The following is a 70504-nucleotide window of genomic DNA, read 5'->3' on the forward strand; positions in this document are numbered from 1 at the left end:
AGCACAGCATTCCTAAAAGCCAAACAGGAAGAGTCCTGTTATACACACAAACACTGTAAGTTTTTCAAGAATGATACTCGAGCTACCTGGAACTGATTTTACTCCATAGCATTTCTCACTAAGAAGTATTACATAAAGTTCTGTGGAATGCGAAACACAAGACAGACCCTCTCCCAAATGACCTGCACAGCTTGAATGGACATAACAGGTACACAAAGAAAGATTGTTCTTCTGATGTGCAATATAATCTAAACACCGACAATTCTACCCTGTTCAATATAAAAAAAAAAGTACTGAAATATTCTCCAAGTATAACTGACAAAATTAGTTACTGTATTGCCTTCTAGAGTATTTGCATACACACAGTTAGAACAGACTGAGGTCTTTTCCTCTTCTCCCTTGTTGAGTCCTGCTCAAAAGGTTGAAAACACACCTCTCCCCCCACCCTTCAAAGAAATCCAATACAGAGAGGTTCAGCAATTCTGGAAGAAATGTAGACAAGGCCAAGCATTCTTCAAGGAGGATTACCCTTTCACATCATGGTAAGATCAAACACGAACATAACACGCCATCAAGCTACTGTCGGTTATAAGAGATCTATTCTGTTCTGTTATCACCAAAACAACCATGCAAAGTCTGAACGAAACTACTGTGTCTAACTCTTCAAAGATTATCTAGAGCTATGTAGCCCCTGTAAAAATAACACCAGGTACCAATTGTTGATTTGAATGGCTACAAGGTGGATGTTTCACCCCTCCCTCAAGTGGTTAATTTTGCTTTGTGTATCTATTTATCTATCTATTGGTGTTGAGGAACGATTTTACATGCATCAAAGCCATCAAAGGACTGTGGTATCTACTTAAAAAATAAAAAAATGAACTTCAGTGCCACATCCGGAAACAAATGAACTGCTTCAATCAATGCAAATTTTCTTATTCTATATTTCTCTTCACCCTCTCTCTTCTTGTTCGCAAGTTGAGAACTATGTCAACCTTGAAATACAATCAGAAGGGAAACAGTGTGGCAGATTTTGTGTGAAAAGGAATCAAATAAAGCTTCTAGATTAGTGATTCCCAACATGTGGTCTGTGGGACCCGGGGGGTGGGGGGAGGGAGGGCCACAGGACACCGAAGAAAGAGAGAAACATGGAGGATCATAGGACTGGCTTTAGGGAGACCAATAGGGACTGGTTGGCGGGGGTGGGGGAGGAGTAGGGAAAGAGAAAAATGGCTGTGGGGCAAGAGAGAAGACTGTGATTCGTGGGATCTGGTGGGAGGGGGGGGGTGAATGGTGAGAATGAAATGGGGGTCCATGAAGTTTCCGGATGTTAAAACAAGGGCCACAAAACCAATAGGTTTGGGAACCTCTAACTCTAGAATTTAACAGGTGCTGATGGGTGAGGTGTGGCATTTGGATATGGCCTGCTGTTGCCCAAGGGTCCTCTAGATTTCCTTTGCTAGTAGTTTCTTACACACCTCTTGTGCTTTGCTGTCAATTTTAACGGAGTTCTCTCATATTCTATGATTTGCTTGTAAACTACCTTGTTATCTGCCTGTGAAGGACAGTATTGCAAATAAAAAGAAACATAAACCTAAGAGTTTCATGAAAGCAAGCAAACGATTCAGGCAGCGAGATAAAACCAGATGCCTCTAAGTATCTGTTCACGTGGAACTCAAAATGATACAGGACACTCATTCTTTGGGACAAGGCGGTCTCCGTGAAGACAAATATGGATAAGATGGGTCTCGAGACAAATCATTTTGCCATAAGTCTATCCAGTATCCAAAAGTGGGGGCACAATCTGTTGTGAACATCAAACTTTTACGAGGAGACTGGGGTAAGGAAGATGCATTACCTGATGTGAACAAACATGTCCCTGGTCCATGCACTGCTCTCCCGCACAATGTTTATAGCTCCATTTAGACAGAAATCTTGGGTTCTAAAAAAACGTACGAAGTGCATGGAAGGCAGCACACTGCTTTTGAGATTTCTTTAAGTAAGGCGCCATAAGGTGCACTGAAACTTCCATCTTGGCTGGGTCTAGAATAAGTTTCTTTGAATTAAAATGACCTTTTTTGGGATTAATGGCCCATGTTTCCAAATAAGGCTCATGGTGGCTTTCGTGATTTTTAAAATTTAGGCACAGGAAGCCCTCGTTCTAAAGAGTTTTCGAGGTAAGCGGGTACCTGCAGTGCCAAGAGAGATAGGGGCCCTTTTAAAAAAGGTGTGGGACAGCTAACGTGCAGGTAGCGTATGCCCAATCAGCACTTCCACCGGGATAGCGCGTGTGCCAAATTCCACGGCAGAAAATAATTTTCTGTTTTCTACTGCGGGCCGTTCCTGCTGGTAACCAGCAGTGCATCCATGTTGGCACTGCTGCATGGTTACCATGTGGGTAGAGCGTGAGCCTTTACTGCTAGGTCAACGGGTGGCGGTAAGGGCTCAGGCCGTAAATAGACGCGTGCTAGTTTTAATATTACCGCAGGCCCATTTCCCGACCCATTAAAAAAATAGCCTTTTTCCCAGCCGTGGTAAAAAATGGCACATCACGCAACTAAACACATGCCCCACACAACTGCAGACCACTTTTTACTGCGGCTTTGTAAAAGGACCCCACACAGTGACTTACCCATGGTCACACATGGTGTCAGTGGAGGGAGTGGGATTTGAACTCTGGTTTCCCTAGCTCTCAGCCCACTACTCTAACCATTAGGCCACTCCTTTTCCAAAATATGCAGTACCACAGAATATTTAAGGCTCCTAGTCTGAAAAAGTTGGAGCCTGACTAATTTTGATTCTGAAAAGAATTAGCCACATCTGATTTCTCTACCTGCAGACATAGAGCCAAGGGCATTCTACCAGTTCAGGTATAGCGAACTATGATCCCAATAACAGCTGAGAAATGTTTTTTCCCTTGTTGACACAGTTAAAATGTTGCAACTGGTCACATCATCTTTCCCTAACCTTCTACACAAACCCTGTGGTGGGGTAAACCAACACCTCAGATCACACTGTGGGGGTCTTTTACTAAAGCTTAGCTCAAGTTATCTGCTGCAGAGCCCATAGGAATAAAATGAGCCTGGCTGCAGATAACTCGAGCTAAGCTTTAGTAAAAGATCCCGTGTGTAAGTGTCAAATCTCGAAACAGAAGCCAGTGCAACCTTCTCCGCTCTGTGAATTCCTGAATACTTTGCTACTGCATATGTGCCACTGGGTTCTCAAAAAAAAATGTGTTTAATAGAGTGGACAAAGCATAAGTTTTGTCCAATGATCTTTAAATTTAAGATAAAAAAAGTGACAAGGAAAAAAATGTAAACAAAACAAAACAAAACAAAAAAAACCCAAACCCAATGTGTTTATGGTTTAAGTGTTCTGAAATGGTTTTGTTCTCAGCAACAATGGCATACACTGTTCAAACTAAGTAACACAATTACATGTTACAATCCTTTATTGAAGTAGACCCGTTCACATCCCAGGCTGGTTTCTCTGAGCTTGGCTTGCAGTTCTGGTTCCAGGCGTGTTACAGACATGGAGCTGAGGGAGAAAGGGAGTAAGAATTGTAAATTTAAAAAAAATGTACTGCTCCTTCCCCCGCCCCTTCCACCCGAAACAAAAACGATGAACCCGTCTTCAGAAGCAATCAAGAATGGTGATTGGTCACAAGCATGCTGTATAAACTGTCCATTTCAATGTGTTAATTTGCCAATCAGGAATCTCACAAAACAAGAAGGACAAGGTTTGATACATTTCAGTCCATGTGTACAACTAGTGGATTCCTTAATAAAAGCCTTAATTATACATAGGTTTATCCCAGTACTTTCTATGAACTACTGGGACCAGGGCATACCAACACAGGTCTGCAAATTACTAATGGCCCAGTTACTTCAAAGCAAATTTTGCTGAAAATAGCTCTTTCAAAGTTCTTTTACATCTTACTTCCCATTTTGAAAGACCCTGGTAATAAAAGGCCTCTTTCTGTTGGTACGGGATTGACATCTCATGTAATAAGGGCGCTGTGTCTTTACTAGTAAATAAACCCTACTGCATTATCACTATCTCTTTTGCATTTCTTTTCTTTTTTTTGGGTGGGGGAGGGGCAGGGAAGGAGAGGGTACTACTCAGTTTCTACTGGGCAATAGCACCATAAGCCTTTTATTTGTAATTACCAGCCCGTCTCCCCAAATACACTTTCTAGAAATTCCCTCATCCTCAGCCACTGAAGCTAGCGTCCATGGATTTTGGCTTCCTCTGGACAACAGCAACCATGCACCCCGACCAGCAGATGTCAGCAACAACCAGTGAAATTGACCACTGACTGCTTTCCTCTAAATGTCTCCAGTGCCCCCCCCCCCCACCCCAGCCAGTCCAAGCAGCAACAACAAGCCTTAGGAACTGAACCCAGTCTCCTGGTATGACAGCACAAAGCAGTTCGACCGAGCCACCAAACCGGTTCCATTATTTTATTTATTTGTTACATTTGTATCCCACATTTTCCCACCTATTTGCAGGCTCAATGTGGCTTACATAGTACCGGAGAGGCTTTGAAGTCTCCGGTGAACAAATACAAGGTAATGTTGTGATAGGATAGAGTTCATGTATCATGTTCAATCCTGCACCGTATTAATACTTCCTCTGAACTATTCTTGGCTGCCAGGCTTGGGCTAAAATGTTAAACATGGCAACCTGTTAGATTTTCAAGATGTTGCTAATCAAAAACACTCTTCACTATATTTGTGTTCAACAATTCGCTAGACCTCAATATCTCAAATGTCTTTATCAACAGGAAGGAAAAGCCTCAGATTCATACAGGAATACATTTGTCAAACCTGTTCCTAATCCATCATAGGCTGAAAAACCTTCCACCTTCCTTCTATTTTATTACAAAATGTCTTGATTTTTCAATTTTTTTTTCAAAATCATTTTTATTAACAGCAAAAGCAGGATATAACTCACTTAATAATACAAACAGAAGAAACAAATTTCAATACACTTCCAATGCAACAGAACTGAGGTGCTCCCACCACAAGACTTACCCCCCCTCCACTTTACTCCTACCCCTTGACTGTCTCTGTTACAAAACAAGAAATGAATATCAACACAACAGTTTAGCACTCCACTGCGGGCCAAATGAGATAAAGAATTCCCAAAAAAGTTCCCACATGTGGGTGAACTTTTGTCCAGCCACCAAATTTAATTTACCCAACCACATTTTCTCTGTCATCAACAGCTGAACGCCAGTGGGCTAGCATGGGAGGGGTAGCCAGAAGCCAGTACAAGAGAATACATTTCTTCCTCAAAATTATAATCCACCGGATTCTATATATGGCGCCTAGATTCCGTGTGGAGATATGCACGTAACAAGGTAAATCAGCATTTTTAACAGGACAAGCAATAAAAAACACTAACTGGCAATAATTACAATTTATGCGTGGAAATCACTAAGCATATTCTATAAAGAACTGCGCCTAAATTGCAAAGCGCACAGTTCAAAATAAACAAGCTTAGTGTAAAAGGGGTGTATTTATAGGCATTTCATGGGCTTTCCAAACCTTCCGTGCATAATCACAGAATACTGGTCAGTGCACCTAAATCTATGTGCACAGATTTACACCAGATTTTTTATTTGCATAAATGAATTTGCGTAGATTTAGGCGCTACAGTATCGACCATGCGTATTCTATACACCGCGCCTAAATCATATAGAATATGCTGAACTCGGTGCAGATTTTTTAGGTGTCATATCGAATCTGGCCCAATACGGTAAAACTTAAAACAGTTTTGCAAATTTTTACATACAGTTAGAATTTTAACAGCTACTTAGCTCTTGAGCAGGTCACTAGGAGCCCAGTGAACTGCTCAATCCTAAGTAGCTTCTAAATTCTAACTATATTTAAAAATGTGAAAAATCTGAAAAATTAAGATCTTTTGTAATAAGAGAGAAGGAAGGTGGAAGGTTTCTCAGCCTATGATGGATAAGGAACAGGTTTGACAAATGTATACCTGTATGAATCTGAGGCTTTTCCTTCCTATTGAGATACTGTGGTCTAGTGAACTGTTGAATTGTTGAACACAAATATAGTGAAGAGTTTTTTGATTATAAGATATTTACTTCACTCCTTTGTAATTTGGTTTTGTGCTAATCAAAATTGTACAAGCACATCGCTTAGTATTTTGCTGTTTGGCATTTGAAACACAGAAAAGTAGGTCATGAGGTTACTAAAGAGTTTTGTACCTTTTTTGAGGAAATAATGCACAGCAGAGAGGCGTGGCAAACACCAGACTGTAAGAGAAAGAGAAGCAGTTTAGGCAGACTTTCAATGAGCCTGTGAGAGGCCCCACACCAAGAAAGGACATTTAATAATGAATAACCATTCTGTGATTAGCCTACACTCAAATTCTCTAGTAAAGTGGCAAATATTAGCGGCCAGCTTTTGAAGATTTTAGAAGCGCTGTTATGCAAGTAAATAAAATGCAGACAATCAGCTAAATCAAAACTTACAAATGTACGGTTGCCAGAATTATTCAAAATTTGTCTTTCTACAAAATACATTTCTTAGTCCAGAAATTTCCTCCTCTGTTTTTGGGCATTCACTCACAACTACCTGGGATTGCTCCCTACCTCATAAATGTAGCCACCGCTAGCCCAGTCTATAGAGACCATAGACTGTGCCTTTCTCTGTTGCAGGGGAAAAATGGAAATCCTGAAAACCTGACTGCATTGTGGCCCTCAAGGACCAAGGCTGGACACCCCCTGCTCTGTAGCCTGGTATATATGCAACCAACATTCAACCTGTAGGTATCACTGTTGAGCAATGGCTAAGACTCCCTTCCCCATTGGGCTGCGAGTGCTGCTTCTGCAACATCCCTGTCACTGGGTAGCCCAGAGAGCAGAAGTTGGACCTGGGAATCAACATGGCAGAACTGCTTTGAAGTCACTGGGTGGCCTAGTTTCTACACATACTGTATTTACTTTCTAATTGTGTTGGTAATTAACTGTTCCACCACATTCTGAATCCATGACAAAACTTCTGTGCAATTAATTGGGAAGTATTACAACATAGGATATCAAAGACCACATACCACCAAAATTCACTAGGAATTATCAAAAAAGAATAGCCGTACTGGGTTGGACCAAAGGTCCATCAAGCCAAGTATCCTGCTTCCAACAGTGTCCAATCCAGGTCACAAGTGCCTGACAGAATCCCCCCAAAATAGCAAGATTCTTATTGCTTACCTCCAGGTGTAAGATGTGCCATTCCCCAAGTCTATTCTCAGACTTTATGGACCTTTCCTCTAGATGTGGTCCAAAACCTTTTAAACCCAGCTTTTATCTAATTCTCTAGCAATGAATTCCTAGAGCTTACACGTTCCATGAAAAAAATATTTTCTCAAATTTGTTCTAAACGTACTGCTTAGTAACTTCATGATGTGTCCCCTAGTCTCAACTGGTTCTGACTAAAGCAATCTGACAGCAACTGTTGATGCTCTTCATTTCCTGCGGTATTACTGAAAAACTGATATATTTTTTTTAAAATAACGACTGCATTATTAAACAAATGATCTTGCTTACCAGAATCCAACCAATCCAACCTGAATAGGGGCGCTCATCCAGGGGAACCGCTATTCGTGTTTAAAAAGAGAGGAGAAAAAAAAAAGATGCCAGTTTTTCTTATGCATCGGTAGAGTTTTACTATGATGTTTGTAGAGGGGGAAGATATCAGTAAATACAGTTTCAAGTTTATTAATTTCTTGATATATCATCTACGAGGATCCCAGCTAATAGGTTTAAAATATTAAATGAGCAGGATGGGAGACAGGTGTCATATGCCACCCATTTCTCCATTCTGTGGGACCTCTCTGAGACTAAACACATTTATGTATGTTGATTTGGAAACTGTTTAGGTTTGAGGGTGACGTATACGTTTTTGAAATAATACATAAGATACATTTTCACTGGTGATCTGTACCAGGACAGGACCCAGAAAAATCAGGCAGATAAGGATAGCCCACCAACCCAACTTTTTGTCAATGTAGCTTCCTCTACAAATAGTCTGCTTTAAGCATAATTTATAATATACACAATAACACAGAAGATATGCCCATTATTCCTTCATTCTCTTCTTGCTTGCACAGATGTTTATCATCTGGAATAGGAAATATCATCAATATCTTAGTCCGGGTATATCTTCCCCCTTGTTCTGTTTATTTGGTGGTATCTTGTGAAATAGTTAAGAGTCAAAGGAGATCGGACAGCCAATGAGTACAACTGCTTTTGGAATGGTCTAAAAGTTCATAACAAGTCAAGAGCCATTATCTCATTCATTAATCACATGGTCAAGTTGGTGGAATTTTCAATGGCCACAAGAGTCACAAGGACAAAATTTAAAATTCTGCTACCATTATAGCTAATACTGGGGTTGGGGAGGGAGAGAGGGGAAGGGTCTTACCTTTAGGAAGGCTTTCTTTTCCAATGTATTCATTATAAAAGGAGGGATGGCTGCAACAGAAGAATATATTTCAAGACCTTCTCATGCTTTCTACGTATTAATCGTATGCTACCACACAATTGGACGTCCTTAGTGCAGCGACCATGTCAATCTACTTGGAAATAAAGGTCAAACAAGTTGAACCAATAAAAAGGGTTTCATGTAATACATTGGTGATGACTTTCTCAGAGCTCCAGGTCCAGGCAGGATTAGCTACATTGTCTGAGTACCCAGGAAAATTGCAGGCTGAATTATATTTGAGAATGATCTCAGAGCGATAAGAAAACACCAGAAGAGGACATGGAACGGGGAGGAATTTGATTGGTTTCCTGTACTATGTAGAAATATTACCTAAGGGGTCCTTTTACTAAGGTGCCCTGGTGTAGACATGAGTATTGGACGCGCAAGAAGGTCCATTTTTCAGTGCGCCTGCAAAAAAGGCCTTTTTGGGGGGGCCAAAATGGATGTGTGGCAAAATAAAAATTGGCGCGCCTCCATTTTGGGCCTGAGACCTTACCGCCACCCACTGTCCTGGCGGTAATGGTCTACGCGTGTACAATGCTGGATTTCTGCCCAGTTGGCGAAAACGTCTGGCACACTTAGTGGCCGCGCGTAAAAAATGAGATTACCGCCCGGGCCACACGGTAGCCGGGCGGTAGTTCAAAACTGACGCACATATGCGGCTTAGTAAAAGGGCCCTTTAGAATCCAGGACACATTCTTCTTTGGAGGCCATACAATATTCAACCACACACATATAGGTATTGGCTGAAATGAACATCACACAACCATCAATCGGGAAGCACTGGGTTCATAACAGCCATTTGCAACACCTCAGCCCCAGCAGGTACATTACACTAACATCAGCTTGCTTACTTTTTTTATTATCTATGAGATTGCAACACCTAGAGGTGACAAAGCATCTGAAAAAAATGTAATGGCACACAAATTAATTTCAAAACTCTCCTAAAATGGTCAGTGAAATACTGAAACTCACTGCAACACACTCATCCACCCTGCTAAAGAAAAATTGTTACAGTAAAGAACCATTAACAAGAACCCTATCCAGGGTAGGGGGTGAGGGAACAAACAAAACACATGAAAACTATTTCCACATCTTAACACTTCCATTAACGAGAACAATGACCTTTACTTCTTTCTGTCTGGGTTGTCACACAGACTTTGGCTACATCACTCATTAAATAGTGCCCAGCGTTTCTGTAACTCCACTTGCCATCGTGCGTAAAGCCTGGGCAGAGCATGAGGGGGAAGGTGTACAGCACTGACCCATGCCAGGAGCAGCCATAAGAATCCTGGAGATGACGACCTGAGCGATGGCCTGACGAGCAGCGCTGGCGGATTCACCTAGTCTGTTTCCATTTTCGTCTGTGACAGGGATGCCGTATTTCAACTCCCTAGAAAAGAGAGAGAGAGACTGATGCCCATATACTGAACAGTATGAAGTAGGTGCCTCCATTTAGGTACTGATGACATGAGGCACCTAGATTGTGTTATATGAACACGAGCAAAACCCAATAATCGGCACACCAGCCTTAGACCTGGCGTAGCTGCAGCAGGGACGCATGTAAATTTACAGTATTGTATGTGTTGCGTAAGTGGGTGCCCCACCCAAGTACATTTCCACCCCCCCCCCCCCCCCCCCCGCATTTATATTCTTTGCCACTTATGTATGCTATCATGGAATTGCACTGGGTTGCCCTGAAGTCATTTTGCGGGTAAGTCTATATTTATGTGCTAAAGTGGCAGGTAGATGTGGCGACCTGTTATAGGATTTGCCCTTTAAATGCCTGTGCTAGAACTGAATGTGCATTTAATGCAACGTTAAAGCAGGGCCATCATACATTTTTGCAGAAATATTTCTATTAAAATCAATTCTTGGCGTTTGTGAGAAGCCCAAAAAGGCACAATTTCATTTTTTAGTAGATAGTTGCACAGGGACAGAAATTTCACCCATCCCCACCGGAATCTAACCTACACCCACCCAGACCCGCTAAGATCCATTCCATACCCACAATTAACGTTCTTCATCCTCACCTGTACCCTCATGGCCTCCCATAGTTTTTTTTAGGTGGTATTCACCATTCAACCACTGAGGGTTCTAAGCTCAGTCTGGTATTCCTGCTACCTCTCTCGGCATACCAAGCCTTATTCTAGCATCACCAGAGGTTCTGACTACACTCCCACGGGAATCCCGTGGCAACTTCTTTCATCCCCACGAGATTCCCGCGTTTCTCATTCCTGTGCAGTTCTCCATTTCTCAGAACCTGCTTTCATCATCTGTGAAATAAGCTCTCCAGCCCGTCCCTGTCTTCCAAGTGAAGCTCCACCATTAACAATGGAAAGGAAAAGAAACCATTCATTCCCAAACCCAAAAAATCAAGATATTGCCCCAGAGGACACAACCTTTCTGACTGTGGGACAGAATTGCCAACAGTAATTTTGGGAATCAGAGGGAGAATAAAAAAATCAGTTCAACTAAAGACCCCATCTAAACCCTACACGCAAGGTGCCTTACCTCTGCCTCATTAAAGGGATATTGATGCAGTTAGCAGCAGCCACAGCAACGAAAGGAACAAAACGCCCTATAAGAGGCGAGACGTGCTGTATATAGAATGAAAAGGCAAACTCAATGTCACAGTCTTTAATGGTCTTCTAAAAACCTTTACACTAAACTGTAAAGCAGCAATAAATGTTTCAAGGGAGAAAACCAAAGTTAAAACGGCAATAAAACTTTTATTTAGCTTTAAGGTTTTTCCATGCTGTGTCAGCACAGTTTATTTCCCAAATTCTTTTCTCTCTGACGTCCCCCTAGTGATGATCTCATGATTCAATGATATGCAGAAATAAATGAAAGGCTTCTCTGAAAGATTATATTTAAATGTCATCAGTGATTCAGATCCTAATTCAGATCATACAGGTGAAATCTGCTCTACAATGAAGGTACACTCAGTAACCTTCGTCCTTGTCTGGTGTGACTTTGGACTCGAGCAATGTGGTGGGACCTTGAACACTACTACACCTCCCCTCCCCCCCAAGGAGCTTTCATTTGACCTGGGCAGTATAAATAGGGTACCTAGCACTTATCCTCAGGTGTCTGCAGTATATTATTGTTATAGGTGCCAGGTTAATGTATGGATGAATGGTGTTAGAGATTTGCAATTTAGAATATTTCCTAGAGACAGAAAAGAAGGCTCTTGCCTTTTTTAATATTCTTAAAACTGCAACAATAAGGTGTGTTATGCAGGTCATCTTTTTAAGGTTCAGGTTACTTCATTAGTTAACATTTATTTCATTATCCAGATTCATCAAAATCAGTTTTTTGCCATTATTTAAAGTTTTTAGAACAATTCAATTTTTTAAAATAGGATACAAAGTAACACATGCTTAATAATGCATTTTAGAGAGCACATCTCACAACCCAAAACATTTTTTTCAATGGCTGGGTTCTTGGACCTCTACAGAACTCTTGCATTCCAAATAGATCCATAACTTGGCACTTGCATGGCCTTGAGTCGGCTCCAGCCTTCTGAAAGGACTGCAAGAAAGACTGTTTGTGCCGCCAGTCATGGGGAGGCAAGTAAATCCTACACACCAGTCTCAACTGAAATTTCAGCAAATTTGATTTTGATGAATCCTTTTTAACAATGAGGTTGAGAAAAAGATGAATTAAGTATCACAACACAAAATTAAATCATTAGGATATGATGATGGAAAGCATGTGTGCCGTAGCGAGACATACCAGACCCAGCAGTGCAAAAAAGCTATTTTGCTTCGCTGTCTTTCACCCAGGGCTCAATTTATCCATCCCCACAGCAACTGCCATGAAAGGAGGTATTGAGGGACCAAACGGAGGGGGGGAGGGGGAATGGGGGAAGAAAGCAAAAGCTTCTAAAGCAGAGTGAGGACAATGCAACTGCCCCAGCAAGAGCTTTGAAAGTGGCTAGGTTTTGTGTGATCTGGGCTAATGGCAAGAAGGTCAGGACAGCAGAGTCCACAATACACCTGCTAAATCCTACCCTTGCTGTAGCATGTAACCTTACCTTATTTTTCATTTATCTATGGGATCGGGCAGACTATTGAGTTAGGAACAATTTCACCAATAGTGAAAACTGGGTTTTTAAACATCATCTGTATTTAGCTTTTTAAAATTGTTCAGAATTAATGACTGGAAACTGATGCCATCGTAATTTTTTAAATATATTATATTGTGTGTAATTGTGGCTTTATTTTTATGTTTTATTAAGTTGTATTATGCATTCAACTCAGTTGTAATATGTTTTTTTTAAGTTTCCTATATTAAGTTTTCCTATATTTTGTTTAACACTTCACAGCACGTGTAAAACCTGTTTTCTCCCCTGTCCCTTTGAATCCCTGTAACTATCTGCACGACTAATATTCCGCCAATGTCGTTATGCTCATATTAGCCCTCTCCTCAAGTCACTTCACTGGCTTCCTATCCGTTTCCGCATACAGTTCAAACTCCTCTTATTGACCTATAAGTGCATTCACTCTGCAGCTCCTCAGTACCTCTCCACTCTCATCTCTCCCTACATTCCTCCTCGGGAACTCCATTCACTGGGTAAATCTCTCTTATCTGCACCCTTCTCCTCCACTGCTAACTCCAGACTCCGTTCCTTTTATCTTGCTGCACCATATGCCTGGATTAGAGTTCCTGAGCCGGTACGTCAAGCTCCATCTCTGGCCGTCATCAAATCTAAGCTAAAAGCCCACATTTTTGATGCTGCTTTTAACTCCTAACCCTTATTCACTTGTTCAGAACCCTTATTTTATCATCCTCACTTTAACATTTCCTTATCTCTTGTTTGTCCTGTTTGTCTGTCCTAATTAGATTGTAAGCTCTGTCGAGCAGGGACTGTCTCTTCACGTTCAAGTGTACAGCGCTGCGTAAGTCTAGTAGCGCTTTAGAAATGATAAGTAGTAGTAGTAGTAGACTTCCCCTCATACCTACATTAGCCATACAAAAGTGGTCATCATCTTTTTCGCTTTTATTCTCCCTCACCTTACACATTTTCTTCACACATGGGAACCTTTTCTACACACCTCTCTCTCTCTCACACCTACTCAGATACTCCCTGGATGTGTAATACAGCACCCCAGGATCCATACTGGCAATAAGATCCATTCCACAGATTGCTTCTATGGATAGAGCAGATTATAAATTTTTTAAATAAATAAGATGGTTCTAATTTTTCAATACTACAATTTAAGAAACACATATATTATAACTTGCAACCACTCCTTTACGCAATGCAAATCAAATGATGGATGCAGAAGTGTGTGAAAGTGACCCTTGGAGTGAATTTTTTGTTTGGCAGGTGTGGAAGGAAACAAAATCGTCTGTCTACTGTTGTGTGAGAAGAACACTGTTAAGTGCTCCTGTAAGTTTACAGGCAGTAATACGTGTCCCTCCTTGCCTTTGGCTCTCAACTCTAGAAAAATCACAAGCTGATCACTTCACCGGTCAGTTATTAACTACATGGTCCATATCAGAAAGGGATAATGAGGATCATGTCCATTTTAATGGAGCTGAATCCAAGGACAGGCTGATCTGAAAATCCAAGTGAAGGGTGCACACTCTGTTTTCCTGATTCACCTAGGGTTACACCACATATAAACATACAGGGTGAGGCCAAAAAAAAGTAACCCCTTCCCCCGTTTTTTTGCCATTTTCTCTGCAACTGCTTCGAATTTCAACATAAAATTTTACAGCTTCATTTGTTGTTACTATGTGTTACTATGTGCTGAGTAAAATGAGATTATTTTTAAAGTTAAAGACTTTTTTGTTTTTTATATAAATGATAAAATTAGCTACGAACTTTTTAGCTTGATCACCCAGCGATTTTTGCACGCTTAAAAATGTTTGTACTGTAAAAAGGGGAACCAGCTTACTATTAATGATGTCACAGTGACTCAGTGTCTAGGAAGCAAAGTTGGAGGCCTATGACAAGCTTCATCCAAAGCCGCAAACAATCGCCAAACTCAAGGAAGTTCTGCAGAAGATCTGGGATGGCCTGGTACAAGGACTAATTCCCAAGGCTATTAAGAATTTCCTAAGGCAACTGAAGGAGTGTATTAAAGCTGGGGGTGGACACTGAGCATTCAGGGCGACTGCAAAATTCTGACATATTGTTAATTGTATTGCTTGAATTAAGTTATTTTACTATGTTTTATCTCAAACGTTTTTAATGTGCAAAAACTGCTAGGCAGTAACGCTAAAATGTCAGTAGCATCAACATAGCTTAAAATGATTAAATGTTGTTTAAGTATGTAAAATTTTAAACACAATTGTTAACGTTAACGAAACGGCCCGAGAATCTTTTTAAGTCCTGGATGTGGGTGAATTGAGCCCTTGGAGAATGCAGCGCGCACCTTCTCTTAGGGTCGGCCATCACGCTTCCATTCTCAACCAGTTATCATAATATAAGAAGATGAGGAATACCTTGGTTAGTGCATTAAGTCCTAGAGCTGTTGCAACAGCACCTGTGGTGGCAGAAACATAAGCTGTTCCCAGTTGGCTAAAACAACAAAAAGTGAGAACATTTGCGTCTGTACAAAACCTTCATTTGTGTTAAAACCCCATCTGGATGCAACTGTTACACCCAGAGCATGCACTGCATCGATTCTCAACAACAGCAACAAAAAAAAACCCCAAACTGCTAACCCACTAGACTGCAAGAAGGAGCAACGACGACTGTCTTAATTCAACTTTGCAAAGTGTCAAATTGTGTAAACCAAGGGAATGAAAATAGAACCTTATTGTGGGTAAAGACGATAATGCATAGCCTGTTTGTCCACTTCTCTTTCTTCTTGCAATACCACCGACACTAAATCTCTGGAATTACCTATGACATGACTCTGATCAAAATAGAAGAACCAACCAATCTCACAATCCAGAGAAAAGCGCCGACGGTCAAGGAGATGGGGGTCACACTAACGTAAGCTTTTGCCAAACATGGACACCAAGCGCAGTATCTTGTTTCCAACAGTGGCCAATCCAGGTCACAAGTACCTGGCAAGACCCCAGAATTACAGAAGTCACACTGAGAATTTAACCGTTATTCATTGTTTTTACAGCTGTAGAATTCTGGTAGGGTCCTCAAGTGTCAGGAGTGCAAACTGTTTAAGAACCCCTGATGCAGACACATGCCAAAACAAGGCCATGTTGGGTCAATGAATAAACTTGGTGTGACTCCTGTGATTCTGTTACCCATCTCCTTGGCCACCTCCACTCATAACACCGATCAAAGGAAGTACATAGCATTAGTGACATAAAAATCCCACATGACTTTTACAATGTTGTATTACATTCAATACTTAATATGGGTGTTCAAGACTTTAGGATGCAATTATAGACGTCGGATGCAATTCACCTAGTTGACTGAAGAAGTCAACTGGGGGTTCACAATCTGACAAGGTGTATATCATTGTTCTGCCCCCCCATTACATGGGGCAGCTTGTGCTGTCTGTGTATATCATATGACCTGTCTGTATATTATTAAGCTGTGTATATGGACCAGGTCTCTGCATTTCTGCAGTTCTTTGTGATTAGCCTTTGTTAACACCTGTGTCCTGCACTCAATGTGTTTTAGAACTTTGTTACTGCTTGCCTCTAGACATGCCGGGAGGAGCAGAATTCCCCCCCCCCCCCTCAACTGCTTGGAGAGAGAGGTGGAAGCTGTACCTAAGTCTTGGATCCAATGTGTAGAAGGCATGAACTTTCCATGCTGAAGCAGTAAACTGCTGCTAGATTTTTATCCTCTCAGGGTAGAAAGGTATAGTGAGTTTTCATCGCTGTGTGTGGCTGCTTACGGTTTCTGTGCTTGTTGATGTCAATGAAAATGGTAACGGAATTCAAACATGCGTGGGATAAACATAAAGGAATCCTGTTCAGAAGGAATGGATCCTCAGGAGCTTAGCCGAGATTGGGTGGCAGAGCTGGTGGTTGGGAGATGGGGATAGTGCTGGGCAGACTTATATGGTCTGTGCCGGGGCTGGTGGTAGGAAGGCGGGGAAAATACTGGGCAGACTTATACAGTCTGTGCCAGAGCTGGTGGTGGGAGGCGGGGCTGGTGGTTGGGAGGCGGGGATAGTGCTGGGCAGACTTATACGGTCTGTGCCAGAGCCGGTGGTGGGAGGCGGGACTGATGGTTGGGAGGCAGGGATAGTGCTGGGCAGACTTATATGGTCTGTGCCGGGGCTGGTGGTTGGGAGGCGGGGAAAATGCTGGGCAGACTTATACGGTCTGTTCCAGAGCCGGTGGTGGGAGGCGGGGCTGGTGGTTGGGAGGTGGGGATACTGCTGGGCAGACTTATACGGTCTGTGCCCTGAAGAGGACAGGTACAAATCAAGGTAGGGTATACACAAAAAGTAGCACATATGAGTTTATCTTGTTGGGCAGACTGGATGGACCTTGCAGGTCTTTTTCTGCCGTCATCTACTATGTTACTAATATTTCAAATTACCAGGCACTGACAGTGAATGCTCCCTTGTGCTGAAAGCCAAATAGTCAGAAATACAATTGCTTTCTCCCCACATAGTGGAGGTAATTTTATAAAGAAAATCTTGTGTGCAATGCAGATTTAACATGCAGAAAAAGAATGTTACAGTATGTATTTTTATGTGGTCCAGGTGCATGTGTGTGCATTTTCATGCGGGCCATGCAGGCGTGTTCGTAGGATGGTGGATTGCACATATGAGGGATGGGGGTAAACAGCACAGAAAACCCACTTTCAGCACATTGAACTCCACCTGTGTGTCATGTAAAAAGTCCTACCTTATAGTAATTGGAGCATCCCCACTTCTGTTGGTGTAATTTACAATCGCATTGAAGGACTGGTTAATCCACTGCCAAAACACAACAGCTGGAGTAGTTCTAAATAAAAAACAGAGGGCAGTTTTTAATCAAAGCAGGTTTAACTTCACTGAAATCCATGGGAATTCTGCTACGTTTTTAATAAAATCTTCTAAGACATGGCACTGATATTGCATTTTCTTTATAATATGTTATTTTGCAATGAGTTTGATTTATTTCTGTCTGTTATTACTGATGTATAATTTTATTCTTTTTGGAAACCGCTTTGAAAACAGTACAGCAAATATTTTAATAAAGTCTTTTTTTTTTTTTAACTAGGGTACAATTGCTAGGGGCACAATCACCCAGGACCTTCACACCACTGTTAAGAAACTTGTGCTGTGCAGTGTATAAGAAATAAACAGGACAGACCACACTGGCCAGTCAATCCCGTATAAATTTTGCTACCTGCCTAAGGTGGTAGTTTGTTTGTGTGTGTGAGACCTGGGTTCTTTGAACCAAGGACAATTGCACAATCAAGCCAGGAATGGCACTGATAAGCTGGTTCACGAGTGCTTGTGCACGCTCTGAGCCTCTCTGCTGGAGAACTTTGCTGCACAGATTTTGCTTGGTGGAAAGAACTGAAGAAAAGATATGTGAGAAAGTCTCTTCCTTTCCTTCACAGGTAGCTGAAAATTAAGTCTCACAGCGCCACCATGAGTTCACTGTAATACAGGTGGAAGATTACAAAAAGAGATGGCAGAAATTAGCTGGACCAAGAAGATTAGCTTCAAACTAAAGATTCACAGTAGAGTTATGTTAGCTCACAGAAACATAGATAATGGCAGCAGATAGAGACCATGAGGCATATTTTCAAAGCACTTTGGGAGGCTAAGTTCCATAGGTTTCTATGGAACTTTGGGAGGCTAAGTGCTTTGAAAATATGCCTCTATATGGCCTATCCAGTCTGTCCATCCAAACCATCTACTCCCCCTATCACTCCCTTAGAGATCCTATGTACTTGGTGCCAAGCTTTCTTGAATTCAGATGGTCTTCATTTCCACCTCCTCCAACATGAGACCACAACTCGGGCATTCGGCACACACTCAGACGTATCAACCCCCGCCCCCTTCAATACCACACTACAAGCCGTATCTTCGATAGAATTGGATTTATTTTGGCCGCAGCCAGGAACATCAAAATTGTTACAACTTAAACAAATTACATTACATCTTCTACTAATCATTATGCCAGCATGCATTTCTACCCGGGTACACAGCTTCTACATGTAGTTGCATATTCTGGGCCACAGGCCAAGCCGTACCAAGCCCCTGTGGCCCCCTGTGCTGTTTTCCAAGCACCCGACGTCATTTGGAGGGGCATAATTGAATGAAAACGCCTATCTCCATGGGCGTTTATCTCCGAGAACGGGTCAGTGAAGGGGCGGACCGAACCGTATTTTCGAAAAAAATAGACGCCCATGTTTTATTCAACAATGTGTGAGCTGGGCGTTTTTGTTTTTCAGCGATAATAGAAAATGAAAGCGCCCAGCTCAAAAACGAATAAATCCAAGACATTTATTCGTGGGAGGGGCCAGGATTCGTAGTGCACTGGTCCCCCTCACATGCCAGGACACCAACCGGGCACCCTAGGGGGCACTTTTACAAAAACAAAAAAAAAGGTCAAAGAGCTCCCAGGTGCATAGCACCCTTCCCTTGGGTGTTGAGCCCCCCAAATCCCCCTCAAAACCCACTGCCCACAAGTCTACACCATTACTATAGCCCTAAGGGGTGAAGGGGGGCACCTACATGTGGGTACAGTGGGTTTGGGGGGGTTGGACGACTAATAAGCATTAAGCAGCACAACTGTAACAGGTAGGGGGGGATGGGCCTGGGTCCACCTACCTGAAGTCCACTGCACCCCTAACAACTCCTCCAGTGACCTGCATACTGCTGCCAGGGAGTTGGGTATGACATTTGAGGGTGAAAATAAAAATGTGTGAAACATCATTTTTTTGTGGTGGGAGGGGGTTAGGTACCACTGGGGGAGTCAGGGGAGGTCATCCCCGATTCCCTCCAGTGGTCATCTGGTCATTTAGGGCACTTTTTGGGGCCTTATTCGTGAAAAAACAGGGTCCAGGAAAAGTGTCCTAAATTCTAGCTAAAAGCGCATACTTTATTCCCATTATCGGTGAAATGCGCCCATCTTTGTTCGGCAGATAACCACGCCCCAGTTCCGCCTTCGCCACACCTCTGACACGCCCCCATAAACTTTGTCCGCATCCGCGACGGAGTGCAGTTGAAAACGCCCAAAAATCGGCTTTCGATTATACCGCTTTATTCGTTTTTGTGAGATAAACGTCCATCTCCCGATTTAGGTCGGAACTTGGGCATTTTTCTCGTTCGATTATAAGCTGGTCAGTGTCTCCCGTTGAAGGAGGCACCTACTACATTTACTTCTCCTGCTTCCAAATTCAAAAGGACTTCCTGTGCAGTTCAAATTCCTCTCTCCTCCTCCCTTGCTCCTCCCCTTCTTTCCTGCCCCCTCCCCTTGCTACCCCTTGTTTCCCTCCCACTACTACCTCTGCTCTCTAGCTAGGCCCTCCCTGTACCCTCCCCCACACTTCTGTCTTCGCTGGCCTTCAGCCCAGTTGTGGTCGGCCCCCCTTTAATGGGTGTGCCTGGTTCTTTCCACAAATTCACCTCCCTTTCTGTGAGGAAGTATTTCCTCAGGTTACTTCTGAATCTATCCCCTTTCACCTTCATCCTATGCCCCCTCATTCCAGAGCTTCTTTGCAATTGCGATTCACCTCCTATGCATTTATGCCGCGTAGGTATTTAAATGTCTCTATCATATCTCCCCTTTCTTCCAAAGTGTAAGTATTGATATTTTTAAGTCTGTCCCCATACACTTTATGACGAAGACCACTGACAGTTGCCACTGTATGGACAGACTTCCATTCTGTTTATATTGTTTTGAAAGTGTAGTCTCCAGAATTGTACACAATACTGAACATGAGGTCTCACCAGAGACTTAGACACAAGCATTATCATGACAAGGAAACCATTTGTGACAAAGTCCTGGATTCAGCTTAAAAAAGAAAAAAAAAGTCAACAGATGTGGCTTCCCCTCTCCAGCGAGACACAAAATACTGACACAGAAACCTGCAGCAGAGTTTTGGATTTCTAGCACTGAAGGGGAACCAACCCGGCAAGTATGGACAGGACCGAACCAGAACCACAGATTAGAAATGACAATATCAGTGGGATCCCCCATAGAATATCATAAGGCCAGTCCTTTGGGAATTATTACAGGGGCCTGTTTCAGAGATTTCTCAAAAATGCATACACATGCTCACAATTTTTCACACATTGCTTATTTCACTGTGGATAGAGAAAACTAATCAATAAATAAATGCCAGCTGGACTCACCTATAAAAGGTCATCATACACCCTGTGATTGTCATGTTCATTGGTACCTGAGCAGACATTCGGCCAATGAGAATCATTTTTTCACCAGTGTCAGGGTGAAACGCAGAATCATACACATACTTTGCTCTCCACAGCTCATCTTCCGTTAGACCAGGATCCACAACACCTTGCCTGGAATAAAACAAAACTACATCACCAATGCGTCCGTCGGACACCCATGCTGCAACTATTTACAAATCCCCTGCCTACGTCACAAAAGCATGCTTGACCAACATGTCCAACTGCTCAATCCCTGAGAAATACTCCAGTGAATCACTCTCCTTTTAGGGCTCTGCCACACGCTGACCTATTAGGTGTGTTTATACTGCTTGGAAGATGCTTGCCCTCAATAAATTGTTTTGCTCATCAAAAGTGCTATAACTTCTACAGTACATTGAGAAAATCTTTTTCATTAATGTCTCTTGGTCCCTGAATTAAGAGAGATGTTTGCAGTGAGCGGGCCTGCAAGCCCTTGGGAGTTTGCCCTTGAATGTCCTTGGACTGTAGGGTGTCTTTAATCCACTTTGTAGGTGTAATATGTGCAGGTTAAGTTGTGAAAGGCAGCAAGGGGATTTCACAATGCTTTTTTGGGCTCATGTCGCTGCAGTCCCCAGCAGAAGAGTCCAGAGTAATCCCTATAGGAGCATTTTCCTAGAATAGACACCCATTCACTTGTGGAAATTTCTCTGAAAATTACCTCTCTATATATACACATGGAAATCTTGAATATTTTATATGCGAGACTACCACTGGGGATCGACAGCCCCCTTTTGGATCCAGATACTGGCAAGGGCATGAGTGACTGGGGATCACTCCTAACCAATCCCAGTAGACACCAGGGATGATGACAGTAGGTCTGGAAGGGGGCTGTGATTGATCTCATGGTGGATTGTCATTAGGGACAGCTTCAGCAAGCACCGGCCCTTTCAAGATGCGGCCGAGGAACATCATGCAATGGTTTAAGGCTGCATGATGTCATGAGGTCACTGACAAGTGATTCTTTTAACATGGAGGTCAGCAACTGCTGTGGTACCACAGGTTGGCGATTCCTGTGGTAAGTTGCAGTAAAAGCCTGCCTTTTACATCAGTTCGATAATTTCTCCCCCCCCCCCCCCCAAAAAAAATGACAATTCCAAATTAATTTTACTTCTTCTACCTGTATATAATATGTAAACTGCTGCAACTGTGGCCACAGAAAGGCAGTATATCAAATCTCAATCCAAATTCTTATTTGCTTTTTATCATCTACAAAGCTGCAGAATTGTTCTGGAAGGCTTAATTCAAAAGTTCCATTTATTAAATCTTTAACCTACCTGTTTACAAAGCTGCGTTAGCAACTGACCTACCAAGCGGCAATGCCGACATAGCCAGCATTAGTGCCGCTTTGTAAAGAAGGGGTAAATTTGTTGACACACAAAAAAAAACATTTTTGTCAACTTAGTTTAGCCCCTACAGAAATCCCTATAGTAGAAGAGTAGCCTAATGGTTAATGAAGTGACCTGAGAACAAGGGGAACTGGGTTCAATTCCCACTGCAGCTCCTTGTGACTCTGGGCAAGTCATTTAACCCTCCATTGCCCCAGGTACAAATAAGGACCTGTATATAAGCACAGAAAGGCAGTACATCAAATCCCTTCCCTGTCACCTAACACTGCATTTTGTTCCTGACCATATCAGTTCATCACCCAGATCAACCCCAAACAAGCCAATCCAGTTCTGTTTTCACCTGCACAGCAAGAACTACACCTCTGTGCATTTAAAGAAGAAATCCAGGATTGGAACAGCCTCTCTGCACGGACATAGAAGCAGTGGCAACTCCAGTTTTAGGCACCAAAGATCTACACACTGTGCCAACACACACAGTACACTGCTCTGGTACCTGTAATTGTGCACTATTTGTCTAGCGTGTTCCAGCTGCTCATTCGGCAGCAGAATATTCCTGGGGTCGGTGACTGTAAAGAAGTGCTTGGCTCTTCCCACGAAGGTGCTCTGATCCCAGCGGGGCTCCTTGATGTTAATATTTAAGGGGATCGTCATCGCCATTTTCAGGACTCTGACAAGAGAAGGAGAGAGAGTGTAAAAACACGGAACTGGATTTGCTTGATGTTAAGGCAATATACTTTATGGCAGAGGTGCTAAAGAGCGAATATGCGGCCCAGATTACGAATGGACACTTCCTCTTTCATGGGTCATATATAGGGGCATAATTGAACGGCGCTGGCCAAATAGATGGCCGGCCATCTATTTGGCTGGTGCCGCAAACAGCGGTTCCGAATCTTATTATCAAAAAAAAATAGCCAGCCATCTTTCGTTTCGATAATACGGTTGGGGCCGGCCAAATGTCAGAGATGGCCGGGTTTGAGATGGCCGGCATCGGTTTTCACCAATAATGGAAACCAAGGCCGGCCATCTCAAACCCAGCCAAATCCAAGGCATTTGGTCATGGGAGGGACCAGCATTTGTAGTGCACTGGTCCCCCTGACATGCCAGGACACCAACCGGGCACCCTAAGGGGCACTACAGTGGACTTCAAGAATTGCTCCCAGGTGCATACTTCCCCCCTTACCTTGTGTGCTAAGCCCCCCCCCCCCAAATTTGCCCCCCAAACCTACTCCCCACAACTCTACACCCTTACCATAGCCCTTATGGGTGAAGGGGGGGCACCTACATGTGGGTACAGTGGGTTTTGGGGGGGGGGGGTTGGAGGGCTCCCATTTACCACCACAAGTGTAACAGGTAGGAGAGGATGAGCCTGGGTCCACCTGCCTGAAGTGCACTGCACCCACAAAAAACTGCTCCAGGGACCTGCATACTGCTGTCAGGGAGCTGGGTATGACATTTCAGGCTGGCATAGAGGCTGGCAAAAAAGTTTTTTTAAAAATATTTTTTTGGTGGGCGGGGGTTGGTGACCACTGGGGGAGTAAGGGGAGGTCATCCCCAATTCCCTCCGGTAGTCATTTGGTCAGTTGGGGCACCCTTTTGAAGCTTGGTCCTGAAAAAAAAGGACCAAGTGAAGCCGGTGAAATGCTCGTCAAGGCCGGCCTTCTTTTTTCCATTATCTGAAGCCGGCCATCTCAAAGCATGCCCCCGTCCCGCCTTCGCTACCCTACCGAAACACCCCCTTGAAGTTTGGCCGGCTCTGCGACAGACTGCAGTTGGCGCCGGCCAAAATCGGCTTTCGATTATATCGATTTGGCCAGCTTTAGGAGATCGCCAGCCATCTCCCGATTTGTGTCGGAAGATGGCCGGCGATCTCAAGCTTAGTGAAATCAATCCATAAGGGCCGGCAGTTCCAGCTGGAGTGTATGCCATTTCTGGGTGGCGGTAAGTGCTCCCGAACGCATGGTCATGCAATAAGGATTAACTTACTGCTTGGCCATTTTTTAAAAGTTTTTTATGATCATATCTGGGGGCTTCATATATCACACTGCAGTTAAAAAAAAAAAAAAACACCACCTAGACCTGGGCAGCACAGAAACACCCATTTCAGCAGCATATAAATATAATTAAACATGACCACGACAGAATATAAAGCATTTGACGGAGTAAACCGTATCCACAATGGTCTTTACTTCAACTGAAAAACTGACTTTTGTAGTACGACTCCAAAAACTGTCAGATCATGGCTCTACCAGGCTTAAGTTGTACTTGAAGATAATTAAAAAAAAATAAAATCAGAACCCCAAAACTGAAAATGTGCTAACCAGGTTACCTAAAAATAAAAAAAAAAACCTGGTGCCAAATTTTTGTAAGCACAAGGTTATCCTGTTAACCTGAAGTGTGTAAAATTCTCACTCAATATTATGCCACAGACAGTCTACAACAGAGGTGTCCAGCCTCAGCCCTTGTCCAGTGGGGGTTTCAGGATTTCCACAATGAATAAACATGAGATCTATTTGCATACAATAGGGAACTGACTTGGTTCTCAGGGCTAGAAAAGACATTGTACTCTGTGGTATAGAGATTAAAATGCTTGCAATTCAGCAAATCTTGCCTAGAATAATTGAAGCCACGATACAAGAAACTAATTCTAATATCTCTGACTCTTCCAGGCCTGAATACCCTACAACTAATGTTGGGTCACGTCTGCATCTGCAAAAAAAAACCCCTTAAAATTCCCCAGCAGAGAGATTGATGAGAACCATCTTCATCTGAAAAAGAAACTAATGATCCGTTGCTCAAACTACAATGCTTTAAGCAAAAGCTACAACTGAAATGCTGTACAGGGCAAAATGTGAGAATAACCGTTTACAGTCTGTTTCTGCAAACAGCTGCAGAATTATTTCATAAAATGATGATTACAACAGAACGATATTCAAAAGGACTTCTCCAAAGACGTACATGTCCCTGTTTGTAAGGGTACTGCAGCCTCACGTCGCCTTCCTTTCTGGGTTACCTCAGTCCCACTAAGCCATAGCAGCATCACTCCCTGCCACACCTGGGAGTTGCAAACCAAGCCTTCTTCCCATCAGCACCCTTGGATGGGTTGCAGTAAAGTGGCCACTACATCAGCCTTATATTGTACAGCAAAAAAAAACAGCCTTGACTTTTTCTAGGCATGTTTCACATCAGGCAATGCCACCTATTGATGGCCTGCTACACTTTAGGCTACAGTTGACATGGCAGCAGAAAATTAAAAGGCTCACTGGCCCAAACTGGACGCTATCATACTCTCTTCCCAGTGGGGCTTTCAATCCTTTGTGATCCAGTGGGCCCGACATCCCCCACCCCCAAAGCGTGCCTAAAATATAAACAGTCCTACTACCACCAAAGGCCTGCTCCTTCCATAGGGTTGGTTCAGCCTGGACCTCCTCCTTGACCTCAACTTACCCTTAGGAGCATGGGATCCCCACTTGCTCCTGCCTCAGCAGCTGCCTGTACAAATATGGTGCTGGCTGACCCCCCAGCAGAACTACCACTAGAGGGCACACTTCCAAATATGTATAATGAAAGTATCTCATGACTACTATTAGGGGTCTACAGGCACCTTATAAGCAGCCACTACAGCCAGTCTGCACCATAGCTGAATAAGCAGAATGCCGCACTTGTATAGGGAAGTTGGGGTGCATGGAAGTACTTATGTAGGGAGGGGAGCAAGAGTGGCCTAACCCTATGTAAGGTGGGGGGGGGGGGGGGTGAGAGACTTTTCTACATTTGAGCCCTTCATCAACACGAGGGAAGGGGGCCTCAGACCCACTGGACCATCGGGGATTGAAAGGTCCAGGGGACCTCCAATTCAGGTCAGTGGGTCTTTAATTTTCTACTGCCGCTGCACAAAGGACAGCTTGGTGCAATGCTTACAACGTGCACTTTTCACCCGGTTTTGATTTTCTTTTTGTGATGCACTAGTAGGAAAATGAGTCCATGTTAGTTTCATACCACTTAAACAGTGCTTTAGTTTCTTGGTTAATGAAATTCAACTTTGCACAACAGAAATCTTTGGAGGGAAAAGTCCAGTAGAATTACTTCAGGCCCAACACTGATTTCAAAAGACAACAGCTGAGGACTTTAAACTGTGTGCAAAGGTTCATGAAAGCTATAGACTTGGCAATTCTAGCTTTTGATAAAAAGTTTCAAGTTCAGTTTACAGCTTTTGCCTTGTGGATCAGCCTGTGCTGGGACTGTTGTATAGCCAGCACTGCCAGACATGCAACAGTGGCACCTATGGGTATATTTGAGAAGTGCACACACACTAAGTGGTGCTCTCCACCTAGAACAGTCACCGTGACACCTCTCTAAAATAGAGGAGAGTGAAGTGATAATGCAGGGAAAACTCCAGGTAGCTGTAAACAAGGATGCATGGCATAATAACCTCACTGAACAGTACATGGAATAATAAAGATAGAAAAAGGTTATTTAAAAAAAAAAAAAACAAAAGACAGATTTTGCAAATTTTCATGAATTATTTCTTCACTCTAATTCTGACATACAAGTAAAGCAAAGGAGACGATGCTCTAAAAAAATCCTAATCTATATATATAAAACTCACCCTCAACGTTCTATTTTCACTGACGTCACTGAAGCCAGGTTCGTAAGTTTGAAGCTCTGAAGCCACAGAAAATCAAAGTCTCTGGGCCCCGCCCTTGCGTCAAATGTTATGACGTTGAGGGCGGAGCACATTCTCACCTCCAACGTTCTACTGCACTGTAGCTGTGCTCCGCCCTCGCGTCAAAACGCGATGACGTCGAGGGCGGGGCAGACGTTACTCTATGGGTTCGTACTGCAGGGGCATTGACATCACGCTAAAATCTTCTGTTTCGGCAGGTCAGAGGTGGTGGGGGGGCCTTCGGAGAGGGGGGAGCGCCAGCAGCGACGACATCGGTGGGGGAGGAAGAGGGTGCACTGGCAACAGAGACATCGGGGGGAAGGGAATGGTGACGGACGCTGGGGGGCGTGGCAAAAGGGCCAGGGTGAGAGGACATTCGCAGGGAGGCTGCTGGGGGGCAGCGGCACAATATAATCGCTGGCTGGCTGCACGGGGGGGGGGGGGGGCAGGAGACACACCTAAATCGCAGGGTGGCCGCAGGGGGGCAGGGGACACAGGAAAATCACTGCCTTGCTGCACAGGGGGGGGGGGGGGGAGGCAAGAGAGACAGCACAATTGCTGGGTGCCTGGAGGGGGGGCAGGAGACAGACAACAAATGCAGGGTGGCTGGAGGGGGGGCAGGGAATATAGAAGACTCACTGGGTGCCTGGAGGGGGCGCAGGGGACACAGGAAACTCGCTGCGTGGCTGCAGGGGGGGGCAAAGGAGAGAACGCCATCGGTGGGTGGCTGCAGGGGGGCAAGGGAAAAAGTATAATCGCTGGGTGGCTAGAGGGGGAGCAGGGGAGAGAGAAGATTCGCACGGTGGATGCAGGGGGGCCAGAGGAGACACACTCGCACCCACCACTCTCGCTCTCTCTCACACACACACACACTCGCACATTCACTCTCACTGTCTCACACACAGTCAATCTCACACATACTCTCTCAAACATACACACTACAAGGAAAACCTTGCTAGCGCCCGTTTCATTTGTGCCAGAAACAGGCCTTTTTTTTTACTAGTAAATAAATAAAAGTTCCATTATTTATTAACATGCAAGACTTGGTGTTTATACTTTTCCTTCTCTTATTACCATTCTTTGCCAATTATTTGTTCAGTGATATACAAGTTAATGTGTAGCTCCACTTTATTATTATTAATCAGCAGAGTCGTCACCTGGGCTCTTCTGGCATAAGGATATTGTTTTTCAGGTCTATATAAGATGTTTAAATGTCTAAATACGTAACATGTTACTTGTGAACAGTTTCTTTTGTTACACATTTGTTACATGTTGACTAGGCAGATCTAGTATTGAGTTATATTTCTATTTGTGATTTAGGCTAGTATGTGTGACATTAATATCTAAGACAGTCTCTTTACCCTGGTTAATATCATTGCTGAACTGCCTAGAGCTGCGATTTTTGTTTTAATTTCCCCCCCTCTAATTTACTGCACAAGTTGACCTTGCTTTCCCTTGTTATTTTACTTACCTGATCAATTATTGATAGTATGTTTATGGTTTTTAATTATCTGTAGACTCCTGATGCAGGCCTAGTGGCCGAAACACGGCCCGTGCCAAGTCTTGGATGTTAATAAATATTGCAACTTTTAGAGAATCGCCTTGTGATTTTTTTGGTCTCCTTCGCTGTTTTTGTGTGTCTTCCTGGACTGCGCGGATTTGTTCTCCATTTTTGTCGCAGACATGGCACAAGTGGTTGCTCCTAAATGGCAACTTATGCTAGTATTTATAGCATCAGCTATGCGGTTAATCGCCATTAAAGAATTTGCGCCTAGCGTATGAAATCTTTGGCACCTAACATTAGATGACCTTATTTAAATTGACCCCATTATGCCTTTAAAATTATACATTTCTAATTCACAAAGGGGCCCTTTTATTAAGGTGCACTAAAATCTGGGTTTAGTACGCTGTAAAACAGGGTTTTCCCGCATGCTACGCCCAGACAATGCAGCACTTTTCAGAGCATCTGTTTTTTTGGTTTTTCTACAGTTTGCGCGCTGATCATCACATTAGTGCACAGAACTTGCAAGAAATTAACAAGTTGCAGGTCCTGTGTGGTCACAGCACAAAGAAGAAATGGCATTAAACCGGAACAAGCCTCCTTGGACTTGGCGTTAAAGCCCTGATCTTGTTCTCAGCCGTTGCATTTTCTGCACACTTCTTCGCATCAGTGTGGTAGAGCTAATAACCTCATTACCATTGATTTTAATGTGATGTGTACTGGCATCTAACACAAGGCTTTGCATAGCGTTTAGTTACATAGTAACATAGTAAATGACGACAGATAAAGACCTGTATGGTCCATCCAGTCTGCCCAACAAGATAAACTCATTTATATGGTGTGTGATACCTTTATATTTATACCGGAGTTTGATTTGTCCCTTTCTCAGGACACAGAACATAGAACTCTGCCCAGCACTCTTCTTGTACTAAAAGTTCTGAAGCTAACGTTGAAGCCCCTTAAAATTTACACTCCAGCCCATCCTTATCTATTTAGTCACGATCAGGGCATAGACCGTAGAAGTCTGCCCAGCTCCCATTTTGTTTCCCAATTACCGGCGTCACCACCCAATCTCCACTAAGATTCCGCAGAACTATCCTTTCTGCTTATCCTACGCTTGTTAGTTCCTGCGGAAATTCCTTCTCTGCATTTTGTGCTAAAGTGACGCGCACCCTGCGCTAGCTCTGAGCAAAGCCTTTCATACTTCACTGCATCGGATTCTCAGGGGTCCTTTCACTAAGGTGCGCTGAAAAATGGCCTGTGCGCGCAGGTCCAGTTTTCAGCGTGCCTGCAAAAAAGGCCTTTTTATTTTTTGGATGAAAATGGAAGTACGGCAAAATAAAAAGTGCCGTGTGTCCATTTTGGGCTTGAGACCTTACCGCCACCCATTAACTTAGCGGTACGGTCTCACTCGTTAACTAGGTGGTAATCATCAGCGAACCAATTACCGTTAAGTTACCACCACACGGTAGAAAATATAAAAATATATTTTCTCCCACGCATATTGGACACACGTAAAAATAATGGAATTACCACCTGGGACACATGGTAGCTGGGCAGTAGTTCCAAAATGACGCGCATTGGATGCACATAGGTGCCTATACGCCTTCCTGAGCATAAAGAGGAGGCAGAGAAACAGCCAGGCCAGCAACGCAGGGATGTGGAGTTGGAAGTAATTTTAGACAGAGTCAGAATCGGTAAAAATATATCGACACCAACTCCAGCTTCACACAAAAAAAAAAAATTATAATATCATAAGTATAAAACAATAGATTTATCATATAATAAGTTATATTTACCAGTACTTAGGCTTTACATTTTTTTGTTGTGGATCTTAATAAAAGCAAAAGTCAAAGTCGGACAGCAGAAAAATAGAGGAGCTGGAGTCAAGAGCTTGGTGTACTGACTCCTCAGCCTTGTAGCAAAGTGCACATACATGTTATATTGGACCATCCCGAGGGCTGTGTGAGCAGTGCGTCCAGACAGGGCGTATGGGAGACGGGGGCTGGGTGCAAAAATCACTCCCCATCCATTGTCTCCCCTGCTTGACCAAGTGCAGTGGGTGAAGGACACAATTCTGGTTTGGGATGCTGCTCTGCATGTGCATGGCAGGAACAGCAAGCCAAGGGAAAGATAAAGATGGACTGCTAAACCGAACTGAACAAGGTCAGGATTCAGGACGGGAGATTTCTGCACAAACATATCAAACACACCCTATCTTTTGAGTAATACACTTTTCTACATTACATCTTCAGTGACCAATTACTAAAAGGCAGTGGCATGACGGCCAATAAAATCTGAACAATTTTGCACAATTCTAAAATATTATGTGTAGAATATTTGTTGTGCACAATAATTCCCCCAGAAGTAAGCATTTTTGACAAGGCAGTTCTTGTTTTAGCAGCCAGGCACCATCCTACTGAATTGTGACTCAGGTTAGGGAAATGCTACCTTTTGGTAAGGTACTTCTTGCCCTGAGGGATGTGTCACTTACAATCCAGCACCACGTTGCACATCGAGAGCTGAACTGTACTCTAGTGCCGTTAAAAATCACATTGGAAGGAAAAAATTATATATATATATATATATACACACACACACACACATCCAACAGCTGCACTAGCAAGAAACGGGAGAACTGAAAAGATAGAGCAGAAAATGAATGAATATCGGGCGATAGGAAAAGCAATGCTCTATCCGCACCTTTCTTCATTTAAACGCGTTGCTAGCTCGCTGCACGCCCAACACTGCATCGGGCTTTAAGGACTAGCAAAGGAAATGCAATGGACTGAAGAATGAGGGTAATGCAGGTAGCCCGGGCTCTCTCGCTCCTATAGCTGCCGTCTCCCCGCAGCCATCTTTGGTGTAACTTCAGGAGAGATTTCATCATTTCTTGTGCTGCCGGTTCAGATCGCCCCTTCCCCTCCCCAGTGCTGTCAAAAAAACCACGCTGAATGCGCGCACCGTGGGAGAATGATAATCCACGTGTTAGAATACTATGAGGCATATTTTCAAAGCACTTAGCCTCCCAAAGTTCCATAGAAACCTATGGAACTTAGCCTCCCAAAGAGCTTTGAAAATATGCCTCATTTTCATTCATACTAGGTCAGAGCATTTCTGGGGTGGGGGGGGGGGGGGATTCCATAAATCATATAATCCAAACCCCGTCCCCCAACAATTATCTGATTGGGCTCACCTTCAGTGCACCTCCACTTTAACGTAAGTCACCGAAAATACCGGAGTGAATCTGGATCACTTGACGCTGTTTCACTCCTTTAACTAAACGAATCGATTTCCGAATTAGGCAGCAATTGCACATGCACGTTTATAATTCGGATTAAGTCGTGCAAAACAAGCCACATGCCGGAAACCAGCTCCCGTGAGGCTGATTGAAAGGGAGTCCAAGGTCGCCCCGGATATCATGATTTCAGATCACCCGTGGCTTGTGTCTCTTTAAAGCCACACATGTGACCCTCAGTCACTGGCTCCCGATCGTTTCCCCCGGCTCGGGCGAGCTGCCCGTAACCGGAAGGTCCAATCCCTGGTCGGAAGGGGAGCCGCCGGCAGGGACGATCACCCCCCTCCCCTCTCAAGGGTTAATAAATGTGCAAACTCACCTGCTGTGCCCACCCCGGTTGTAAGATCGGGTCTGTAGTGGCGACTGTTGCTGCAAAGCCTGTGTCTCAGCAATCGCTGCCCGGGCAGATACTGCAGCAGCTGCAGCTGGATAGGAAAGAGGGGAGGATGACAGGGGCACCTCCGAATGACGATCCTGTGTTAGAAGATTTAAACGTATAAATCCCTAGACGGCAAAATGTGCATTGCAAGAGGCGAAACACTGGGGAAATAACAGCTGTGAAATTGGGACTGATGTTACAAATCCCCCACCCCGGAGCCGCTCAGCACTGACATTAAAACTTAGGAGTAAACGGCAACGCCCCTTCCCCCATCTACAACACAGGATCCCGGAAAGAGCAGCAGGGGCAGTCCAGTTGAGCAAGAGGCATGGCTAGGGTTCAGCTTCTAGATACTGTCTTCTATGCACCCTGCTGCAGGTTGACCCACCCTAGGGATGCCTGGAGGGGAGGGATAGGGTGTGTCAGGGCAAGCCCCCAGAGAGGGGCTTCTGGAGTTCAAGGGCGGAGCTTGCAAGTACCACACAGCAGCTACCAGCCACCCCGACTCCAGGTCTCCGGGTGTTAAAACTAGCTTCTTCCCCTGAGTTAGCATAGAAACCGGCGCGCACTAGGACCGAAGGTGGGAGGTGAACCGAGGTTTCAGCTGTCGATTTCCCGGCTCTGGTCTCTGATTGGCAGACTCAGGGGCCAGAACCAATCACCATTTGGAGGCGGGGAAACGAGTTCTGGGTGAAGGGGGCGAGGCATAAGGGAGCTAAACGTGGTTCTGTGGTAGTAAGGAATGTGCAGTGTTGTTTAAAGTGCTAGCTCCAAGTACTTAAGTAAAAGTACTTTTTTGATACTTAAGTAAAAAGTACAAGTGCACAATACTCACACTCGTTTTGTTAATGGGATTTTTTGGGGGAGGGGTGGCCAATAATGTCAATATTTATGTATATTTATTTTAAAATGTTTGTTATACTACTACTTATCATAGAATGCAAAATGATTTTCTAAACAGTAAATAATCAAATAAGAATAAAGACAAAACAGTTAAGCAAAAGCACCATAAGCTTGTATAAATAACCTGGGTTTATAACCTTCTCCAAAAAGATAACGCTGTCCACTCAGTTCTCATGATAATTGATTCCAATATTCTGACTCTATCACTCTAAAAATCCACTTCCTCCACTTGAGGTCTTGGGTAATTCCCAATGATTGTGTTGGTTATGTTTAATTGTGAAAAATTTTGAACCTTCTTTTGGGATTAAGCAGTCAATAAACCGATTAGATTAGGGATAAAGAGATGAGATTTGATATACCTTAGATTAGAAGACTTCTAGGTTTGCTGCCAGTTTTGATGTAGTAGCCTAGCCAATAAAATACATCCCTCTCAACACTGCTTTCGTTCATTCCCTGCCACTCTAGGCAGTGAGCTGTCATTTTTGTGGCAATCATGTTGGTGGAGGGAGAATTAACCATAAATGAGATTTCAGCCTTATAGGTTCAAAGGTTGCAAAGCAAGGGCTATCTAGTGAAATAGTTTAAAAATGTTTTTATTTATTTATTTGCTTGATTTGATATACCGTCTTTCAAATATATCAAAGTGGCACGTATTAACAAAATTTAAAATACATATAAAACCACAAGGAAGCGAATGAGGTAAACACAATAAATACCCAAATGTCCAAGGAGTGGCACAAAGTGGCAGATGGACTTTTTTTTGTCCAAACGTCCACATCGCTATTTTCAAAACACATTTTAAAGACATTTCTATGTAGTTAATCTGCAATGCATCCAAATCACAAGGGGGGAGGGGTGTCGGGTGCAAGTTGACATGGGATTTAGGTGTTCCCAAAACTTGGACATTTTTCTGCTATAATGGAACAAAGCAAAAATGTCCAGGGCTAAAAGTTAGGGGGTCTTTTTACTAAGATGCGCTGAAAAATGACTTGCGGTAGTGTAGGCACGGGTTTTGGGCACGCGCTGATCTATTTTGCAGCGCGCCTGTAAAAAAAAAGGCCTTTTTTCCTGAAAATGGACATACAGCAAAATCAAAATTGCCGCGTGTTCATTTTAGGTCTGTGACCTTACCACCTGTCATTGACCTAGTGGTAAAGTCTCATGCAGTAACCGAGTGGTAATGACCTACGTGCATCAAATGGCACTTGGCGTGTGTCTGATATGCGCATCTGAAAATTTTTGGCTGCGCGTATCGGACATGCGCCAAAAATGAAATTACCGCAAGAGCCACACGATAGCCGGGCGGTAATTCCATTTTGGCACACGTTGGGCACGCATAGACGCTTACGCAGCTTAGCAAAAGGGCCTTTAGATGTTTTGGTCTAGACCTGTTTCAATCATGACTAACCTATCTCTTTAAATATAGCGAACCTAGGATCAGTAATTAAATGTACATCTACAAACAATACCTAGGTATCTTATTGTGTGTGCTTACATAGGAGGAAAAAGCCTCAACAGACTCCTGACATTTAGCTCTAAGGCTATTTAGTTCATAGGAGTTCTATCTGGCTTTAAAAACCTCCTTTTCTTTATTGCTTATATCAATCCGGAGTCACTTATCTTTGCTTACGACTCCGTGCTGCTCATTCCAATGCTCAGTCTCTATTTGCCACGGCCGACTCTGGGCCAGGTTTCGGAATCCTTTCCACTTCCTGCTTCAGGGTCCGTGGTCCTGGCATGCTGTAGCAACTTTCTTATACTCAGTCCGTTCTATCGTGTAAGCACACACAATAAGATACCTAGGTATTGTTTGTAGATGTATATTCAATCATGACTAAGTCACAAAAAGGTACCTTAAATGACCAGATGACCACTGGAGGGATTACCTGTCAGAGCTTTAAAATCTGCGTGTTTGTTTATCAGATACTTCATGATATGGCTCCTTAGTTATATATTATCCTTAGTAGAATTACCACTTTGCAATGCTACTGAGGGAGTGAGGGACTATCTCATTCTTCACTTTCCCAGTTCCAAAGGGGTGGTTTATAAGGCAACGTTTGCTGCAGGTTTTCAGTATAATGCAGCTAAATGGTAGAATGGTTTCCATAAGGATATTGGTTGTGAATCCCAATATGGAAGTTTCGCAAAAAATGTAAAACTTTTCTTTTTAAGAAAAATTTTTTTTTGATAGATGTGACTTGATAGTGGTCCACATTTTGCTTCTTCTTGTCTTGACTTTTGTTCAATCTTTTTCTGTCTAACTTATAATCTTTGCTTCAATCAAGTACCTCTGAAATGTATCTGTGGTCTCTTTAATTTATGTAAGTCACATGGAACCGAATTTGAAATTTGGATTTTTGTGGGATATAAATCTAATAAAATGAAAATGAAAAAAATGACCTAAGGGTAACAGCAAAGCAGTTCTAGAATACTGTCAGAAAGCTACCTATTTATGACAGGTCAATGGCTGGCATAAGTGGGCGTGTCTAATTGTTATGCAATGGCCCATGCTCCACCCATGTGTACTCCCTGACAGGTGCCTGCTAGCGGTTGTGCAGTTAACCACCATTACTGATGCCAATCACAGGCATAAATTCTACTCTTCAGGGGCGTAGCTACGGGTGGGCCTGGATGGGACCAGGCCCGCCCACCCACCCACCCAAGCGCGGTTCGGTTGAAAAGCGCACACTGCCTGCAGCATGCATTTCTATAGTATCGCGTACTGCCCGGCGCCTGCTCAGCTGATCTACTCCTCCTGTCCCACCACCTACCGGCTTTCGGGCTTGAGCCTAGGCACAGCAGGACTGGCTCGGTGGCATGCAGTCACAGTCACTGTGACTGAATTTCAATGCAGCAGCTGGTCGCAGTACACTTGACCTGTCACCTGTGATGTCCTTCTGCGCTGGGAGTGGGAGGCTGCTGACGTCTGCGATGATGTTCCATCCTACGCGCAGTGTGCTCAGCCTCATTCTCGCTCCGGCTCCGCTCGTCCCGCACGCACGCAAGCTTACTGCCAGGCCTCAGGGGTTGAACTGCATTGAACTAGTGCAACGAGAAAAGGTTCTTCTTCAATTCAATCAGTTCTTCTTCGAGAAACAAACGTGCTTTACTGCAAGTGCAAGTAGCTGCCAGCTGAGCCCCCAGCAGTGCACTGCAGCTAATACAATTTTAAATACTTATTTTTTTTGTAACATAATTTAACCGAGTTATTTTTTAAAATTAAGCTAGCTGGCGGGCACTATTAAAATTTATTGTTGGGGGATTTCTGGGTGGGGTACTAAGAACTTCACTGCCTAGGGCAAAAAATGTATTTATTTAATGATTAATATATCTTTTTTTTGCCCTAGGCAGTGAAGAGCCTACCCCCACCCAGAAGCCCACCACCATGACCAGCCAGAGTTTTGATTACTCTTGTAATCAAAATGATGGCTCTGGTCTGGTGGTGGGCTTCTGGGTGGGGGGTAGACGTTTCACTGCCTAGGGCAATGAGGAGCCCATCCCCACCCAGAAATTCCCCAACAATAAATTTTAATAGTGCCCAGCTAGCTTAATTTTTTAAAAAGTTGTCTCTCATTTTGGTGGGTTCTTGGGTAGGGATGATATCTGCAGTGCCTAGGTAAAAATTAAAAAAAAGAAAGTGTAGTGCCCACCCATATTAGCTCTGGGCCCAGCCAAAATGTCAGGTCTGGCTACGCCACTGCTCTTCTAAAAACCAGACACACTACTGGGGCTCTGTTTATGAAGGTAAACTGCAGAAAAATGAGTGTGCACTAATGCTAGAGAGCATTAGCACATGCTAATGTTCAGCATGCGCTAAAAATGCTAGTGTGCCTACAGTGCTGCCTAGTAAACAGGGCCCTTAGTGTCTAACTTTAGGTGCCAGTGTTATGGAATTGCCTTCTATTACTAGAGAGCAATGAAACTCTCTATATTGATTCACAATATACAATGAGAGGAGGTGGTTGTCCTGGTGGAGCCTTGTGCTTAATGCAGCCAGTGCGCAGATCTCATGTGCAATGCGGCCTCCATGGGAGCAGCCACAAAAATATACAATTTAACTACAAGTGCTATCACCAAATACTAGATATGGTTGTATCTAATATGCCATCATGAATAAACCCAATAAATAAATCTCTCTGAGACCTCAAAGGGCCAACTCCAGGGACGCAGCCTGAAAGAAATATCAGTGAGCGCTGGTACCTGCTTGTTTTTCATTCCAGGTTCTACTGTAATGGAAGGCTTGATGAAGCTGGAGTGTATGGGAAACATATGCACTTTTTATTTGGTAGGCACAGCTGTAAATTGCTTAGAGGAGTAAGAAATTTCAGTGAGCCGTGACGGGATTTTGCAGACTGCCTCACATTAATAAACCTATCCAGCTCTGCTATTGAGGCAGACATGGGGAAGCAACTGCTTGCTCTGGGATTCTGCATGGCAGGGGCGTAGCTACGGGTGGGCCTGGGTGGCCCCAGGCCCACCCAGTTTAGCCTCAGGCCCGCCCAAAAGAAGATCCTTACCCTCTGCCACCCCTTCCGCAGCGCTTCTTTTAATGCTGTCGTGCACTGTCTCCCACCCCCGTGGCGGTGCTTATATTTCGCTATGGCGCTGCCTGCCAGCAACTCTACAGATGATACGTCACCGACGTCCGACATCCTGCTCCGGGGCCTTCCGCATCCAGCCTCCATAAACAGGAAGTTACATCAGCGCGTCAGAGGGAAGGTCCCGGAGCAGGACGTCGGACGTCGGTGACGCATCTGTAGAGTTGCTGGCAGGCGGGCAGCGCCATAGGGAAGTGTAAGCGCCGCCGCGGGGGTGGGAGACTGTGCACAGCAGCCGACAGCATTAAAAGAAGTGCTGCAGGGGTGGGAGAGGGTGAGGAAGTCAGGGTGCTGGCCCAGGAAGGGGAGGGGAGGGAAGAGAAGAGAAGGGTGAAGTGTGCTGGACTTGCCAGGGGCAGAGGGTTGGAGGGAAGGGAGAGAGGTTTGGTATTTGCAGAGGAGAGGTTGGAGGGAAGGGGAGAGGTTTGGGATTTGCAGAGGGGAGGTTGGTTGGAAGGAAGGGGAGAGGGTTGGGATTTGCAGAGGGGAGGTTGGAGGGAAGGGGAGAGGGTTGGGATTTGCAGAGAGGAGGTTGGAAGGAATGGGAGAGGGTTGGAATTTGCAGAGGGGAGGTTGGAAGGAAGGGGAGAGGGTTGGGATTTGCAGAGGGGAGGTTGGAAGGAAGGGGAGAGGTTTGGGATTTGCAGAGGGGAGGTTGGAAGGAAGGGGAGAGGTTTGGGATTTGCAGAGGGGAGGTTGGAGGGAAGAGGGGAGGTTGGAGGGAAGGGGAGAGGTTTTGGATTTGCAGGGGGTGTTGGAGGGAAGGGGAGAGGTGCTGGATATGCAGGGGGGGTGGAGGGAAAGGGGAGATGTGTTGGATACACAGAGGGTTGAATTGAAGGGAAGAGGTGCTGGACATGTAGGGGGGCTGGATGAAAGGGAAAGAGGTGCTGAGCACGTAGGGGGGGCTGGATGAAAGGGAGAGATATGCTGGACATGTGGGGGGGGGGGGGGTGCTGAAGGACAGGTGCTGGATATGCAGATGATGGCTGAAAGGAAAGCAGACAGATGTGGACCTGCAAGGAGGGCTGGAGCGAAGGGAGAAAGGTGCTGGACCTATGGGAGGGGTTAGAGGGAAGGGAGAGAGGTGCAGGGAGAAAGAGCCAGATGCATAAGGGGAAGGAAAGAGAGGAAGAGAAGCTGGTTGGGGGGTGGGATCAGAGAGGAGAGGGACACATTGGTGTGGAGGAGGGAGAAAGGGGACCTAGGGAAGTATACAGATACAGAAGGGAGATGATGGGCATTAGGTGGGAGCATGGGGACAGGGACACAAATGTGAGATGCTGTATGGGGATGGCACATGGGCACAGAGGGGTAATGCCTGACAAGGGGGGGACGGGGATATGGAATAGAGATAAAATGCTGGGCACTGGAGAGGGGGTATATGGACACAGAGGGGGGGGGGAGAGATACCAGACAAGGGGGAGAATAGGAACACAGAAGGGATATGCTGGGCATGGGGTGCATAGGCGCACAGAGGAATGATGATGGATGAGGGGATATGAACACAGGGGAGATACAGGACAAGGAAATATAGGAAAACAGAGATGGGAGATGGATGATGGACATGAAGAAAGAAGAAATGTCAAATAGGAGACACTGGCAAATGAGTTAAGAGAAGACAGAGGGAAGGAGAAACCAGAGACTGGGACCAATATGATTTGAGAAAAAATGACCAGACAACAAAAAGGTATAAAAAATATTTTATTTTCAATGTTGTGAATATAACATGTTGGATTTGAAATGTACATCTTGCCAAAGTTGATGTTAAACATGGCTGAGGTCCAGGACAGAAATCTAGGAAAGGACCCCAAAGTCCATTACCAGGCTGCGCCTTCAGCTTCCAGCATGCAGGCTTTCTCTGGCCAAGGAACCAAGCACAAATGCCCTAGTTCCATCCCCTAACACCATCCCTGGCATGTGCCATCTTTATATTTTGCACAGAAGCAAATGCCTTTCTTTCTTGTTGCTCTGGTGTTGTACTACATGCAAGGTCTAGTTTCTTGGGGTTTCCTTTAATTTATATTTCTAGAGTTTGTGGTCACTTATTCTGTATTTGGCATTTGTGTCTTGTGTGTGTGACTGAGGTATTCTGTTAGCATGAAGTTTCCATTTAGCATTCTGTAGTATTTTGGCTTGTTCAGCTTTCCTGATAAATGTATTTGTATTTTAGGGCCCTACTATAATATTTAAGGCACTTCTTTTTCATAATTAGGATCTTTGTTTTTGGAAGTTAGTGTTGGCATGGTAGATTTGCTCTAGGTTCTGAGTGACTTTTGTTTTATAGATATTTTTAAAGTTAATTTATAATATGTCTGTAATTGAGATTACACTAGAAAACAAAATTTCTTTGTATGATGAGTTTTATGGAGAATTGTCCTTGCTGTGCTCTGTATCCATTGTTGGTGGAGAGCCAGGAGGTTCTCTGGATGCAGAATGTGTGGCTCAATGGGGCTGAATAGTGCAGTCTGTTGTACTTCCCTTAGCTCTCAATTGGCCTGCAGCCACTGAAGCCTGCACTGCAACCCTCATTGAAGTTATGGGGAGTGGGGTAGGGACAGAGCATGGGTGCATCAGGTTGCTGTTTTTTCTCTTTCAAAAAAGTTGGCAACTCTAGTGCCCACCCATCCAACCTGTTGGCCCACCCAAAAATTGTCTTCTGGCTACGCCACTGCTGCATGGAATATTGCTACTCTTTGGGATTCTAGAATTTTGTTATTCTTTGGGGTTCTACATGGAATGTTGCTAGTCTTTGAGATTCTGCATGGAATCTTGTCATTCTTTAGGATTCCAGAATCTTGCTATTCGTTGGGGTTCTACATGGAATGTTGCTAGTCTTTGAGATTCTGCATGGAATTTTAATTACATTTGTACCCTGCGCTTTCCCACTCATGGCAGGCTCAATGCGGCTTACATATACAGGTACTTATTTGTACCTTGGGCAATGGAGGGTTAAGTGACTTGCCCAGAGTCACAAGGAGCTGTGCCTGAAGTGGGAATCAAACTCAGTTCCTCAGTTCTCCAGGACCAGAGTCCACCACCATAATCACTAGGCCACTCCTCCACTACTCTTTAGGATTACAGAATCTTGCTATTCTTTGGGGTTCTACATGGAATGTTGTTATTCTTTGGGATTCCAGAATCTTGCTATTCTTTGGGGTTCTACATGGGTTTCTGTCAGGTACTAAAATACAAACTGATGCATGCCGCTACCTTCTCCTACATGAGCACGCAGTTATGGAATGCACTACCTACAGACCTGAAGACAATCAACGAAATAACTATCTTCCGCAAATCTCTGAAGACACACTTCTTTAACAAAGCCTACAATGAGAACCGACAACAGATAACCTCATCAATATCCCTCACCAACCCAATCAGTTATGAAAACCCACCCTCTATAACTACCCTAATCTCTCCCTTCCTTCTCCTTTCTTCCCCTACCTAAACTATGCACAATACTACTGTATCTAAAATCCTGGAATGACAATGTTATATAACCATGTAAGCCACATTGAGCCTGCAAATAGGTGGGAAAATGTGGGATACAAGTGCAATAAATAAATAAATAAGTAAGTAAGTACTTGTGACCTGGACTGGCCATTGTTGGAAACAGGATACTGGGCTAGATGGACCATTGGTCTGACCCAGTATGGCTATTCTTGTGTTCTTATATTTAAGTGAATGTTGGCAAGCCCCTAAACATTCTTAATGTGCTTTATAATTTCATCTGGAGGAGACTGAAGCATGATTGAAACTGAAGGGAGGGAAAGAGATTTTCTACATAGATACATGCATGCTCCAAATAAGGTTGAAAAAATGATGGCAGATAAAGACCTGTATGGTCCTCTCAGTCAGCCTAATAACCCTCCCCCCTGTTTACATAGCCGCATGGCATTGCTGAAACAGCCCGTTCAAAGTGAATGGGCTGCGTTAGCAGTACCGCACCGCTAAGTTGAACCTGCGAACCTGCTGCTCCATGCAGATTACCCCACTCACATGTCCTATTTAAAGTATAGAAGTCATTTAAATTTTGTTTTGATTTCCCTGGGGTCAATATTACTACTACTACTACTTAACATTTCTAGAGCGCTACTAGGGTTACGCAGCGCTGTACAAATTAACAAAGAAGGACAGTCCCTGCTCAAAGGAGCTTACAATCTAAAGAATGAAATTTCAAGTTGGGGCAGTCTGGATTTCCTGAGTAGAGGTGTAGTTAGGTGCCGAAGGCGACATTGAAGAGGTGGGCTTTAAGCAGTGATTTGAAGATGGGCAGGGAGGGGGCCTGGCGTATATTCAAAGCAATTTAACTGGCCAGTTAAATTGCTCATTTGGTTAGTGGTGCTGAAAATGTCTGGTTCAAGTTTCAAGTGTATTAGTAGTTTGATATATTTATTTACTTAAAAAATGTCTATCCAGCTTATAATCGAAAGAGAAAAACGCCTATATTTCGACCCAAATCGGGAGATGGGCGTTTTTCTTGCAAAGGTGTCCAAATCGGTATAATCGAAAGCCGATTTTGGGCGTTTCCAACTGCACTCCGTCGCGGAAACGAATAAAGTTGACGGGGGCGTGTCAGATGCGTGTTGGAGGCGGGACTGGGGCATGGTTATCAGCCAAGGAGAGATGGGCGTCTGTAGCTGATAATCGAAAAAAAGGCGTTTTTACCGCGATTTTGGGTCACTTTTTTTTTTACCCTTTTTTCTCACGAACAAGTCCCAAAAAAGTGCCCCAACTGCCCAGATGACCACTGGAGGGAATTGGGGATGACCTCCCTGGACTCCCCCAGTGGTCACTAACCCCCTCCCACCCAAAAAAAAAAAAACACTTAAAAAACTTATTTTCCAGCCTCTATGCCAGCCTCAAATGCCGTACCCACCTCCATGACAGCAGAATGTGTTCGATCCTGTCACAGCCTTTCCCTGGGTCAGATGTGGCTCTCGGGTGCAGTACAGGGTCCATTCAGCATTGCATTGTGGTGGGTGTAGGGTATTGTGTTAGCTTGTGTTACAGTCTCACGATGTTGGTAGTTGGTAGGCTCTTCTCCCATGGTGCTTTTCCCCTGCCTACTGGGTCAGAGTGTGCCCTGTTGTGTTTCCTGTTGTAGTCCATGCGGTAGTGGCCATTTTTGTAAGCCAGTTTTAGTTCCCTTTCCTGTGTTAGCCACGTTAGACAACTTAGTTCTTCCCTTGAATGTGGCTGAAAGAGGGCATTGTACAGCATTCTGCCAGCTCTGACCTACTGCTCATCTCAGTACCAGGAGACTCGTTGCCAGTGGGGCACAACCTCTGATCTGCAGTTAACTGTGAGTAAAGGCGGTTATTCCAATAAAGGACGTTTTCGGAGAGATTAGTCTTCAGGAGTCAACTGCTATGCCAATGTTATACAGCAGCAACAAGTCCTAGAGGCCTGCGTGTATGCAGGTCCCTGGAGCACTTTTAGTGGGTACCGCAGTGCACTTCAGCCAGGTGGACCCAGGCCCATCCCCCCCCCCACCTGTAACACTTGTGCTGGTAAATGGGAGGCCTCCAAAACCCACTGTACCCACATGTAGGTGCCCCCTTCACCCCTAAGAGCTATGGTAGTGTTGTACATTTGTGGGTAGTGGGTTTTGGGGGAGGGGGGGTTGGGAGCTCAGCACCGTGGTAAGGGAGCTATGCATGTGGGAGCTTTTTCTGAAGTCCACCGCACTGACCTAGGGTGCCCAGTTGGTGTCCTGGCATATCAGGGGGGCCAGTGTACTATGAATTGTGGCCCCTCCCACGACCAAATGGCTCGGATTAGGACGTTTTTGAGCTGGGCGTTTTTAGCTTCCATTATCACTAAAAAAAACAAACGCCCAGCTCAAAAACGTCCATTTTTTCGAAAATTCGGTTCGGCCCGCCCCTTCACGGACCCGTTCTCGGAGATAAACGCCCATGGAGATAGGCGTTTGCATTTGATTATGCCCCTCCACATCACCTATAACTAGGTGGTTTACAAGGTAATATTGACATTATTCTACAAAAACAACTACACACATACACCACATAATCAATTACAAATTAGTTCAATTTGTCATAAAAATTGTTAAAAAGCAGATACAAATAGTTTGTGTTTTCAACAACCTTCTAAATTGTGTTTTACTATTACATTGCCGAAGCTGTCATATGGCAAGACCTTCAGGGTGGTTTATATAATTAATGTATAATCTAGAGGGAGAAGAGAGAAACAGTAGATAGAAAAGAACCGGGGGGGGGGGGGGGGGGGGGGAAGGGGAGGAACTCCATAAATATAGAGGAAAGAGGATCACTAGAAGGGAGGGGGAAAGAAGATCCTGCACTGTCTGTATAGGAAGACAAGCGCCCAACTCAAAATTGGCAATTTTGGGGGTGTTCTGGGGTGGAGTCAGCAGTTGACCAGTTAAGTAACAATACTCAATGCTTGACCGGCCAAGGTAACCGCAAAAAAGTCAGTCCTATCTTTCTGCAGTTCGCCATAGCCGGTTAAGGGGCCTTTTCACTAAGTCAAGTAGGTGCCTACACGCATCCAACATGCATCAATTTGGAATTACTGCCTAGCTACCGCATGGCCCGGGCGGAAATATCATTTTTTATGTGCGTCCGCTCTGCATGCCAGAAATTTTTTTTATTTTCCTGCTCATGGCGGAAACCAGGCAGTAATCGTCATTCTACACGCATAGATGATTGCTGCACAGTTACCGCGTGGGACCTTACCACTAAGTCAATGGGTGGTGGTAAGGTCTCAGACCCAATTTCTCAGAAAGGCAGTATATCAAATCCCATTTCCCTTTCCCTTTTATTTTGCTGCATGTCCATTTTCGGCAAAAATTTAAAAAAGGCCTTTTTTACAGGTGCGCTGAAAAATAGATGTGCGCGTACCCAAAACACACACCTCCACTAGTGCAGCCCATTTTTCAGTGCACCTTAGTAAAAGGACCCCTAAGTGCTGAATATCACACTTAACCAGCTATGAATTTGCTGGCTCTGTAAACCCGGAAATTCAACACCAGAATTTCTTGGAATGATGCCGGCAGGGGTCAGCAAAATCTGAGCACCGCCAGATGAATATCAACTCCTCTGTGTTTACGTAAGAACATAAGCGTTTTCATACTGGGACAGACCGAAGATCCATCAAGTCCAGTATCCTGTTTCCAGCAGTAGCCAAGCCAGGTTTATCCCACGCATTTTTGAAATCCATCACTCTTTTTATTCCCACTACCTCCACTCGGAGGGTATTCCAGACATCCATCTGTGAAAAAGTATTTCCCGATGTTATTCCTAAGTCTACCACCCTGTCCTATAGTTCTACCATTTTCCCATCTCCGAAAAAAAGATTTGTTTTTTATATTATTACCTTTAGGTATTTAAATGCTGTAGCTGTAGCAGTCGACCACATGGTCCCATCAATGGTACAACTTTATTGGATGAGAGAAATATCAGTAGCCAGGGAAACAGACAAAATTCGATTCTTGGTGGGGGCTTGTGGTAATCAACCAGTCCAGCCATGTCAGCCCACAGGCTGGCCCAGACTTAGGTATAGCAACAGATAGCTCTCTATGGTGCCAAATATTGAAGACACTACATAAAACTGGACCTATTTCCTCTTCATTCTAATTTAAGACCATTCAGTGGTATTGCCTCAGTGAGGCATTTCAGGGGCACTCTGGCACAGGGGTGTAGCCAGACCTCATGATGGAAGGGGGTCAGAGCCCGAGGCCACGCCAGCTGAAGCATTGTCCAGCGCCGGTCTCTGGCGCTGTCGCGTTGTCTGCCCTGCTCTGTCTTACCCTCATGTCCTGCAAGCTCCTTTTAGTGAAACTGAGCATGGACAAGGCTTCAGCAGGCTGGAGTTGGGGACCCTCGCCAGCAAAACCAGGGGCCCAGAGGAAATTCTCCCCGTGGCTCCACATAGCTACGCCACTGCTCTGGCACCCCTTCCCTGCTCTCTGAGGGTGGGTGGTATCTCCTCCCGCACTCACAAGTCCTGCCTCTAATTGTCCATCTTAAATCCAGCCCTGCCCGCCAGAAGCATATTCACATTTTCTTTCCATTTTGAAATTCCAAGAACCCAGACCGTGGTGTTCAGTTTAAGAAATGTTCTGTCCTAACAAACCTCATTTGGTAAAAGCCCTGAAAGACTTCGACCCAGCGACAGAGCTCTGGGTGGGTAGCAGCGATTAAATGCTACAATGATCTGAAGATGGACACTTCAGATGAGCAGCTATAACTGCGTGCCTGCCCTTCCGTGACAGGAAATGATTAAAAGCCTTCTTATTCATGTTTAGAGGATTCTAGCTAACACTTACTGTGAACAGCTACTGCTATCTATTTCCCCTGAGCCACACATTTGTCATTTCTTGAACAATTACAGATAAAGTGAGGCATTAAAGAAAACTGTGAGTGTAAAGGTCCCCTTCTTCCTCAGTGATTTGAAATGTTTGTGTTGGAAATTCCCTTTTAAAATTAGTACCAGCACAGACCTTTAGTTTCGTTGCTGGGGGAGGTAGTCACACGGGCCCCTTTTACAAAGCAGAGGTAAGCCCAATAGAGGCTTACCACTTGCTAAAAAGGATGAACTTCCCACCCCCAGTGCACCTGTCCCGGTTACTGCTGGGTTAGCACTGGAGCCCTTACCGCCACCTCAATGGGTAGCAGGCAGTAAGGGCTCCTCCCAGAAATGACCGCATGGCAAGTGCTAAAAGGGGGGCCTCGACACGTGTCAAAAACAGACGCAGACACCAGTGCTGCTGCCCCTCCCCCCTTTTGCAGCAGCTTGGTAAAAGGGACCCAAAGGTGGCATTCTTAAAGCTTTGCATGTACTTTCCAGCAAAATTCTACTTGCAGATATTTAGTAACTATGAGTACTTCCTCTTTGAAAATCAGTGCAAAGACCACAACATATGAAAATTGTCACTATGTTGCACAGTGCTCATTCTTTAGACCAGTGGTCTTCATTAATTTTTAATCTGGGGCCACTTTGGATTCTAATGAGCTGAAGGAGAGCTCTCAAATATCTTCCCATGCAGGGCCAGGACACTGCTGACCAGCCCACCTTCAAACGTCATTGGGATGAATCCTCAAGGTTGTGAGCATTTCCAAATGCATTCTCTTTTGTCTATTAAGAACTGCCTTGTCCTTCAAGCATGCAGCTCTCCACCCCATCCACTTTTCCCTTTCTGTCTGGGTAGAGAGGCAGAGTAACAGAAAATTAACCCCAGAGGGGCCACCCCAGAGCAGGGGCGCAGCCAGCTCTCCAATTCTAGAGGGCAAGGGATGGACTAGGCAGGCTATGCATTCCCTCCTTGCCCCCTGCATGCATCAAAAATACCTTTGCTGCTGCCCTCCTTCTCGTGCTGCTGCTGTAATGCGGAAGTCATGCCTCTAGGTGCCAACTCCAGGACTAATTGTTTCCTGAGAAAATCTTGACGTTATAGAGAAATGAAGTTTCTGTAGTGAATTCCATTCTACTTTGCAATTTGATCCACTGGAACATTTGGTCTTCCAGCAGTAAATCCAATGCTGCTCATTTTTCAATAATATTTTTGAGAGATAGACCCTTTGTGTGGCAGTTGAACTGTTTCCAATACTACAAATCTCAGCTCCAACACCAAATGCCACTTCTCTCTCTAATGCACCACAAGGGAGGGAGGGGGCAATCTCCCTAAATAAATATTGCTCAAATGATCAGGAGATCAATGTTTTACCGTTCTCTTCATTTCCCTGTGTACAGTAGGTAGTATTACCATCTTTGTGACAGTTCATGGTTTCCAGACATCTTTATATCATACGAGCACAGACCAAAATACATTTCTGCAATATCTGCCCCTTCCTTTCTGAACACACTGCCAAAATCCTTATCCACAGCCTCACCACCTCCTACTCAGATCACTGCAACCTGCTTCTCAAAGTCTCCCTCTAAACCATCTCTTCTGTCACATCCGTCGCTCCCTCCGGCTGCTCCTCCGCGGGGAGCAGGGGCCGGCGTCCTCCACGACGAAGGCCGGCCTTCTTGAGGCCACGGAGGGGAGCCGGGGCTCACCGGGGTGATGGCCGCCCAGTCCGGGGCCGAGGCCGCAGGCCGGCGATCGCGGCTGCCGGATTATCGATCGCCGGCTACGGGAGCTGTGTTTGCACCAGTAAGGGAAATGGCGCTGAGGCGCGATGGCCAGCGTTCCCTTCTTTCTTGGGCGCGGGAACCCCGAGCTCCGCCTCAGAGGAGTTAGACTGGAAGGCCAGTACGATAGACCCGCCTGGGAGGTCGGTCAGAGCCAATCAGAAGAGTTCCGTCGATAACCAAGTTCTGATTGGTCGGCTATGTCTACAGGGGCTGGGTGCCTGACTGCCGAACAGTATTTAAGGAATGAGTCTGAGGTAGGAGGTTGCTTCAGGTTCTATTACCCGAGGCCAGTCTCCGTGGTTCCTGTGTTCCGTTGATTTCCTGGTGTTGCTGATTTTGGACTGTTTCCTGGTTTTCTCTGCTAGCTGCCTGCCTTGACTTTTGCCTGACTCTGACTACGTTGATAGCTGCCTGCCTCGACCTTTGGCCCGACTCCGACCACGTTGTTAGCTGCCTGCCCAGAGCTGCTGCCTGTTCATGGACTCTCTATTCCATCTGCCCGCTTCTCTCCTGGTTCCAGTCCAGGTCAGTCCGTCAACCCCGAGGCTCCTGAAGTCCCGTTGACCGCCTGCAGCTGGGGGCTCAACCCTTGGTGAACGGCGGTCGCTGCGGGTGAAGACTTGGGGTTGCACAGCTGTCCTTTGGGGTCCTTCGGGGCCTTACGGGACCTAAGGGCTCACCTTCCTTACGGACAAGACATCTTCCCCCTCCTTCAAAATTTTACTGCCCGACTTATCTTCTGCCAGGGTTGCTACACTCATACAGTATAACCCCTTTTCTCAAAGCACTTCATTGGCTCCCAATCCATTCCCACATAGTTCAGTGTTCTTTTATTTCCCTACAAGTCTACAGGTCCTCATAACCTCTCCTCTCATATTTTCCTCTATCCCAGCAGATCGATCATGGACCATCTTTGACACGATCTCATCAAATGAAATCTCACATTGGCTCGGAAAATACACCAAATCGCAATGCAAATTAGATATTTGCCCTACTAGTCTAATAAGATCTGCACCCAAATAATTCAAAACAGACCTCACGAACCACGTAAACCACAGGCTTCAAAATGGGCTCTTTCCCACGGAGAAAGGAAACATCCTACTTACTCTGCTGCCAAAAGATGCCAAGAAAAGCACAATGGACCTAACCAACTATCGCCCAGTAGCATCCATTCCACTCATAACCAAACTCATGGAGGGCATAGTGACGAAACAACTTACTGAATACCTAAATAAACACTCAATTCTGCACGAGTCTCAATCAGGATTTCGGTCAAATCACAGCACCAAAACTGTTCTAGTGTCTGCAATGAACTCATTCAAACAAGCAATTGCAACTGGCAACAACCTACTCATCCTACAATTCGATATGTCCAGTGCCTTTGACATGGTTAATCATGGAATACTACTACATATACTAGAATACTTCGGAGTAGGAGGCACAGTTCTCAAATGGTTCAAAGGATTCTTAACCACAAGATCATACCAAGTAACAACTAACACGGACAGATCACCCCCATGGAAACCTGAATGTGGAGTCCCCCAAGGATCCCCCCCTCTCACCATCGTTATTTAACCTAATGATGATTCCTTTAGCAAAACTTCTAGCTAATCAAAATCTCAGCCCCTACATATATGCAGACGATGTCACAATTTACATCCCATTCAAACATGATCTAAATGAAATCACCAACGAGATCAACCGAAGCCTCCAAATCATGCACACTTGGGCGGATGCATTCCAACAAAAACTCAACGCAGAAAAAACACAATGCCTTGTACTCGCCTCACAACATAACACAAAAAACTTCTCCACCATAATCACACCATACTGTTCTCTTCCTGTCTCACAAAACCTGAGAATTCTTGGAGTTACTATTGATCGAAACCTCACTCTTGACGCCCATGTGAAGAACATGATGAAAAAGATGTTCCACTCCATGTGGAAACTCAAACGAGTAAAACCTTTCTTCCCGAGATACATCTTCCGCACCCTGGTACAATCAATGGTAATAAGCCATCTGGACCACTGTAATGCACTGTACACAGGCTGCAAAGAACAGACTATCAAAAAACTCCAAACAGCCCAGAATACTGCCGTCAGACTCATATTTGGAAAAACTAAATATGAAAGTGCTAAACCCCTAAGAGAGAAACTTCACTGGCTCCCACTTAAGGAACGCATTGCGTTCAAGATCTGCACGATTGTACACAAAATCATCCATGCAGACTCCCCAACCTACATGCTAAACCTCGTGGACTTACCTCCCAGAAACGCCACAAGATCATCCCGCAAATTGCACTTCCCCAGCTGTAAAGGTCTAAAATACAAGCTGATGCATGCCACTACCTTCTCCTACATGAGCACGCAGTTATGGAATACATTACCTACAGACCTGAAAACAATCGACGAAATAACTAACTTTCACAAATCTCTGAAGACATATTTCTTCAACAAGGCCTACAAAGAGAACATACAGCTTCAATAATCCACCTCACCAACCTACCCAGTTATGAAAGTCCACCTTCTACACTTACCATATTCACTTCCTTCTTTCTTCCCTTACTTAATCCCTGCACATTACTAATTGTATCTGATATCCTGAAATGACAATGTCATAACTAAACTATGTAAGCCACATTCAGCCTGCAAATAGGTGAGAAAATGTGGGATACAAATGCAATAAATAAATAAATAAATAAATAAATAAATAAATTCTGCTCATTAAATAAGTCACTGTCCACCCTTCTCTATCATTGCCAGCTCCAGGTTTGACTCTGTTCTTTCCTCCTTGCTGCACCATACACTTTGAATAAACCTCCTGAGTCAATGTGTTAGGCTCCCTCTCTAGCTTATATTCAAAGCTAAAAGCTGCTTTTTAATAGTAACCCCTTATTCTCCTCTTCATACCTATATTTTAAGCCATTCTTCTTCACTCAAGTAGAATCATCTTTTTTTAAATGCTTCAAAGTGTGAATCCATACACTTTCCCAGCCCTTATATCCTCACTCCTCACTCCTTTCCCTCCTCTCATTTATTCTGAGAACCTTCCCCCCAGTGGTCAAATCAAGATATTAAGAGTTATTTCTGATAACAAGTTGCGCTTTCAACCACAAATTGATTCAATTATTAGATCTTCTTTTTTCGCTCTCCATAGAATCAGATCACTACGTGCTGTTCTTCCCCTTGGCCTGATCCGTTGTCATCTTTCTCTTGTCATTTCTCGCTTGGACTATTGTAATGTCCTCTATTCTGGTCTTTCTCTCTCCTCCTTGAAATGACCACACCTCGAATATTGTGTTCAATTCTGGTCGCCGCGTCTCAAAAAAGATATTGTGGAATTAGAAAAGGTACAGAGAAGGGCGACAAACATGATAAAGGGGATGGGATGACTTCCCTAAGAGGAAAGGCTGAAGCATCTAGGGCTCTTCCACTTGGAGAAAAGACAGCTGAGGGGAGATATGATAGAGGTCTATAAAATAATGAGTGGAGTGGAATAGGTACACATGAATCGTTTGTTTATTCTTTCCAAAAATACTAGACTAGGGGGCATGCAATGAAGCTACAAAGTAGTAAATTTAATACAAATCAGAGAACTTTTTTTCTTCACCCAATGTGTAATTAAACTCTGGAATTCATTGCCAGAGAATGTGGTAAAGGCGGTTAGCTTAGCGGGTTTTAGAAAAGGTCTAGACGACTTCCTAAAGGAAAAGTCCACAGACCATTGTTACATTGACTTGAGGAAAATCCACTGCTTATTTCTGGGATAAGAAGCAGAAAATGTATTGAACTTCTTTGGGATCTTGCCAGGTATTTGTGACCTGGATTGGCCACTGTTGGAAACAGGATGCTGAGCTTGATGGACCTTTGTTCTGTCCCAGTGTGGCAATACTTATGTACTTATTCAATCCAAAGCAGTAAAACTGCTTCATGTGTCTACCCATTTTGATCATGTCACTCCTCCATTATTGAAAGAACATTGACTTCTAATGTTGTCACATATAGAAGTCAAACTACGCACCATGGTATTTAAAGGAAGATTGCAGATTGCACCAGAGTTACATCACCAAACTTCTGATTCCTTACATTCCTACTCACTTGCTGTGCATCACAGCAAGTACTGCTTTATCACCCCTCTCCCACAGTCCTCTGTTTAGAATCTCATAGGATGCTGCTTTTGCTTATGCAGGCCCCTACCTCTGGAATTCTGCCCCCTGTGAATTTAGACTCAAATCCTCCTATGCCAGTTTCAAACAAGCACTTAAAACCTGGCTCTTTACTCAGACTATTTTATCTTATTTTATTAACCTATTTTAATTATGTTCATCAGCTAGAGGCATTTTATGGAGTGATCAGTGATATATCAAGACAATAAATAAATACAAATCCCCACAATACATTAAATTCCTTAATTCCCTTATTTGTCTCTCTTAAATAGATTGTAAGCTCCATGAATCAGGGACCGTCTCTGATGTGTATGTGTACAGCGCTGAGTTTATTTAGCAATGCTAAACAAATGATAAGTAGTACTAAAATTTCTTGGGATGTCTTAAATTTGCCACAAAAGAAAAAAAAATACGCTGTCTCACCAATTCCCATAGTTAGGTGTTTTTTTTTTTTTTTAATTTCCTTTCAACAAACCAATTCTTACTTTTAATTGTGATGCCACAGGGGGCTGCAATATCACAGATGGCCTGTAAGTGGCGCTGCAGGACTGGATTACTGCATCCTGCAGTATTAAACCAAATTTCGCTGTTTGTCAGGCTGTGAAACAGATCAAGAACCTTTGTGCTATTCCGCTTCAACATGAGATGTCAGACAGGGGAGCTCATAGAAGTTTATAAAAATCATGAGTGGGGTGGGATCATTAAATAGGGAACAATTGTTTAAACTTTCAGATAACTCAAAAACAAAAACAGCAAGTTAGAAACAAATGGCATTAAGTATTTTTTATTTAGTGCATAATTAAACTGTAGCATTGCTGCCAGAGGGATGTGGTCAAGGTGACCATAACAGATTTGTAGGGGAATGGACCCAGAAGAGGGTGTTCTTTCACCTAGCACCATATTGGTGGAATGATTTGCCTAAAGAGATTTGAGGTGAAGCTGATGCAAAAAAGTTTAAAGATGATTATTTACTCAGATTTTTGGAAGTTGAGCAGCTGTGTTGAGGGGTGAGCCCAGTAACTCTGTACAACACATGTAACTGACCGTTATTTTGGTTCTGTGCTTGTGAAAACTGTATTTTTCTGCTGTATGGTTAGGCTTTTCTTTCAAAGAAATGGCATTCTTTTTTGGTCATTTTAATTTTTAAATGTAAACTCCTTTGTATTGAACAAGATAAGCAGTATATCAAATACAAAATAAACATAGATGTAAATAAGAGCAACAAACATAGGCCAGAAGCCTAAGAAATAAGATGGGAGAGTTAGAATATATTGCACTAAATGAAAAATTTAGATATAATAGGCATCTCTAAGACCTGGTGGAAGAAGGAAAACCAGTGGGACACTGTCATACCCGGGTACAAATTATATCATAGTGATAGGGTGGATCAAACTGGTGGAGGGGTAGCATTGTATATTAACGAGAGCCTTGAATCAAATAGATTGAACATTCTGCAGAAACAAAGCATATCTTGGAATCCTTATGGATTGAAATTCCATGTGTAAAGGAGAAAAGGATAGTGATAGGAGTGTACTACCATCCACCTGGCCAGGATGAACAGATAGATGTAGAAATGTTATCAGAAATTAGGGAGGCTAACAAACCGGGCAACACAATAATAATGGGCGATTTCAATTACGCCAATATTGACTGGGTAAATATAACATTAGGGCATGCTAGGGAGGTAAAATTCCTTGACGAAATCAAGGACTGCTTTATGGAGCAGCTGGTACAGGAACCAACAAGAGGAGGAAAAATTCTAGACCTAGTCCTTAGTGGAGTGCATGATCTGGTGCAGGAGGTAACGGTGCTGGGGCCGCTTGATAACAGTGATCATAATATGATCAGATTTGATATCAGCTTTGGAGTAAGTACACACAGGAAATCCAATATGGTAGCTTTTAACTTTCCAAAAGGAGACTGTGATAAAATGAGAAGAACGGTGAAAAACAAACTTAGAGGAGGAGATGCAAAGGCCAAAAATTTACATCAGGTGTGGATGCTGTTCAAAAATGCCATCTTGGAAGCCCAGGCCAAATATATTCTGTGCATTAAAAAAGGAGGAAGCCATTGTGGAGAGATTAAATGAATTCTTTGCTTTGGTCTTTACTGAGGATGATTTGGGAGAGATACCGGTGCCAGAAAGAGCAGTGACTCACTGCTGAGTGTTACAGTAGGCAGACTGGATGGACCTTTTATTCTTTCTTTGCTGCTCTATGGTCTCTTCCTATGATTTAATGACAGTGGGATAACCCAAAGGATCAGAACTGCAACTGTCTCTCTTTAGCCATGCAGACTTCTTATTCAGGCAAAATTTGCCACTTTCTGTACAATTTCTCCCACCTAAAAGTTTCCGTACAACATTTTATGGGATGTGAAAACAACTTGTCTTCACTCTATCCAGGTCTCCTTTGCACATGTAGCTTACTTGAGGGATAAAATACACACAAATGTGACTGCTCTCTTGTCTTCACTTTGTTCCTGTTTTGCGTATAGACATGTTTTTTTTTGGCACTAAGCTTATTGTGCCAAAGATTATCTCTACAGGGGTTTTTCTAGGCACTTTGAGTAATTTTAAACTTCCCGTAGTGTTTGGTGAATTCTGTTTAAAGGAAATGGTTGACTGGATGAGTCCTAGAATGAGTTGCCTGAGCTCCTGGAACCTTTTTTTTTAATGCTAACCTACTTATTATTCGCTGTACACTGACCATTTCCTGCAGATCTTTCTGTCATAATAAGTCTGCGGTGTCGGAGGAACTCCTGTTGGGACTGCTTAGAATCCAGTCCAAATAATAACGGAGCAGTCTGATTTCTTGTGTTCACATCTCTCAATTAATTTATACCTTTCATTCTTCACTTAAATTAGATGAAATTGTGGTGAGAGACAAGAAAGAACTCACTCTGTTATATTTGTATTTGTATTTTTGTTTAAATAAGTAGAACAGTTTATGTTTTAAAGTAGTGGATTTAACACTTTGATAGCCAGTCCTACCTGTGCATGGCATAGAAATTCTCTCTGTGCCCGCAGCAGATGTAAAGGTTTGTCAGGGCTTCATAGGGTGACCTTTGAAACCAGCCCACACTTTTCCATGTAAGTCCAGTTTCAGGCTTATTTTCGAAAGAGAAGGGCACCCCTTTTGACACAAATCGGCAGATGGGCATCCTTCTCACAGGGTCGCCCAAATCAGCATAATCGAAAGCCGATTTTGGGCACCCTCAACTGCTTTCCGTCACGGGGACGACCAAAGTTCAAGGGGGCGTGTCAGAAGCATAGTGAAGGCGGGACTGGGGTGTGCCTAACACATGGGCATCCTCGACCAATAATGGAAAAAAGAAGGGCGTCCCTGACAAGCACTAGGGCGACTTTATTTGGTCCATTTTTTGTTATGACCAAGCCTCAAAAAGGTGCCCGAACTGACCAGGTGACCACAGGAGGGAATCGCGGATGACCTCCCCTTACTCCTCCAGTGGTCACCAACCCCCTCTCACCAAAAAAAACTTTTTAAATATTTTTTGCCAGCCTCAAATGTCATACCCAGCTCCATGACAGCAGTATGCAGGTCCCTGGAGCAGTTTTAGTGGGTGCAGTGCACTTCAGGCAGGCCGACCCAGGCCCATCCCCCCCTACCTGTTACACTTGTGGTGGTAAATGTGAGCCCTTCAAAACCCACCAGAAACCCACTGTACCCACATGTAGGTGCCCCCCTTCACCCCTTAGGGCTATGGTAGTGGTGTACAGTTGTGGGGAGTGGGTTTTGGGGGGGGGTTGGGGGCTCAGCAAACAAGGTAAGGGAGCTATGCACATGGGAGCAATTTCTGAAGTCTACTGCAGTGCCCCCTAGTGTGCCCGGTTGGTGTTTTGGCATGTCAGGGGGACCAGTGCACTATGACTGCTGGCTCCTCCCATGACCAAATGGCTTGCATTTGGTCGTTTCTGAGATGGGCGTCCTCGGTTTCCATTATCGCCGAAAATCGGGGATGACCATCTCTAAGAACGACCATTTCTAAGGTCGACCTAAATTTTGCGATTTGGGAGTCCCAGACTGTATTATCAAAACAAAAGATGGACGCCCATCTTCTTTTGATAATACGGGTTTCCCCGCCCCTTCACCGGGACGTCCTCCGAGGACATCCTCAGGAAAACTTGGGCACCCCTTTCGATTATGCCCCTCCACGGCTCCCACTGTCCCCTCATATAGGGGTTCTTTTACTAAACCACGTCAAAAAGTGGCCTGTGGTAGTGTGGGGGTGTGTTTTTGGCACGTGGTGGGCCAGTTTTTACCGCGGCTGGGAAAAAGGGATTTTTTTTTTCAATGGGCTGGGAAAAGGGCCTGCGGTAAACTTGAAACCTGCCCGTGCCTATTAACCCTTAGTGTCCCATGTTCCCATATATCACCTATTGATCTAGCAGTAAGGGCTCACGCACCTCTTGCATGGTGACCGGCCGGCACACACCAACTGCCGATTAATGCCGAAAACGCCGTGCGCGGCAGGAAATAAAAAAAATAATTTGTCCTGGTGGTATGGGCGTGCGCCAAATCTGAAATTACTGCCAGGGGGCTTGCAAGCCTGGCGGTAGTCTCGTTTTGACATGCACTGCACCCGTGTAGAGCTTATCATGCTTTTGTAAAAGAGCCGCATAGTTCTCTGTTTTGAAAGTTTGTTTTTATGCACTTGGATAGCATTCAAGTAAACACAACCAAATGAGTAGGGGACCCCTTTCCATCTGGATGAAGTTCTGGTGCTGCTTTTCAACCCAGAATGTTGGGCATGAAGGTCTGCACCATCTCGGGGGTAGGTGTAAATGTATGCAACTGAATTCCATGTATAGGTGTGTATTTTATAACCTACGTGCACGCTTTGTGACTCCACCTATTCTGTGTCCGAAATCCACCTCCAGATTGTACACAAGTATGTGGCCACGTGGATTGGCGCACACTTTTACATGGGATAATGTTATGAGGCATCTTACACATGTAAAACGTGGTGTAAATGCCGACACCTAAATTAGGCATGGACTGGATCCATTCCACATTTTGGCCATGCCCCCTTTTCAACTCTGCAACTTCGAATTTACACGCATCACATTCTTGAATACATTATAGACATTTGTATGCGTAAATTCAATGCCAATTAGTGTCAATAATTGCTTGTTAAGTGGCAATTATTGGCACTGATTGGCTTATTAACTAATTAAGAATTGCAAGCAAATCCAGAATGTGAGCTGATTTGCATGCACAACTTAAGTCACACTATAAAGAATCTGGGGGAAAATACCTAAAAATGTGGAAAAATCTGGGGTCCATTTACTAAGGTGTGCCGAAAAAATGGCCTGCGCTGTTGTAGGCGCGTGTATTGGACGTGTGCAGGTCCATTTTTCAGTGTGCCTGCAAAAAAGGCCTTTTTGGGGGGCTGAAAATGGACTTGTGGCAAATTAAAAATTGGCGCGTGCCCATTTTGGGTCTGAGACCTTACCACCACCCATTGACTAAGTGGTAAGGTCTCACGCGTTAACGGGGCAGTAATCGCCAATTACCGCCCGGTTAGCACCACGTGGTAGAAAATAAAAAATACTTTCTGCCGCTCGTATCAGACGCACGTAAATAATGGAATTACCGCTCGGGGCATGCAGCAGCCGGGCGGTAGGTCTAAATTGACGTGTGTTGGATGCACATAGGCGCCTACGCGCCTTAGTAAAAGAGCCTCTCAGTTTGAAACAAGCACGAACTTATCTTTTTTTGACCTTGCACACCCCACAGGAAAAGGTTCTGCCGGTATGAAGCCCTCACAGCTCTCCCTGGAACAGACAGTGTTTTTCTCATTCCCTACCCTGTAGAATGTGAGAGGAAGGGGTAAGAGCTGCAGAGGCTGACTCCCTACAAGATCTGTGAAGGGAAACCAAAATTTTTAGGAGTCAGCACCTCTGGTATACCTATAGCGACATCACTGGAGGTTGGATGCAGGGCCGGTCTTAGGCCGAGGCGACTGAGGCGGCCGCATAGGGCCCCGTGCTTAGGGGGGCCCTGCACGGCGTGCCTCAGTCGGCCTCTTCCCAGGGCCGGTCCGACTCCGACACGGACGGTAAGCATGGCTGGAGGGCGCCGCCGTCATGCCATGCTTACCGCCACTGTCCGCCCTGGCGCCCTCTTCTTCCCCCCAACCAAGGATTTTTCTTTTAAATTTACCCTCCATTGCCGGAATCCCACAGCAGCGTCCTGCGTGCGTCACTGAAAGCGCTCCTCACCTCCCGAGTCCCCCCGACGTCTCTAGCAGAACGCAGCTCTTCTTGATTCGTTCATTCTCAGTGTCCCGCCCTCGAGGGCGGGACACTGAGAATGAACAAATCAGGAAGAGCTTCTGCGTTCTGCTAGAGACGTCGGGGGGACTCGGAAGGGGAGGAGCGCTTTTAGTGAAGCACGCTGCTGTGGGATGCCGGCGACGGAGGGTAAATTTAAAAGAAAAATCCTTGGTTGGGGGGAGAAGAAAAGGGCGCCAGGGCGGACAGGCAGGCAGTTAAACTTGGGAGCGGGAGGGCAAGGGAGAGAGGACCTGGGCATGGATGGCAGGGCTCAGGGAGAGAGGGGAATTGCTGGATAGGGATGATGAATGGAGGGGGCAGGGGCCAGAGAGGAGCATGGATGGGAGGGGAGGGCAGGGCTCATGGAGAGAGGGGAATTGCTGGATAGAGATGAATGGAGGGGGCAGGGGACAGAGAGGAGCGTGGATGGGAGGGGAGGGCAGAGCTCATGGAGAGAGGGGAATTGCTGGATAGGGATGAATGGAGGGGGCAGGGGACAGAGAGGAGCATGGATGGGAGGGGAGGGCAGGGCTCATGGAGAGAGGGGAATTGCTGGATAGGGATGAATGGAGGGGGCAGGGGCCAGAGAGGAGCATGGATGGGAGGGCAGGGCTCAGGGAGAGAGGGGAATTGCTGGATAGGGATGATGAATGGAGGGGGCAGGGGCCAGAGAGGAGCATGGATGGGAGGGGAGGGCAGGGCTCATGGAGAGAGGGGAATTGCTGGATAGGGATGAATGGAGGGGGCAGGGGCCAGAGAGGAGCATGGATGGGAGGGCAGGGCTCAGGGAGAGAGGGGAATTGCTGGATAGGGATGATGAATGGAGGGGGCAGGGGCCAGAGAGGAGCATGGATGGGAGGGGAGGGCAGGGCTCATGGAGAGAGGGGAATTGCTGGATAGGGATGAATGGAGGGGCAGGGGACAGAGAGGAGCATGGATGGGAGGGCAGGGCTTAGGGAGAGAGGGGAATTGCTGGATAAGGATGATGAATGGAGGGGGCAGGGGCCAGAGAGGAGCATGGATGGGAGGGGAGGGGAGGGCACGGCTCATGGAGAGAGGGGAATTGCTGGATAGGGATGAATGGAGGGGGCAGGGGCCAGAGAGGAGCATGGATGGGAGGGCAGGGCTCAGGGAGAGAGGGGAATTGCTGGATAGGGATCAATGGAGGGGGCAGGGGACAGAGGAGCATGGATGGGAGGGCAGGGCCCAGGGAGAGAGGAGAAATTGCTGGACATGGAGGGCAGGGGAGAGAGGAGAAATGTTGGGCAGGAATGGAGGGAAGGAAAGACAAAGGAAGGAGATGCACATGGATGGAGGGGAAGGGATATAGGAGAAATGCTGGACATGGATGTAGGGGAGGGGAGGAAAGTAGATGTACATGGAAGGAGGGGAGTGAGGAGAAATGCTGGATATGCATGGAGGGGAAATTGCTGAATTTAAGGGCTGGATCGGAACACTTTGAAGGCAGATGCTGAAACTGGAGAAAGGATAGGGACAGGGCTACAGATGGTAGACAGGACACATAAGGACACAGGAGGATGGTGGACATGGTGAGAGAAAAATTATCAAATGGAAAGACACTGCATAAAACAGAAGACACTGGGACCAAAGCGAATAGAAAAAACAAATGATCAGTCAACAAAGGTAGAAAAAAGTATTTTATTCAGAATTTATTAATTGGAATATGTCAGCTTTTGGAAATGTGCATCTGTGATATTTTGCATGTAAGTTTCAATTTTTCTAGTATTGCTGCATGCTGAGTCTGATTTCTTGAGGTAACTTTTCAGTTCCGTATTTTGCCTTCATATTTGTTGTGTTATGTGTGATCAAGGTGCAGTATCCTGCTAGCGTGTAGCATTTGCAGCCCTTTTTGTTTTGTTTTGTTTTCACGAGGTGGTGTATTGGTGTTTTAGAGCCTGGTGTAATTACAGTTCTGCCTTTCCACGCATAAGGTTGTTCTCGTCCTGTCCATGGAATTAGTGCTGTTATGGTGTCACGTCTGTGGCCGTGACCACCCTCAGACTTACCCTGTTTCTGGGAGTCAGTGTCTGTGCTGGCTTCTGCTTGTCTCTGTGTCTGTCTCTGTCTTAGTTTCTCTCTGGCTCTGTGTGCTGATTGCCCTACTGAATCTCACCTGTGTGGGCTTTGCCTCTTCCAAGATGGCTACCGCCTCTTCGTCTCTGCCAGTTTCCAAGATGGCTCCCGCTGTTCCTTTCTATGGGATGACTGCTTTGTGTGTCAAGCCTCTGTTTGGTTGCAAGGTGATTGCTGCACCTGTGGCTCTGGTGTTGATGAGCTTTATTAGTGTCTTGGAGACTACAGTCCTGGCCTTTGCATTGCCATTCCCTCCGCAGTGCTTTAGGTCCCGAGGTTAGTGTGCTGTTAGCACCGTTTGCTTTCTGTGTCTTTTGCTCTGCGGGCGTTCAGCCCTTCTGTGTTTTGCTCTGTAGATTCCCTGCCCCTCTGTGTTTATTGCGCTATGGGCTTCCTGCCCTTCTGTGTTTAGCGCTTCGTGGGTTTCCAGCCCTTCTGTATTTTTTTGCTCTATGGGCTCCCTGCCCTTCTGTGCTTATCGCTTGTGGGTTTTCAGCCCTTCTGTGTTTTGCTCTGTAGATTCCCTGCCCCTCTGTGTTTATTGCGCTATGGGCTTCCTGCCCTTCTGTGTTTAGCGCTTCGTGGGTTTCCAGCCCTTCTGTATTTTTTGCTCTATGGGCTCCCTGCCCTTCTGTGCTTATCGCTTGTGGGTTTCCAGCCCTTCTGTGTTTTGCTCTGTAGATTCCCTGCCCCTCTGTGTTTATTGCGCTATGGGCTTCCTGCCCTTCTGTGTTTAGCGCTTCGTGGGTTTCCAGCCCTTCTGTATTTTTTGCTCTTTGGGCTTCCTGCCCTTCTGTGTTTATCTCTGTGGGTTTCCAGCCCTTCTGTGTTTACTGTTCTGTGGGTTTTCTGCCCTTCTGTGTCCATTGCTTTGTACCTGCCTACTGCCAGAACCCGGACATTCCCTGCCTGTCTGCCTTGCCATCGCCGAGGGGCCAGGGGGCCCTCCTGGACCTTCATTCCTGCGGTTCCTGTAAGCCCTACCGGCTGCCAGAACCTGAGGGCTCAACCCGAGGGGGAAGGCAGTCAAGTGTAGGTGAAGCCTAGGTCCGGTCCGGGTTCCAGTCCAGCGGGTTTCTCTCCTGTATGTTCCAGTCCGGTGGGGCCACTCCAGTGTGTCCGGTCCAGCGGGCCCCACTCCAGTGCGCACCCGTCCGGTGCGTTCCAGTTCCGAGTATTCCTGTGTCCTCCAGTCCGGGGGATTCCAGTCCAGGTGTTCCGGTTCGCTGGGCAGTGCCTGCAGTCCCTGCCGTTGTGCTTACCCAGTGTTGGTTGGTGGGTTTTGCCTGCTGCTGTCGCTCCTCGTCAGCAGCCCAAGGGCTCACGTTTGCTCCAGAGCCCGGTCCCGCGGGCTCAGAACCTGACGGAACGTGACAGAATGCAAAGGCCATGAGCCCGGCAAGAACCCCCACCCAGCTGACCCAGCTGGGGTCCAGCTCCATCGTTGTTCTTGATCCTTCTATGACTCTTCGTCAGTATCGTGGGAAACTTTTGTCTCATCCTGTTTTGAAGAAAACCCCTGAAGCGGCAGCTGAGAGAAAACGTGTCCGGTGGCTTGGAATCGCTGAAAACCCAGTTTCAGATATGGACACCTGACCTCCTCAGGGAGACCGGGAGGGGGGTCTTGAGGAGGGGGTACTGTCACGTCTGTGGCCGTGACCACCCTCAGACTTACCCTGTTTCTGGGAGTCAGTGTCTGTGCTGGCTTCTGCTTGTCTCTGTGTCTGTCTCTGTCTTAGTTTCTCTCTGGCTCTGTGTGCTGATTGCCCTACTGAATCTCACCTGTGTGGGCTTTGCCTCTTCCAAGATGGCTACCGCCTCTTCGTCTCTGCCAGTTTCCAAGATGGCTCCCGCTGTTCCTTTCTATGGGATGACTGCTTTGTGTGTCAAGCCTCTGTTTGGTTGCAAGGTGATTGCTGCACCTGTGGCTCTGGTGTTGATGAGCTTTATTAGTGTCTTGGAGACTACAGTCCTGGCCTTTGCATTGCCATTCCCTCCGCAGTGCTTTAGGTCCCGAGGTTAGTGTGCTGTTAGCACCGTTTGCTTTCTGTGTCTTTTGCTCTGCGGGCGTTCAGCCCTTCTGTGTTTTGCTCTGTAGATTCCCTGCCCCTCTGTGTTTATTGCGCTATGGGCTTCCTGCCCTTCTGTGTTTAGCGCTTCGTGGGTTTCCAGCCCTTCTGTATTTTTTTGCTCTATGGGCTCCCTGCCCTTCTGTGCTTATCGCTTGTGGGTTTTCAGCCCTTCTGTGTTTTGCTCTGTAGATTCCCTGCCCCTCTGTGTTTATTGCGCTATGGGCTTCCTGCCCTTCTGTGTTTAGCGCTTCGTGGGTTTCCAGCCCTTCTGTATTTTTTGCTCTATGGGCTCCCTGCCCTTCTGTGCTTATTGCTTGTGGGTTTCCAGCCCTTCTGTGTTTTGCTCTGTAGATTCCCTGCCCCTCTGTGTTTATTGCGCTATGGGCTTCCTGCCCTTCTGTGTTTAGCGCTTCGTGGGTTTCCAGCCCTTCTGTATTTTTTGCTCTTAGGGCTTCCTGCCCTTCTGTGTTTATCTCTGTGGGTTTCCAGCCCTTCTGTGTTTACTGTTCTGTGGGTTTTCTGCCCTTCTGTGTCCATTGCTTTGTACCTGCCTACTGCCAGAACCCGGACATTCCCTGCCTGTCTGCCTTGCCATCGCCGAGGGGCCAGGGGGCCCTCCTGGACCTTCATTCCTGCGGTTCCTGTAAGCCCTACCGGCTGCCAGAACCTGAGGGCTCAACCCGAGGGGGAAGGCAGTCAAGTGTAGGTGAAGCCTAGGTCCGGTCCGGGTTCCAGTCCAGCGGGTTTCTCTCCTGTATGTTCCAGTCCGGTGGGGCCACTCCAGTGTGTCCGGTCCAGCGGGCCCCACTCCAGTGCGCACCCGTCCGGTGCGTTCCAGTTCCGAGTATTCCTGTGTCCTCCAGTCCGGGGGATTCCAGTCCAGGTGTTCCGGTTCGCTGGGCAGTGCCTGCAGTCCCTGCCGTTGTGCTTACCCAGTGTTGGTTGGTGGGTTTTGCCTGCTGCTGTCGCTCCTCGTCAGCAGCCCAAGGGCTCACGTTTGCTCCAGAGCCCGGTCCCGCGGGCTCAGAACCTGACGGAACGTGACATATGGTTTGGTAAGGTTATGAGTGTGTTTTTGCACAAGTTTGTGTATAGTGTTTTGCAGTGGAGAGATTGTGTGTCCGCACCTCTGACCCCCCCCCCCCTCCCTGGGGTTATGAGAATTGGAACTAATTGTAGTGGACTTGAACTGAATAATTTCGGGGGGGGGGGGGGTCATGATAGCATTGTGCTTATTATTTCAATCAGTTTTTCTGTACAAGTTTAGCTTCATTTGTCTTTATTTGAAATTTCATAAATAAAAAAATTTCTAAAAATTGAATAATATTATCAATGGGGTGGAGCTGGAGTGGGGGTGGGACTAGGATGGGGCGGGGCTATGATGGGGCCCCACCAAATTGGTCTGCATAGGGCCCCGCACTTGCTAAGACCGGCCCTGGTTGGATGGATGGCAAAGTTAAAGCTCCGGAAGATACATTCTTGTGATTACATGTTTTATTGCTGACCGACTGTGTAGCATTAATTTATTTCTTTTAACCTTTTTGGCTGTTTGATGAATATTGGTCAGAAAGATTCCAAAATCCTCTAAACTCACATATATGGTATTCATTGCCACAGAACTAACCCAGGAATGGAGCTCTCACTCTTGGGGAACTTAGTTACTCCAGGTTTGATGCGAGCTTGGGTTGTAGGCTGAGACCCTTCTTTTTCATTCTGTGAGTGACAGAATGTACAGACTCTTAATTTATGTCCTCGGAGCTAGAGTGTTGTTCTTGGCCTGGAAGGGGGGGGGGGGGGGAAGATAACATATTAGTGCCCCAAATTGGTCAAAATTGTACATTTTTTCCAGTCCCCTGAGGCCTCTTACTATTGAAGAACCTCTCCCCCTTGGGTGAACCTGCATTCTTCCCTATGCCTTTACAGATCAGTCACATATACCGCATAAAACTTCCTTTGTTACAAGAAATATTTAAGAACAGGGGAATTGCTCGGAGCATTTGCTGTATTTCAAAGTTTTAAGATATATTTTGGTTAATTCTCCACCAATTACCTATTAAGGTAATAAGATTCACAATTGCAAGAATAAGAGGAATTAAATGCTATATTTATTGGATTACATTAACCTTCATTGCCAGGTTTAAGAACATGTGCAAAGAACAGGAAAAGACCATATATTTAGCTTCAAAAGGGGTTTATTTATATTACGGTTAATGTAATCAATATTGCAAACAAGAGGTAGTCTTAAGAATAATAGAACAGAAGAATTTGTGCTTTAACACAAGGTAACAGGTTTAAATCAAAGTTAACTTACAAGTCCTTTTGTTACAAAGCATGCTGTGGTCCAGCCGAGTGAAGGGCCACGAGGCAGAGGCAGATCCTCACAGCAGTCAGTGATGGAAGAGAAGTGCAGCAGAAGAGAAGAGAGTCTGTCTTTCAGGGAAGCAGCTCCTGCTTTTTATACTGTTAGTTTGCAGGGAAACATGATTGCATTTCCTGTGGGCATTTGCTTCCTGCTTGCATTGATTTGTGGGTAATTTGCAAGGCATTATGGTTCTAGGGTGCACTGGGTAATGTAGTTGTAACATGATCACGTGATAAGTCTTTATTCTGCAGATGTGCTGGCGTCTGTTGTCTGAGGTAGCCAGCAAATGGTTTAGCAAGCAAATGGCCTCCTGTTTATGATTTCCTCTGAGTCCTTTTGTCTTCAATAGCTGGATTCACACCTCTCCAGCCTTTCTGTCTCTTGGCGTCTTTGATCTTTGGAGATGTCTTGATGACCCACACAGCCAGCTTTTGTTTTAGGTGGGAGGAAAGAGGAAGTTTGAAAACTCTTTGAAGCAGTTTCTTATTTGCTTTTGAATAGTTTGTTTGTAATTGAATAGTCTTGTTAAGGGTTCCCAGAGGGAGGGGGAAAGAGGGACTTGGGATGCATACCAGTTTCTCTGCTGCAGTTTCAATAAGTCTTTAAAGTTGTATTTTTATATTGGTATATATTTGTATCTGATTCAGCACAATCAATAATTCTGCTACATCTCTACATATAAAAGGCACCTCCAACGTTCCAATGAAGCCTCAAGCCGGAAACTTGAGGCGCCAGAGATATCCGGTTTGGCTGGCCTTCAGTGTAACTCCGCACTCGTGTCAAAACGCCATGACGTCGAGGGCGGGCCGGGGAAGGCACAAGGCATGAGTTCAACAAAAACACGATCCACGCAGGGGCAGGAGTAAAGAAATACGCCTGCTGTTTCGCCGCCCTCGAGGAAAACCTTGCTACCACCCATTTCACACGCTCCCCTTCGCATCAGGTATGCAGACGGCAGCTGAAACTCACAACGAAATGAGGGAGAGAGGGACAGGGGTGTGTGGAACTCGGAAGGGAGGGACGGAGGGGGGTCTGGAACTCGGGAGGAAGGGAGGGAGGGAGGGTGGTGTGTGTGTGTGTGTGTGTGTGTATGTGTGTGTGTGTGTGTGTGTGGGGGGGGGGGGGTAATACCTTGCTAGCGCCTGTTTCATTTGTTTCCGAAATGGGCATTTCTTACTAGTATTTCAATAATTCTGACAATTAAACTCATATCATTACACCTTGACTCATTAATAAAGAAGATAAATGTATTGATTCGTGAGTGACACACTATCAGTTCATTATATCATATAGCAAAGGCACCATGAAAGTTAAAAATAATTATTTCTGAAACTATGATACATGTACATTCTTCAAGGACATATGCATGAATAGAATTAATAACACAACCAAAGACAATCATCCATTTCTCAGGATCTGTTGTCGACCTATATTACTTGAAGAATTCTGTTTAATTAAGATCCCAGTGTCTTGTCCTCACGTGGTCCTGTCTTGTCCTCACGTGGTGAGCCCTTAGGTCCCGTGAGGCCGAGAGACCTCAGAGGACAGCCGTGCACCCCGATCTTCACCCGCGGTGACCGCCGTTCACCGGAGGTTGAGCCCCCAGCTGCAAGCGGTCAGCAGGACTGCTGAAACCGCAGGGTGGACGGCTGACCTGGCTAGGGTCGGGAGTTGCGGCCAGCAGACACAGTCTCTGGATAAGGGCTGGCAATCTGTGGTCAAGGATAGCACAGTCTCTGGATGACGGCTAGCAATCTGTGGTCAAGGTTAGCACAGTCTCTGGATACCGGCTAGCAATCTGTGGTCAAGGTTAGCACAGTCTCTGGATACCGGCTAGCAATCTGTGATCAAGGTTAGCACAGTCTCTGGAATACGCAAAAGATGCAACGCGACCCGCTGCACGGGCTTCGGGAACAGAACCGGAAGCAAAGACACCAGCTAGGTTCTGGGTTTAAATATCGCGCCACCCTGCCCTCAGGAAGAGACTATCCAATCCGGACCTGGGAGTTGGCAGAGCCCCTTGGATTGGCTCTGCCCGAACTCCAGGCGGTGTCATCGTTCTGTTCCTCCAATCCGGGGCAAGGTAGGCGGAGTTCCAGAGCCCCCCGGCTCTGGAACGGAGAAGACGTCGGCTCCGGTGCCGCCATCTTGGGCAGCGCGAACCTCGTCCCGATCTCCCTTCCCCCCGAGGCCGGCGAGCGCCGTCGACGGCCGCCGGTCCCGGCCTGACCTGCCAGTCCCGCTGCAGCGCCGGCTCCTACGCGGGACCCTTCTGGCCGTCCTCTTTGCCGCGGAAGCCGCTGGCTCCCGCTCCCCGCAGCGGGAGCACAGGTAGGGGTGCGGGACGCGACAGTATCTCCCCCGGATGCCCCCTCTCCCCCGGGGCTAGGTTTAAGAGGAAAACGGGCATGGAAAGCTCTGACCAACTCTGGAGCATGTACGTTGGTAGCGGGTTCCCAGGAGTTGTCTTCGGGACCAAAATGCTTCCAAGATAGCAAATAGTATAGCCTTCCCCGCCGCTTCTTGGAGTCTAGAATGTCCTCAACTTCATACTCCGGATCGGGGTCCACCTCTGGAACTACTGTCTCCTGACTTTGTGGGTGCCATCGGGCACCTCGGAAGCTTTTCAACAAGGAAATATGGAAGGCATTATGCACCCGTAGTGTACTCGGTAGCCGCAACCGGTATGTCACAGCTCCAGTTCGAGATTGGATAGTAAATGGCCCAATGTACCGTGGTCCCAATCTCCGTGAGGGTACTCGGAGTCTTAGGTATTTCGTGCTTAGCCATACATTTTGCCCCGGCTGTATTACTGGAGCAGGTCGCCGGTGGCGGTCAGCAAAGGCCTTGTACTTGGCGGCTGTTCGCTGCAACTGTTCTCGGGCCATCTCCCAAACCCCCTGCAGGTCCGTTAAGGTTTGAGTAACCATGGGTGTAGGAGACTCTGAAGGGAATGGTGCTGGAAGCCCGGGGTGTCGTCCATATACCAAGAAGAAGGGAGAGTCCCCCGAGGCCGAGTGGTCACTGTGGTTGTAGGCAAACTCGGCCCATGGAAGCAAGGAGGCCCAGTTATCTTGACGCTTATTGACGAAAGCTCGCAAAAACCCCTTCAAGGTTTGGTTAATCCGTTCGACCATCCCATTGGTCTGGGGATGGTAGGCTGACGAAAAGTGGGTCTCAACCCCCAGGGCCGCACACAAGGCTCTCCAAAAGCGTGAGGTAAATTGTGGTCCCCGATCGCTGATGATTCGGGTGGGCAGCCCATAAAGCCGGAAAATGTGTTGAATGAAGTGTTGGGCTAAGGATGCCGCCGATGGAAGCCCCGGCAGAGGGACGAAATGGGCCATCCGGGAGAAACGGTCTGCCACCACCCAAATCACCGTGTGTCCCCGGGAGCTGGGAAGGTCGGTGATGAAATCCATCGACAACTCCTTCCAGGGGGCTGTTGGCACAGGCAGCGGTTGCAAGTCTTCTACGGGATGCCCAATTACAGGCTTCATCCGGGCGCAGACAGGGCAAGTTGTAACGAACTGGAGGATATCTCGCCTCATCTGAGGCCACCGGTACTGTCTTGAAATTAATCGGAGGGTCTTTTGGTAACCAAAATGCCCGGCCCATACAGAAGAATGCCCCCATTGCATCACTTTTCCCCGCTCCGAGAGTGGTACCAGTTCCCTCACCGGAACGACCCCCCCCCCCCCCCCCCGTGGCCGCACTGAGACAGTTAGGGTCCAACATAGGATGAATTTCCTCCATCTCCTCCGGAACATCAAAGGCTCTGGAGAGGGAGTCCGCAGGGGTGTTCTGAGCCGCAGCCCGAAAGACCAGTTGAAAGTGGAACCTAGCAAAGAATAATGACCAACGAGCCTGCCGGGGATTCAGCCGTTGGGCCTCTTGGAGATACAAAAGATTCTTGTGGTCGGCAATCACCGTAAACCGGTGCTCGGCTCCCTCCAGCAAATGTCTCCACTCTTGCAAGGCCAATTTCAATGCTAAGAGCTCTCTATCCTCCACCGTATAATTGCGTTCAGCGGGGGAGAATTTTCGAGAGAAGAAAGAGCAGGGTTGGCGCCGGCCCTTGGCGTTGACTTGAGAGAGGACAGCTCCTGCGCCCAAGGCGGACGCATCCATCTCCACGATGAATGGTTTCTCAGGATCCGGGGCCAACAGGATGGAGGCCGCGTTGAAGGCCTCCTTTACTTGACGGAATGCGGCTTGCGCCTCTGGTGGCCAGTCCCGTACATTCGCATGTTTCTTCGTGAGCGCCGTCAACGGCGCTGTCAGCTGTGAATACCGAGGAATAAACTGACGATAGTAGTTCGCGAATCCCAAGAACTGTTGTAGCGCCTTCAATCCCAGCGATTGCGGCCACTCCCGGATAGCGCGGAGCTTGTCAGGATCCATCCGCAACCCCCCGGGTAACAGAATGTGTCCCAAAAAGGGCAGAGATCGCTGATGAAATGAGCACTTATTGAGTTTGGCAAACAGTCGGTATCGCCGTAAACGCTGCAGTACGGCCCGAACATGGCTCACATGCTCTGCGGGATGCCGGGAGAATATTAGGATGTCATCCAGGTAGACAATCACCGTGGAGTTCAACAAATCTTTGAGCGCGAAGTTGATGAATCTTTGGAACACGGCAGGGGCGTTGCATAAGCCAAAAGGCATCACTCGATACTCAAAATGCCCCTCATGAGTGTTAAAGGCGGTCTTCCACTCATCCCCCTCCCGGACACAAACCAAGTTGTAGGCCCCCCGCAGGTCCAATTTGGTGAAGATCTGGGCACCCTGCAACCTGTCAAAAAGTTCTGGAATGAGCGGTAAAGGAAATCGATCCTTCACCGTGATGGCATTTAACCCCCGATAATCAATACAAGGCCTCAAGGAGCCATCCTTCTTGGTCACAAAAAAAAAACCGGCCCCGGCAGGGGATGTAGAGGGACGGATGAACCCCTTCTGAAGATTCTCCCGGATATAACTTTGCATCACCTTGGATTCCTCCCGGGACAAGGTATAAAGACGGCCCCGGGGTGGCATGGTGTCCGCCATCAACCGAATCGCACAGTCAAAAGACCGATGAGGCGGTAAGACCTCCGCTTCCACGGGACTAAATACGTCCGCAAAGTCCCGATATTCCACCGGCAGGATGACCGGACACGCCAGCGCCGTCCCGGGGGCAACTGCCATCGCGGGACAACTGCAGTTCCAGCCCTTCAAACAGGTTTCCAGACAGGCGTTACCCCAAGACCGGATCTTCCCCTCGGTCCAGTCAATAACGGGGGCATGGCGTCGTAGCCAGGGCAATCCCAGCACCACCGGATGAATGGTCCGAGATAATACCAGAAATCGAACCTCCTCCCGGTGATCCTCCCCTACCTGCAGTTCCAAAAAAGGGTGATCTCCGTGATCGGCTGCGGTAAGGTAGTTCCTTGAATGGTTGTTACTTGCAGTGCCGGTCGATGGGGAAGCTTAGGCCAACCCATCTGTTGCAGAAGTTCGTGGCAAACGAAGTTTTCCCCCGACCCGGAGTCCACAAGGGCCCGGGTCTGGATCATAGTCTCGTGCCATCGCAGTGTTACGGGCATGGTTACCAGTGGATCCGGTAGGGGAGCAGTGTGCCCCAAGACCCCTCCCCTTAGGGTGCCTTGGGGGAAACGTTTCCCGCTCGTGCGGGGCAAAAACGAACAAAATGCCCGGCCTCACCACAATACAGGCACAGTCCGCCCTGCAAGCGTTTTCTCCTGTCCGAGGGGGCCAATCGTTGACGGCCGATCACCATCGGTTCCTCACAACTCTCTTTCGGGTCTCGGGTGCCCCGGCGGGGGGACGGTCCCTTGCCCGTCCGGGACACACCCCTCGACCACTTCTGCCATTCTGACCG

At 45.8% G+C, this 70504-nt stretch overlaps 1 protein-coding gene across 3 annotated transcripts; it reads right to left on the reverse strand.

Moving 5' to 3' along the window:
- Positions 1–2467: 2467 nt before the first annotated feature.
- Positions 2468–32522, reverse strand: SFXN1 (sideroflexin 1). 3 transcript variants are annotated; one of them, XM_030211639.1, is made up of 12 exons: positions 32491–32522; positions 31952–32106; positions 22667–22840; positions 20750–20920; positions 17301–17399; positions 14967–15042; positions 11022–11107; positions 9773–9900; positions 8448–8497; positions 7571–7620; positions 6233–6280; positions 2468–3534 (listed from the first exon to the last, which is right to left on the reverse strand). In XM_030211639.1, the coding sequence occupies exons 3-12, from the start codon at positions 22828–22830 to the stop codon at positions 3438–3440; spliced, it is 969 nt and encodes a 322-aa protein (XP_030067499.1). In that variant the 5' UTR covers positions 22831–22840; positions 31952–32106; positions 32491–32522; the 3' UTR covers positions 2468–3437. The 3 variants fall into 3 exon arrangements, with proteins under 3 accessions (XP_030067499.1, XP_030067500.1, XP_030067497.1); XM_030211640.1 differs by lacking the exons at positions 31952–32106; positions 32491–32522 and adding an exon at positions 31531–31833; XM_030211637.1 differs by lacking the exons at positions 31952–32106; positions 32491–32522 and adding an exon at positions 31038–31192.
- Positions 32523–70504: the final 37982 nt, after the last annotated feature.

This window comes from Microcaecilia unicolor, chromosome 8 (genome assembly GCF_901765095.1).
Source record: "Microcaecilia unicolor chromosome 8, aMicUni1.1, whole genome shotgun sequence".
NCBI lineage: Eukaryota > Metazoa > Chordata > Amphibia > Gymnophiona > Siphonopidae > Microcaecilia > Microcaecilia unicolor.

Excerpts from the sequence above, each read along its gene's own strand:
- SFXN1 (XM_030211637.1), bottom strand. The coding sequence starts at position 31,087 with ATGCAGTGTTGGGCGTGCAGCGAGCTAGCAACGCGTTTAAATGAAGAA. Across the intron at positions 17,400-20,749 it reads TGTATGATGACCTTTTATAG|AACTACTCCAGCTGTTGTGT; the intron begins GTGAGTCCAGCT and ends TTTTTTATTTAG. Across the intron at positions 11,108-14,966 it reads GACTTAATGCACTAACCAAG|CACGTCTCGCCTCTTATAGG; the intron begins GTATTCCTCATC and ends TTCTATATACAG.